Consider the following 72089-nt stretch of genomic DNA (forward strand, 5'->3'; position numbering starts at 1 on the left):
GTTTTGCTTTCAAACCACTATATCCATACTGGCCAAAACACAAGTGGGTAGCTACTGAACTTTTTCCCACAAAATCCAGTAATGGTGATAGCATTCCACCTGGGCTACAACACTTTGTTTCAAAGGATCTCATAACACTGGTAGCATTTCACTTGGGTTAAAATTAAGTAGGAGTATTGGGAAACTAACTATGTTAAAGCAATTGCTTTAGGAAATTCCTACTAGCACAGTGCTAGAACACAAAATAGCAGCAGAATAGAATACCTTGTGATCCAATAATTGTTACAAAATAGGTTTCATACCAACTTTATTTTAAAAAGAAAGCTTAGATTTGTTATCTGCATGGCCTCAGCATTTGTAAACACCACATCGGAGAGGGTGTACTTCCAAAACTGATTCTTTTTCATGCTCTCTGAAGTCTCAGAGAGGTTCATACTCATACAGACTCACTGAGCTCCAGCTTGCAGAATTTGCGGACGCTTTTATTTCGTAAAATGTAAAATTCAATGTGCAAGTGGTTGCTGATGAATCAACATATCTATGGGATATTTGTTATCATACAGTAAGGTACATGTTGAAGGCATTTTCTTATTATGATGGGGGCTTTTGATAATAGATTTCCAGATAAAATTTTAATACAGTTAGAATGTCTTTTGTCTTTTAAAAGCAAAATTTATTTCTAAAGTTATTTGCCCAAGAAGTCTATGATAATTGTCACACAGAAAACAATAATGGCTACACTTTGCACATCTCCTCAAAACAAATGTTGATTGAATAACTTGAAGATAATTACAGAAGTTAAAAAGAATACTTTGATATGAATGAGAGAAATGAAAAATTCCATATTATTCAGTGGAACTCAATCTATAGTGAAGGACTGCTACAGATGTGCAGTACAGTTGTGTACTAGATTAAAATTTTAATCTGGTGTAACATCATCTAGTAACCTGAATGTAGATTTTCATTATTTGTGATATAAGTATTTTTATTTATAATTCCCCTTTTTCCTGCTGTAGGATAATAACAGAAGTGCACATTTTCATTTCTTTTTTCTTATTCTTTTTCTTTGAGTATTGGGTGTTACTTTGTGTAAGTTAATGTTTGGGGTTTCCATCTGCATATATATGTATAGGGTTTTGGAAAACCTTTAGTTCGTAAAATAAGAAAATTTTAATTTTTCTGCATTCATTCCCATTACTGTGTCAGTCTGGAAAATGAAATATTAATCTAATACTCCTTTAGCAAGCAGACTGGCAAAACATGCAAATGGAGGCTCTATCCCCTCCTTTTATCCTCAATCCATTTTCAGCCTTCCTGAGACCAAGAGAAGTGAAATACTTGATACCTAATCCTATGGAAAATTAGTTTCCAGAGTCTCAAGGCAATTGCAAAACTCCATTCTGGCAACTCTATCTACAAGGTTATCCATGGTTAAAGCAGACTGTCACAGCTTCATTTAGCCAAAGAAGAGTTGCACACTGGTGTGGTCTAGTGAGACAGGACTGTCTGCATTAATGTTGTGTAAATATGCAGTGTAATTTGTGAATGTAATGGGTTTAATGTCAATTCTCTACAGAGCTTTGCCTATTTGTTCTGGGACTTCAGCCAAATTGTCATCCCTTCTTCCTTCTCTCCTGTTTTGTTCATAAATGCAATTTTTCAGCTGGCATAAAACATTCATCTGGATTTATGAAAGAGTCCAAGGGTCTTTTTGATAAAGGGAAAAAAGTGATTGTATGTTGCATATAAGTAAAACCTTACAAAGGGAAGGCCCTGTGAAATCATGGCTCAGGCCCACTACTTTGGCTAAGCAAAAAAAGGACTATAAAAAAGTGACTCAACTGAATTAGAGGTAGAAAAACAAGTTAGATACCCATTACGTGTTCACATTGTGGTGTATGGTGGTTGATTGAATTGCATTTATTATGATTTAATAGTATGTAACAGATAAAGGCCTAACTGCTTAAAAAGACCTGATTTTTTAAAAATAAAGCAGGTCTCCTTTGCACCCGCCTGAGGACTCAGCGTCACTACAGACCCTCACTCACCACAAAACCATTGTACAGAGCTCATCTCAGAAAGATATATTAATTTACAACTTTAAAATATTGATCTTTCTCATTTACCTACATGTGCACAGAAGGATCTGCCAGTTAAAACTGGGAAAAAGACAGACCAACTGTTTTGGGTTTTTTGTGTATTCTTAATAGGCATTTGGATAATATAATTTATATAATACTGTGTATTTTCCAGTAAAAAAAGACAGGATGGTGTCATGTGTGCAGAAATATTATGTTATAAATAATCATGTCTAAAAATGGTTAAACAGTTGCCTGTTTGTCACCCTTCACCCAGCTGACTGTCTTTGTGCTTTGTGCTGACTACAATCAGCACTGAATGTTAACCGTAATATGGCTTCTGTAAAATGCCACTCCCAAGTGAGATTGCATGATGAAATGCAGCAGCCTAAACCTACTCACTGCCAGAATTTATTCTTGTACTTTTGAATTATCATTGTGAGATGAAAGTCACAGAAGCATAGAAGGGATTTTACTTCTGAGTTGGAGGGGACTCACAAGGATCCTTGAATCCAACTCCTGGTCCTGCATAGAATGCCCCAAGAGTCACACCATGAGCCTGAGAGCACTGTCCAAATGGTTCCTGAACTCAGGCAGGCTTGGTGCTATGAGCACTTCCCTGGGGAGCCTGTTCCAGTGCACAACCACCCTCTGGGTGAAGAACTTTTTTTCTAATATCCAGCCTAAACCTCCCCAATGCAATTTTATGCCATTCTCTCAGGTCCTGTCATTGGTCACCAAACAGAAGAGATCACAAAACACAGTTGGCCCTCCTGGCTGCCAGGGCACTGCTGACTCACATTCAACTTCCTGCTGACCAGGACCCCTAAGTCCCTTTCTGCAGCATTGCTCTCCAAAATCTCTTTCCCCAGTTTATCGAACATAACCAGGGTTGTCCCATCCCAGGTGCAGAATCTGGCACTTTCCCGTTTTGAACTTCATGTGGTCAGTGATTGCCCAGCTCTCTAATTTTGAAGTCCCTCTGCAGGGCCTCCTTGCCTTTGTGGGAGTCAACAGCTCATTCCAATTTAGTATCATTTGTGAACTTGCTTAGTATCCCTTCCAGTCCTTCATCCAGGTGATTTATGAAGATGTTGAAGAGCTCAGGGCCAAGGATGGAGCTTTGCAGAACTCCACTGCTGACAAGTCACCAGTCTGATGTCACCTCATTCACTGAAACCCCTTTTGCCTGACCTGTGAGCCAGTTGCTCACCCATCCTATGATGTGTTTATCCAGCTGTGTGCTGAACATTTTGTCCGTAAGGGTACTGGGAGAGGCACTATTGAAAGCTTAACTGAAATCCAAAAACAGTGGCTTTCTTTGATCAGCTGGGTGGGTTACTTCTTCATAAAAGGACCACAGGTTTGATAGGCAGGACTTCCCCCTCATGAAGCCATGCTGGCTGTGACCAATGACTGTGTTGTGCTTTAGGTGTTTTTATAATAGCGTCCAGAATAATCTTCTCCATAACTTTATTGGGCACTGTTAGTGACACTAAAACATGTTTAGCTTCCAGGGTCATTCTTTCTGTGGTTTTTGAAAGTTAGGACAAAGTTAGCCAGCTTCCAGTCAACTGGGACCTCTCCTCTCCCAGGGTCAAATCAACCTCACTCAGAACAAAAGTCCATTGGCTTTGCATTACTAAGAGAAATAAACTGTAGTATATATGTTGGTTTTTCTCTTCAGTAATCATTCACAGATTATTCTGAGTTGGAAGGGACCCACAAGGATCATCTTAGTATTATTGGCACCATGCTCTGAGTTAATTTGTTCAATCATTATTTCCTTTGTTTTTTTGGAAATTACAATAGCAGAGAATGCAAAACACAATTGTTTGTTCTATACCTACACATGTATTCCTTCACATCTCTGTTGTCTTGCTTTTAAGCCTACTAGCAAGAGGTCCAGAGTTCCCAGGATAGGAACCGTTTAAGTGTAACCACAAATTTTTTTTCCATTACTTTTGATTTTAAAAACTACAGTTCACACTCAAGTGAGAGATATTTGTAGGTAAGTAAACTTTTTGGTCCATGTGGACCTGGATATATACACATATCTACAAGAACAATATTCCCACAGCTGCACTATCTATGACATGTTCCCTTATGGTTATTGTGGTCGTGCCTGTTCACCAAAGCAGTACGTTAAATTCTGTGGATGTCCAAAGCCACTTAGTGATTGCAAAGATTTATCCGGGGCAGAGATATCAGGCTGTATTATCACTTGCCTATGTTGCAGAATGCATTTCAAAAGCTAAGTTTTGTATATCTCTTATACAGGACATATCCTGCTCCAAGGGAAAAAAAAACACAAAAAAACCACTCAAGCCAAAGGAATACGCTGTTGTTAATGAGATGAGGATGTTGGAATTTTTAAAGTTATTTTCCCCCATGTGAAAAAATTATGCCAAAAATTTCCTTGGGGAAAAAAAAATCTAAGAAAACCTTGGTGCAAAGTTCTGTCCTCCATTGGCTGACTTTGTAATTAAATTTGCATTTGTGTTCAGTCTTAAATGAGGTGCTGTAGGTCTCCGTTTCCCATCCTCCCTACCCAGCTCCTTCTCCCCTGAGCCCAAGCCCAGGCTGTGTCCCAGCACCCTGTGCTCACACCATCCCTCCCCTCGCTGTCCTGAGGATGTCCAGGGTGGTTAGGATTTGTCAGGTCACGCCTCAGCCTGTCAGGGCTTGGCAGCATGTCCTTTGCCCTGCTGCAGCCTCATTTCATCTGCACAGACCCTGGCAGCAACCTGGGCTCATTACACGTGAAAAGCCACAGCTGGCCAGAACTAGCTGGCTGTTTTCTTCCTGCTTACCTGCCACATCCCCATGGCTTTTTCTAAACTCATCAGTGCTGTTATTAACCCCAGTCTGGGCCACAGTAAAGAATCAAGCACTACACACATGCCTGTGCACAGGTGTGTGCAGGCACAGCAAGAGCTTCTGGTTCTGGGCTGAGAGGGGTGGGGGCTAGGCTACATCCCCAGTCCTTGCCTCTCCCACCTCTGTCCTTTCCTACCTTCCTCTCCCCACAGCACACTGCTTGGTAAAACTCCTCCTCACTCAGCTCCATGCTGCTTTCAGCCTCTATCACTGCGTTCCCAGTATTTCCCTAGTTTTGTTAATGTGAAAGTTTGACTCATTCTGTGTCTTCCACTGCCTCGGTCTGACAACCAATTTTCTTCATGGTACTTCTTTCTTTCAACCTGAACCCCAGTGATTCCCCCCACCCAGCCTGCCTCCTCCCTGTCATGGTCTGGTCTCCCCTTCTACCTCTCCTTCTCACATTGCTTTCTGCCTCTCTTTTCTCCTGTCCAGCCTGAATCAATGGAGCAGGGACATCCTTTGAAGAGGTGAGGTCTCACTCCAGGCAGTCCTACAGCCTCAGCTGCAACCACATCAAACACACTCCTGCTGTCCTCTCTGCCTCCCACAGGCTCCCATCCTCATCTTGGCTCCCGGAGGAAGGAGACCTCAGGCAAAGGAATGTGGGAGCTTTGGCCGAAGTCTTCTTCTGGGCCTGGAGGAAAATGGTACCCTTCTAAACATGACATTTCACACAGTATGTGCACACCTGAAAATTTACCTGCTTTTTCTTTAATCTGGTTTAATTAGGGGCTGTGCTATCAAGCCAAACAACTAACTTAGGAGAGTGAGAGCAGAACCAGGACAGCAGTGGGTCCTGAAGTAGATTCTAAAAAGAAGCAATAATCTAGCATTAGTGCAATATTGTATTGCTTATGTTTCTTTGGTGTTTTTGCAGGACATCTTTGCCTCTTGTTAGAAATAAAAGGCAAATCTGTTCTCAGGCGACTCATCTCCCCTACTTTTCAGCCTTAATGGTATTTGCATCTCCTCCCCCTTCTTCCTTTTTCTTTTCCTTTCTCCATCCCCTTGAAGTTGTAATTCAATCTCTTTCAACACATGATCGCTTTTCTCTTTTTGGCACTCCCTCCACTCACTCTCTAATTAGTTTGAATTAATTAGGGATAGTAGGCAGTCCTCAATCTGTTATGTGTTAAAAACAGAACAATCCAAAACAGAGGCACAGACACAACTACGTGATTTTATTGTCTAAGGGAGACAGAAAACCAGTGGGGATTCTCTTATCTAGACTAACATCTTCCCAATGGTTAACCTAACTGGCTTTAAAACATTCCGCAAATGCAGATCTGGGATAACAATCTTTCCCTGTTTCCTTTTTTTTTTTCTTTTTTTTTTTTTCTTTTTTTTCATTTCATCATTGGCAAGAATGAGTGAATTGGATTGACATGGAGGTGATAGAGGAAGAGAAGTAGTCTACATGTCAAAATGACAATTTATATTACATGGTTAACAGAATGAGCGGTACGTGAAATGGCTGCGGGTATTTTCATCTGCTGTGTTGTACAATAAGGTCCTTTTCTTGTCCCGAAGTGTATCATCAAGATCACTCCCAATTCAATGCAGATTGTTTGCTTGAAGGATCTCTTTCTAACAGTAATGTCATTTGATAAATGTCGAACTGAAACAAGAATCTAAGTATTCACTTGTTTCTGTTAGTGAATTGTGTATATATAGAGGTCATGCCTGGTACTTTTTCTGTAGTGCTGATCACAGACCTTAGGGCAGACTGTGCTGTGGAAGTGAATTATAACACATCTAAGAAATCAAGCCCTGATTCTGAAGGTAAGGCCTTACATTTTTTGACTGACTACATACCATGCTCTTTGGAAGAAATGCATGCTTAGGAAAGACAGGTATTTCTGTGCAACTAATGCAAAAGTACATGTCTTCATTAAACATAAATGTGAGTGCTTTTGAGCATTTATGAGGCTGTGTATATATGTATGCGTAAATGCATAAATATGTAAAGTTGAATTTTCAAAGATTTTTGCATAAGATTAATGAACTATGGACAGCCACATTTATAATAATTGTTAACATTAAGGTGCTAATTTGGTATGTATGTGTCTGCATACATATGAAGTTGTGTGACAGTATTTTGTGTAAATAACTTATCCATTAATTAGCAATGCTAATGCAATAAAGCTTTAAAGTTAAGCAACTTTCAATTGTCTTTTTTGAAATCTGATATCCAGGATATAGAATTAAAAATTTACTGGAAAAAAAGGAAACAGAGACATTGAAAGTACTGCCATCAAAATATTATTATACATGTTAAGAAAAAATAATTTCCTTTCTGCCAGAAACTTCTCTTTTTGACAGAGAAGACATAAGACTTATGAGACACAAAAGGAATGCTTAATGAATGATAAAGTATAAGCTTGATTATCAGAACATACCAGAGTGCTACAGCACTGGAGAAGATAATATTCCCTCAAAAAGACATCCTTGGAGCTTTTACTGGGGGGCAGGGGGCAAGAAGTTTCTAGCTGGAAATAGACAATATGAGATCAAATATCCCCATAAAGAGATGTTGCAAGAAGTTTAGGAGATTTTTTACAATTTATTCTTAATGTACTGTTTATTTATTTATTTCCCCAGCTATTGGTACAGTTCTGTGCAAACGGCACTAAATCCAGCAAGAAGACAGATTTGGCCCTTATACTGTTCTTCTGTTTGATCTTTTCTTTCTATAGTAATACAAAAATGTAGTGATTGTTGTGGGTCTGCTTTACGCCACAGATGAAAAGTTGTTCTTTCTTCATCCATGGAATTAAAAAAATTTACATTAACGCCTCTGTTTCAGTATTGGCAATTAAGACTGTTTAGTTTATACAATCTTTCTGTATGTATTTTAGATTGCAATGTAAGAGTAGCATAAGAGAAAGGTATAAGTATTTACCTTAATAAAAATTCAGGACTTTAAAAATCTCTATACTAGGTGAAATTAATAATTTTATTCAGTGATAACATTAATAATTTTGTGAAGTTTTGACATCTATATTACTTCCAGTGCTACACAGATCCATTAAACTTGTATGAACTCATATAAATCCGTTTATTAGTCAGAAAGAAAAATATTTTGGAAGAATAGTAAAACTAAGTTAATCTAAAATCTATCAAAAAGGCATCTAGAAAGTAAAAACTTTTAGAAAAGGAGAAAATATTTTCCACTTTATCACTCATATAGTAAACATACCTGTGATTCTTCAAGAGTAAAGATATTTATTCCTTTACATGCTCATATTAGAACCATGGTTTCTGTCATATCTTGTAGCTTTCCTCATGTCTAACTGATAGGCCAGCCCCTGAAATTGTTCCATGCCTAAAACTGCATGATTTCCTGTGAAATGCACACAAAACCCGTCTTCCATGAACATGTAAACTGGTATGGCAAGAGTGGGAGAAAGATATTGCTGTGGTGTAAGGAGTTTGCATTTTAGTATGTAATAAACCAGGGCAAACACTTGTCACAAGCTGAGAGGAATGTCCAGAAGATTTTTGTGTGACATAAAGCAGAATCTACAGCCCCAAGTGTACTCAATTCACTATTGAGAACTCAACTCTCTCTGTCTGAAGTTCAGGTCAGGCGCAGTTTTGACAGCAAGCTCAGCTTGAGCCATGCTCGGCATGACACTCTGTGAGAGTTTCAGAATCCAGGGTAAGATAATGAACAGCTGCAGAGCCAAGATAATAAACAGCTGCAGTGCCAAGAGAAAAGTAAATTCTAAAGTGCACAGGTAATGCGAAGGTATCTGTGTTCTGCAGGTGTTAGTGGCACACAGCATTCATACATGTGGTTGTCTAATCAGAGACATTACAAAGGCATAAAGCCAATTGTTTTAAAAATTATCCTTTAAGAGGCACTGCTCATAGTGGATCAGCAACTTTGATATAAAAAACTGCTCTAAATCAGTTTGACATGATGATAGTTTATCTTGTGCTGCTAATGCTGATGCTTGCGTTTTAGTTAATTTAGACTTACTTTTGAGACATATAAAGGTAGATTCACAGAGATAAATATACTTGTAGGATGAAACAGTCGTACTTTGACACTTGAAATAATGATAATTTTGGTTTTCATAAAGTGATAAATTCACTTCAGAATTAAAACTCGGACGAAAAATTATCTAAAAATTAATTGCTTATATATTTAGACAAGTTGCTAAAATGTACATAAAAGCAGGTATTGCTAGCTAAACAAAACAAAAAAAATGGAAAAGAAATAATAAAAGAATAAAGGCAAAAAAGCTTATCATATTTGAGCTGTAGCAATAGAATTTGTGAACTCAAAGAATTTGTTTAGGCAATACAGAAAAATATTAACTATGATCAACGTGAATAAGCTTGTGCACAGGTACATGCAGAGTATTAATTGGATTATTAATTTTCTCAGAAGCCAGAGGTTCAGTAGGAAATTTTGATGATTAATAAGCCTTAATATGGTAATAGGAATGCTGGAAAAAGATTTAGTGATAGTAAGTACAACTTGTTGTATGCAGAAATTTTTGCATCTTCATATAGCAGCATAAAAATCTATGCTAAATCTTTCTCATCTCTTATCCAGAGGATTTTGAATGCTTTTATATTTTTAATCATGGAGATAAATAACTGAAATTGTTTGGACAAAGTGGGCATATTCTTACTGTAATGGAGTTAACTACCCAAATATCCTTCCAGTTTTTGCTGGCCATCCCTTTTAGCAAACACTTCCTTTTTAAACCACTGCATGGCATTACACACTCTGCAGGCTTCTGCAAATGTTCACCATCAAGGAAAGTACTCTCTATCATTAATATTCATTCTGAATTTTCCATATTGGCTGTACAGCTACAGGCACAAACCTATTCAAAAAAATGTCTTTCCATAATACTCAGGTTAGTATCTTTTCTTGGTTGCTAGTGTATTGCTTAAGCCTTAATTTGAGTCAATGAATTTAATTGTTCTTCTTTTAAACTTCAATTAGCATTAATATTTATTCCAAAATTAAAGAAATCTTAGTAGTAAATAAAATTTAGAGCCCTGAGAAGTAATATCTTTTTAGATCAAAGGAAGCAGCTTTTCTTATTTTGTGGTGAGGTCTAGAGAAAAATAAATATTAGCTCAGAGAACATTTATTTGGAGGTATTCGTGAAGCTATGACATTTTTGTGTGTTTAAAATTTTAAAACTTTGTCTAGAACAAATTTCCGTTACTAGTTTTAAGAAATATTCTTTGTGGTATTTGCATAAACTGAACAGTGAAATATTGTACAAAAGTACATAGCCTTCAGAATATGTTGTCAGTGTCAGTGTCAATTATTATTTAACTAGTTCTATACTTCAGTTCATGATGGAATTAAGGATTGGATAGGAACAAAGGGGATGGATTTGAAATGCCGTATTGAAACTTTGCCCTTATTCACTCTTTTAGTTGTCACAGAGCTAGCATGGCAAGATAGCTATTTCTCTACCCTCATAAAATACATTTAGTGTATTTGATGTTGTCCTGTTTTTAAATGCTTTACTTGTACAACTGTAGCTACACTCAAACGAGACAAGATTTTATAGTCCAATAGAATAAAATGTTTATATTATTTTGATTTTCATGATATCACAAAGAGAAGAAATGGGAAAATAAATCATGAGAAAAATATTGTCAAAGCAACTTTTGCACTTTGTCTTTCAGAACTTCTTAAACTGATTATCTTTCCATCCAAAAACTGGTGTCTATGACTGAATAGTTGTGATTGTATAAGGGGAACTGAAAATGAAATTTGTCAAGCACTGAATATTTCTGACCTGTGAGTACTAAAGATATTGATAAATTTATTTCCATCCTGTTACAATTTAACAGTACTCTTTGACTTTATATGAACTTACATTACTTTTCCAGCTAGATCAACATGCTCTCATTTTAAAATTTTTCTTCCTCTTCATTGCAAATTGCAGCACTTGAATCCCATGTAATTTGTCGTCAGTGAGCAGCTATTCTGTAGTTTTTCTCAGAACACTCCTGAGTAGTGTTTTGAGAAAAACTACCGAGTAGAAATTTTCTTCTCTTTTCACAGAGATATGAGAGTATTATTTTCCATCCTTAAGCGTCCTTGGCAATGAAGGACACTTTGAAAAGGAATGTATAGAGAGGTTTGAGTTTCTAAGAACTTACAATGTTGGAAAATATTAGACAGTTATTACACAGGTAATACATAATACATAATAAATAATACATAATTATTGCAAGTATGTTTTAAATATTTTTTTATTTGATTTCTCACAAGAGATCGGCTATGTGGATTTTGCTGAAAGAGTTGCTAAAAGAATAAAGAAAGGAAAGAATAAAAAAGGAAAGAATAAAAAAGGAAAGACAAGAAAGTGTAAGAATTAATAGACAGTAAAGTCCAAACTGATACTGCAGTTTCATCAGTGCAACAGTTTCCTGTGAGAGAAGAACAAAATAGAACATATTCGAGTGTACCTAGCATGTTGCAGTCAGCTTTAAAACAAGACACAGGGAAAGGAGATTTATCAAGGAATGGTGAATAAAAAAGTGAGACGTTTCAGTGTTAGAAAAGAGATTAAGTGCCCTTGTATACCCACAACAACTGTGATTAACTAAGAGTACAGTGGAAGAAAAGTTGTTCTGCCCAGAAAAAAACCCTGGTTTCTGCGCCTAAAAGTGGAACTGTAGTTCAAGCTCCAGCTTCCAGCAGCTGAAAGATTGGATAATTGTTTTAGGAACAGTTCCCTTCAAAAGGCACATCAAAGACGTACAGATGTTTATCCCCTGCAAGGAAACATAAATTGTGTGCTTGTGCTTTCACTCCCACTGCTCTCTCAGTGGCCAAAGAGGATTTAGCCATTGTTAAACTAGAATGGGAAAATCTTCAGAGTGCAAACGGCAAAACCAAAGTTTCCTATTGAGGTTTTTCCTGATAAGTTTGCTAACATTCAGTCAGCTTGCTTAAGTAGATCAATACATACAATACTCCCTCATTCTAATTCGTATCTTAGCCCATAGTAGCTAAATCTTCATCTCATCAAAACTTTATTTTGATTAGTGTTCTAAGCTTTAGCTTGTATGTAGTTTGGCAATCTCTCCTTCCTCTGCTGCTTCTCCATTCAATCTCTCCTTTTTTTACCTTCTGTTTAAGTAAAACTTTTCCTACTTGCCTGTGCCAAATTAATACAAAATTTCAGGAGATGTTTTGAGAAAACACTAGAATTTTACTTAGTTTTGAGATGAAATTTTAAATCTTTCTTGACAATGATAGAAGGAGGAATAAAGGAGCAGTTTTATGTAAACCTTATCCTGAGCAAAAGAACTGTGAATTCATGTTGGTTATGAAAGATTAAATACTGTCTTTCACTGCCTGCAAAATTTCTGGGTCAGTAGAGCCTGGCAAGCTAAGCAAACAAGGAAGAGAAGTAATAGCTTAATTTTTCAAGCCAGATTTATAACTTCAACTATAGGTCACTTGTTTTCCTTTGAAAATTTGTAAGAAATAAATAGTAAGTCTGCTTTTGACCACTGTCTTCTGCCTTTGATTTATTTTTGCCTCTGCTTTCTCCAGCATGATGTGCTGATCATCCAAGTAAATTTCAGTTTATTGCTATCATTATCACCCCAAAATACAACTATCACCCAGGAAATGTATAATTCAGAGAACTTTTCAGTTCTTATTATAATTACTGTGCACAAAAACTAGCATTCTCACTACTAAAGCAATATGCCAGAGAATATGTATTTGGCAGGCTTCAGCAAGATGTTGAAAAATGCACTAAAATGTTATCAAGATACATATTTATCTCAGGAATAGGAAACCTTGACCTTCTCAGTTTTCATAGCTTTTCTTCCATAAACTAAAAGAAATAAGAAGGTTTTTCATTTTTCTACTGCCTTGTAATTTGTACAGTTAAATAAAAATAGATATAATTTTAACTTTTTTTTTTAAAGTATATAAAACTCCTCAGAGGTTTGTTTTAAAGGTCTGAACTTGAATCTTTTCCTGGAATGCTTTGGCAGCAGATGATGTTACAGAAAAATTGTCTAAAAAAGAGTTTTACTCACATTCTTAATTACATAGATTACCAGGGCTGCATCCACAGATGATCAAAGGATTAGCCTAGTGTAACAAAATATCAAACAACAGGAGAAGCACTCTGAGACAGAAGCGTTTCATGTGTTTATGGAAAGAGAAGCAGAACACACGGCACACCTTGCACAAAAAAAAACCCAAAATAAATGTTACTCTTGTTTTCTTATAAATTCTGTAACAGTCAGAAAATATTTATAGGCATTTTTTTCCTCCAAATTATAATAAGTTACTTAAGTACTGTAAAATTTTATTGGACTACAATGTTCCCATTTAAAACATTCTTACTCCTTTGAGAAAGAATTTTCCTTCTTTTTCTAATTTTCTTTTTAGAAGAGAAGTGAAATGTATTTCTTGAATAAGTGCCAAATAGTGAATCTACTTCTATCTATCTGCAATAAACAACAAATGCACACACGGGTAACACATCCACAAAACATACTTTTTATTTTAGATGAAAAGTGAATATTGTCACACACCACATACAGGAGTATGGTTTTCATTGTAAGTTCGGTTCCTTCTGAGATTTACTGTTGTTGGGTTTACTTTTGTAATTCTGCTAACATATTTCTCCAGCAAAGATGAAAGATTAGTTCCCAAAGTGTACGTTATTAACCTGATTTACTCATATGTGTTGCTACCATCTATTTTCCATGCTGAAATGCATTCAAGGTATCTTACAGAAACTACTAATACACTTCAAGTTTATCACAACTCATGTTCCTTTTTAAATGCAATGATTCAATTAGATGATTACCAGGACTTAAAACTGCTCCTTCAGAAGATCTGCAAGACAATGGGGAAGCTCTTGACAGGATTCAGTGATTCAGTGGATGCTAGACTGATCACATCATCTTTTTAAAAAAGCCTACTCAGCTTCTGTAGATGTTAATTCTCATTCAGCAGTGATGCTAGTGAGTAGCATACACAGAGCTGTACAATATTTCTACCAACAAACACACGAGATTTGGATTGTAACCATTTGGACATTAGGAAGAATTTCTTCACAGAAAGGGCGATTGGGCATTGGAATAGGCTGCCCAGGGAGGTGGTGGAGCCACTGTCCCTGGAGGTGTTTAAGAAGAGCCTGGATGTGGCAATCAGTGCCGTAGTCCAGTTGATAAGGTGGTGTTGACTCATACCTTGGGCTTGGTTACCTCAAAGGTCTTTTCCAAAAAAGCTGATTCTGTGATTCTGTTATTCTGTAATCATGACAAAGTAGAGAAAAATGGGAATAACAAATAACAAGGTAATGTAGCCAACTCACTACATCTAAACTTGAAATTAAGACCTTAACTACAGAACATGGATAATGTGAATCTTACTTAATATTACTAAATCTTACCTAATCTTACTCAATCTTACCTTGGAAAGAGAGTAGATTCTATCAGCTGGAAAACAGAGACTCTTCACAATGTGCTGCAAAAGTTTTATTCTAAACTGGAATTCGAATTCTGAGTCCTAGCCCCCCAGACCTGATATGCATAGATTTACAACCTGGTTAAAGTTCACTTTTCATTAGAAACAGCAATCTCTGACAGCCTCCACAGAAACCGCCCTGAAACTTGCAAACAAAGGCAGGTCTTGCTTCATATTATTTGTTTGTTTGTATAAATTAAACTAAAAAGTTGGGAAACAGGGGAGTTGGAAATCCACCAAAATCCTCCATTGACATTACAATACAAGGAAAGTACTTGAGTATCACCGTCAATTTGGAAATGCTGTGTGATTAGTCACTGCGCCAAGTTCTTATTCCTAGTAAGCCACTTTTCTACTGCAAATATGGTTCTTTCTTAGCAGTTCCAATTACATTTCATATCTTATAAAAGGGAATTTTGACCTCAAGATTATTTGATGCATGTTTTCTAGCCAGCTCTGTAGGAACTTCCTGGAAATAATAATATAAATAATAAATGGCAAGTTAGAGTGGGGAGTGGGGTGACAGGATGACAAAAAAAAATAATCATGGACTTTGTATTAGTTTTACATAAGTTCATTTGCAACTCCAGTTGACATTCTCTTGATGTCTTCTATTAATTGCAATTTTCAAATTCTGCTCTAGCAGTTAACTACCATGATGTATGGAAAAGGTACTCATCTTGAGAAAAAATATTTGGATTTTTTTCACTGCAGAGAACTCAAGACCTAATGCATCTTTTATCAAAACACACAGACATAAGCCTTTCAAAACTACTGTTGTTATGATGATGCTGATAACTAATATGAGATAGTAACATGAATATAATAAAAACTGATGTAAAGAAATTAAGGAATATTCATTCAGAGAATTGTTTCAAAATATCAAAGGAAGGGGTAGATGCTAAATATACCTCTGACTACTTTTAATTTTAGCTGTACAGAGATTTCTTTTAGATTCTCTTCAAAACTTTAAAATTAGAAAAAAGAGGGTTGCCAAAGAACACAATTACTACACAGAGGCTTAAAAAGCACACATAGCAATTATGCAAAATCAGTTGAGACTGTCTAGAACTTGGCTTTGAAACAATGGTTCATGGAGGAACTGCTGAAAATTACTTGGCAGTAATTGTTGCTAACAATGTAGGTTAATAACTAGTGTTGGGTCTGTTTCTGATCTAACACTAACCAGCTTTTTCGATTGATTTGCTTCAAATTATTCATGAAGTTCATGGATAAGAGCTTTTATTGTGACCTGTGTCATAAAATCTTTCTCTTTATTTGTAATCAATTATTTGATAAGGCTTTAAACTATTGAATTACTTATTACTTGCTTCCTCATTTGAACTGTGCACCAAAAAAAGTTTAAAAAATTATTTTAATTTTTAACAGGAAAAACAGGAATAAATTTGTTCTGGCTTACAAAAAGATATTCTAAATAGAAGTGATTTTATGCTGCCAAGACTGGACTTGGGATAGTAGTCTATTTTAAAACTGTGCTCATTTATTAACTAATGCATTGTTCTGATAATAGTGTTCTATTAAGAGTTCTCATTTTCTAAGACTAGATATTCCATCCATTATTACAAAAAAGATATAAATATTGACTTCTATGATAAAGTTATTAAAGCATTAGACATTTATTAGTTCAAACTGTCCTGTTGACATGAAAACTAATATAGCCTAATTGAAAAACCCATACTTTTGTCATATGACAACTTATTAATTGACCCTTTATATGATCTTAACAGCAAATATTTGATATCAGGATTGAATAATAAGTAGGAATTAAGAGAATGTGGAAAATTCTATTGATATGAGTAAAATAGAGTTGCTTATATTCTATATTTTAGGCCAAATGTAGACACAGACGTTTACAAGCCAGTTAGGGGTTTTTTTGCAGGTCTTATCCCAGTTTAGTAAGAATTCTTTTCTCTCTCTAGAAACAGATACACTTTTGTTGCAGTAGAGTACACTGATTTTTTTAATTTGTTTCTGCTTAATTGCCTTCTCCACAGAATCTCTTATATCTTTTACTTTTGTATGATTTTTTGAATGATAAACTAAAAAGAAAACAATTACAAGTCATTTCAGTTTAAGGGTGCAAAATACAGTACATTCTACCAAATATTCCTGCAACTTTTAAGAAATGCTGTGATGATGAAATAGACAGTCTTCTAATATATATTATGAAGAATATTACTTCCTGTAACTGAAATGACATCTATAGATAAATGTTTTTAAACTGGTGTAATAATTCCTGCATCACTGCTCAATCTTTCATTGTCCCATAATATATCAAGTTCCTTCTATTTTAGTTTGATTTATTTTAGTTTAGTTTTTATGATCACATTTTAATCATTATTTTATGTGTAAATTGTCCCATATACAAAAAAAAAATCTGTTTCCAAAAATCAATATACATTATGATTCATGCTACAAAAAAAAAAAAAAAAACCACCATGATGAGCAGATGTCCAACTAGCAAAAAGAGAAATAAATAATTCTACAAATGTATTTAGCATCATAGAATGATAGAATGATTGGTGTTGGAAGGGGCCATAAGGATCATCTAATTCCAACTGCCCCCTCTGCCATGGGCAGGGACATTTTCCACTAGACCAGGTTTCTCAGAGCCTCATCCAATCTGGCCTTGAACACTTCCAGGGATAGGGTATCCACAGCTTCTCTGAGCAACCTGTGCCAGGGCCTCACCCCCCTCACAGGAAAGAATTTTTTCCTGATACCTAATCTAAACCTGCTCTTTTTCAATTTGAGCCATTACCTGTTGTCACTACATGTCCTCACGAAACTTGACTGTTCCAGCTCTCTTGTGCCAGGCCCCCTTTGCTGATGGCTCCTGTAGGATCTCTCCAGAGCCTTCTTTTCTCCAAGCTGAACAGCCCCAACTCTCCCAGTGTGTTTCCCTGCAGGATGTGCTCCAGCCCTCTGAGCATCCCAATGGGTTTGTTCCAGCAGGTCCACATTCTTCTTATGCTGGGAACACCAGAGCTGGAGGCAGCACTGCAGGTGGTGTGTCATTAGTGCAGAGTAGAGGGGAGAAATGCCTCCCTCTACCTTATGGCCTCATTTCTGTTTGTGCAGCCCAGGATGCAGTTAACATTCTGGGCTGCCAGTGCAAATTGTTAAAACTGGTGATATTCTCATCCACCAACACCCTCAAGTCCTTCTCCTTAGTGTTGCTCTCAATCTATTTGCCAACACAGTTTTTGTGCTTTGGATTTCCCCAGCCCAGATGCAGGACTGTTGATATTTATGAGATTCTCATAGGTTCACCTCTCAAGCCTGTTCAAGTCCCTCTGGACAGCGTCTCTTCCCTCCAACTAGCATGATGAAATGCAGCAGCCTAAACCTATCCACTGTCACAATATATTCTTGTACTTTTGAAATGTCATTGTGAGATGAAAGTCACAGAATGTATTCCCTGGAGTGGGAAGGCACCCACAAGGATCATTGAATCCAACTCCTGGTCCTGCACAGGACACTCCAAGAGCAGCACCATGTGCCTGAGAGTGTGTTCCAAATGATTCTTGAACTCTTTCCCTGATATCCATCCTAAACCTTCCCTGACTCAGCTTCATGTCATTTCCTTGAATCCTGTCACTTGTCACAAGAGTGAAGAGAATGGAGAAATGTATTCCAAGACATTTCTTTGTACACTGTTATTGTCCAGGTTGCAAAAGGGAAAGATTTTTCATTAACAGAGTTCAAATTTCAAACTCAAATAGATAGATATGCATCTGTCTACTGCCTCACTCCATGAGTATATATATCACAGAAATCTTATGAGTGAAGATCTGCTAGTTGTGCTCAGAGATACAAAGGAACACTTGGATTTTCAGAAATACAAGATAGTCAGCGTCCTGCAAAAGGCAAAGAAATTTGCTATGTAGCCTTGAAAATCTTGCCATTTTTACTTCAGTGCTTTGCAATTAGAGTTATGAAAACTTGCACATTCTACCCAGATTGGGACTCTCAATTTAGATGGGCAAAAAAAGCATGAATTTCACACCAGTTCTGCCTCATTTCTGTTGTGTCTGCCTTTCCACACCACAATAAACAGTGGCCACTCTTTCTGTTCTACTGCCTTATGCAATGTCATAAGGAAGATTACCAGAGCATTGAGAATTTCAGAACAAGAATTCAGTGATTTTGTGGTTCTCAGAGATTTCCACTTTCAAAACATATATTGGTACTTTTGATCCTTAGATCTTCCACTTCTAACTTAGTGGTGATTTCTGTCGGTATGAACAGGGGATCTGCTCAAATTCCTAAATAATTCCCTTTTCAGACTCCCTGTATACTCTGGATTTGGAAAAAATGTTTCAGATAATAAAGATTTTTCGTGACAGTGATATCATCGAGATTTTTCTATTTTTAAATTGTGAGGTTTTATAAAGCATTTACTTCAGCACTCAAGACTCAGTCTGAATTCAGCATAGGTGGTGCAATACAACTACTGAGTGCAGCAGCGTATCCTGTGCAACTCCTACTCCAGAGAACTTTGGACAGTACTGTGTAAGTCAGCATAGAAGATTATTTACCTCCAGTGTTCTAAATTATAGCAGGGTTGTAGAGGTTACTTAGGTTGTTATGTTCCCTTTTTAGAATGCATTGTGGAATTCAGGTTGTAATTCTGATTGATCATCGGATGAGAGAGATATTTGGCTTGAAAAGTTTCCAGAGCTGTAAGTGACCAAACCCAAAGGTAGAGATCATCTACTCTCTGTTTACCTGCAATAAAGTCGTTGCACTCTAATGTCCTCCAACCGCTAAATACATGCAGGCTTATCTGATCTATGAACCTTTGAGCATGTCTAGAACAAAATAAGAATTAGATTTCTTTAATGATCAAATATATGAAGATCAAGGCTTTTTTGTATAGAAAATTATGGACCAGATTCTGTTACTACTATGATTACAAATTTCAGTTTTATACAAAGATTAGGTCAATTGTCCCCTGTTGCCAGAGAATGGAGACACCTGGACTGACTTGGAAGACAATATGGCAGTCATTTAAAAAAAAAAAAAAAAAAATGGAAAACAAAAGAGAAAAAAAAGACTGTTTAGAAAAAATACAAGCTTGTGCCTACTTATGGGGTAAAATTCCAAGAGTTAATGGCCTTTAGAAAAATCAAAGTAATTTCTGAATTAACAAAATTCTCAGAATAATCTTCGTCTACAATATAAAGGAAATGTTTCTCTATGAAATGCTAGAAGGGCATAGAACAAAATCATGACTTTCAGACAGTACTAACTCAGCATACACTGATATAAAAATGCCAAGTAAAATCAAAAAATCGTTCCTGGCCTGGTATCTCAGGGTAGCTAGGATAGGCCAGGGCATTACAGATGTAAGTAACACTGTGTTTAGGGACAAGAATACAGTCACAGGTCACATCTGGATTGTTCTTGTGACACTTGGGTTTCATTGGTCGGATTGCCAGCTAGCCCAACTAGAGGCTCTGCCTTCAACTGTGCACTTCTTATTAGAATAAATCTCAAGTAATGAATATGGGGCTGCAACAAGCCTCAATATAAGGCTAATAGTTTGCCCACCTAGACTACAAAGAACTCAGTGAAAATGTTACAACATTTTTCATGCCCCACTGTATGATCAGATATGAGGGGAATTTGTATTTTGGTATGCTGTGTTTGGTTCTTATTTTTTTCTTTCAATCTTTGAGAAGAGACACATACAAAAACTATTTACAACTTTTTTTCTAGCATAAAACTTTTACTTAACTTCCTGGCACAGAGTGACATAAGTCATACAGCCACTGGTGTTCTACCACAGACAATGTCATTCAGCCAGGCATATCACAGCTTAATCACGACTTGCAAGGTAGACCTCTACTCTTTTTCCTCTCTGAACTTGTATTAAACAGGGGAACTTGGTAGTTTTGAACCGGAATAATTATTATGATTTGGAATATAGAAAGCAGTGTCACAAAGTCAGAAAACAAATGCTTTCCCAGGATGTGGAGTCTCTGGGGTCTTTCCTTCAGTAGTGAATAGGTAACAAGTAACAACCAAATTATTGAAATGAAAGGAAAAAATTAGATAGAATACAACATTTCTAAGAAAATATTAACAACAAAACTACGTAAGCTTCAATGTTGTAATATCCAAGTGTTGTGTAATTCACTACTTGGAATAATAGTACAGTCCTATAAATAGTTACTGTTCTTGCATTGCATATCATTATTTAGGTGAAATGTGAAGGAGTTGTGACTCAGGATGGGGAAAAATGACAGAATGAAAATAGCAGAAAACTACAATAAACAGGAAGATGGCATATGAGGGAAATAAAATACTTTCTGCATTAGGCTAAAAGCATTCCTAGGCTGAAAATAAATAGGAAAATCAGTATGATTCATGAAATCCAAGGGTGAAAGAGGGAAACAAAAAGAGAAAAGGGAGGCTAAAGTATGTCTTAAATGAATAAATGGTGTGTAAAACAAAACAGTGATTTGGAAAAGATGAAAGTTTTCATTCTGCCATTTCGTCTTTAAAGCCTGTCTACAGAGATTGCAGGCTGTCCTTTATGGATGCAGAAAGAAAATGCATGATACCATTTTCACAAGAAGATATAATAATTAACTTCTTGAATAAATGTTTTTAAAAAAAATTTGGTATACAATGGTACCTAAATGAGAATGCTTTTAAAACACTCTCATCTGTGAGAAAGACCTTTGCTTTACCTGAAACCAGAGAAATCCACTGATCTCTGTTTTGCATCTCCAGTTAGACAAATTTGTGCAATTTTCAGGGGAATTATCTAGAGACAAATTGTTTGTGGTTAATGGAGAAATTAGTGGTAGGAAGATTGCTAGAGTAGACTTCAGTGTCTAAATCTGAAAAAAAAAATATTCTACACAAGAATAGGACTGAAAAGTTATATTCCAAGTAGAAATGAACAAACCCTCTTTAGACATTCTGTTTTCTGCATGGGACATGAGAATCAAAGACATTCTCTAAAGCAAGAAAACACTGTAACCCAAAATGTTAAAATCTGAAAATGCTACTCAAAAAACTTTAAAACATACTGTTCTATGTTTAGATGTCTTCAGCCAGACAGCTAAGGCAGAAAAGCTGATGAATGCATCTAAAAGTACACAAGTGAGCAGGAAACCTTCAATATCACAGTAGTTTTAGCAATGGGAATGGGTGCCCTTCCTTCACAAGACAAGGTGAATGGCTGAAACTTGTTTCAGTTCACACAGCTCTTTACACCTCACTGAGAAATTACTATTGTGACAAAAGAATTCTCTGTCATCCAGAAATAACTTGAACTTATCTAAATTTCAGAAACTCTTGCTCAAAACATATGCCCAAACACAAAAATCATCAATAATAATTACGGCATGCACTTTAATTCAGAAAGCATGTGAAATACAATTAATGCATGTCTTGTCTCATCCATCAGTTAAAGGTCCTCCTTTGACAGATGATTTAGATGGTGCCTGACACATGAAATAACTGTGAGCAGTGAATTCACCAAGCATTTATGTAGTCTCAATGAAAGCAATAAGATAATTTCATTCTATATCTGTGGTGTGGATCCACTGTGCATTAATCAGAAGCCTAGCATATAAAAGCAGGACCACTATTCATAAAAGGCAAGACTGGATGAAAAAAAAAGTTTGTTATATCTTATAAAATGATTTGCCTGTGCGAGATATATGTTTTTTTAGAATAATCAGAACAGAAAAGTAGGTTCCAATCAAAATAGAAAAGTCTAGTCTATTGAACAATTTGTTTTGGCCTTAGATATTCCAAAGGGCACTGTGTCAAAAACTTTGTCCTTAAATTTGTGGTGCTGTCTTGAAGAAAAAACGACAAGTTTTTGCCTAACTCTCTCTGGGGAGAATTTTTTTCTGGATTGATCATTTTTTTCCTCCTTCACATTTCTTGAAAAACACATGAAGGACTTTTTATCACCATAGTCTTCCCTTATCTCTGCGAGCTACAAAACAGACATTAATTATAGTACTCCTAATGTACTCTGAACATGTTAAAATGTATCTTAAGGTGGTTTGGTTTTTAATTAATATTTTCTAGCTCTGGCAATTATTCTCATCAACCTTCTAGGGCTTGGTTTGTTTTCAGAGCTAACAAGTCTGTCTTTACCTTCAGAACTGCCTTCAAGTACGAGAAGAGGTTCCCTTAGAATCTGGATACCAGCCTGCTGAGAGAAAGCAATTTTACAGGTAAGATTTTACAGGCCTTAAGCTCTGTTCCCCAGTAAGGAATTCATAGTGTCTGCCTAGGCAGATTGTTTCAGCAGCATGTGCTTCATCGAGGTCTCAGCTCACTTAAAAGGCTGTTGCTTTTGGTCATAAAAATAAGTAGTGTCATTTTCTCTTTGCAATGAATTCTTTCATCCAATCATATTCCCGTATGCAAATATACCATGGCTGGTTCAGATAAAAAAGCACAAATAAAGCCAAGAGCTCAGTCAGGGCAAAAATCACTCTATTCCCTTTATACCTTATTTCACCTGTGTTTCAGGAACGTCCTCAAACTTCTCAACTGAAAACATGAAGAAGCAAGGTTCAGATGGCAATCCTGCTCCAGCAATGCCAGCACTGCCAGAACCATTAAAAGATCTGAAAATTAAGTACACCAAGGTTAGTAGCACTTGCTTTTCCTAATCTTTCTTATGCATTCACTTCAGACAGTAGGATGTGTTCATTTTAACCTTATATGAACTATGTAAGCCACTGTAGATCAGTGCTTAAAATGTTTATTCTGTCTGAATTCTGATTTTACACATATTAGCAAGTGATGTTCAGTGATCCTTTTAACCTAATTTAAAGCACCTATATGTGCATGCATGATAGAATTGTTCCATATTTCATTTGGTGTGGGTGTTGGTTTTCCCCTGAAACAAATTTTCATCAATGGTAAGTTTACCATAAAGTATAAATGGAGCAAAGAATGAAATATTTCTACTATATTTTTTCCAGAACAGTGAATTAAAACAGCAAGTTAAAATGTTAGCATATTGCATTGTGTTATAAGCAGATTCAAATAATTATACCAGATAAGCTTACACGGAAAGGGGAGTGTGAAAACAAAACTAAAATAAAATAAATTCTCGTCACATATTATGGTTACATTAGAGAAAATTAATCTGGTTTTGAATTTGCTTTTCAGGTAAACAAATATCTCATAAACCAAATCTAGTCTACCAATCTAACTATGCAATATTACCATAAACTTCTTGAAACAGAAAATTCTTTCCATATAGAGTTAAAAATATACAGATAAAGAAGGTCTGAATCCAGACTTATGTTTCCAGCTTTAAAAGACTCTGCTTGTTGTATGTTGTAATATTGTATTGTAACACAGAGATATCTGCTAGAACTTTTTTCAAAGTGTTGGCAGAAACTTTGCCCTCTGAAACATTCAGGTTTGAATTGATCAGAAAGGACTTCTTAACTCCGGAGATTCTTGGTTACTATTCTTTTATTTTTCTTGATACCATTGCAAGGGAAATAATTTTATTTTCTAGAACCACTGTTAAGATTCTTTTCCTAAAGCAAGTATTCACCTAAATTACTTCTTTTAAATTCCATGCTATCCTTTTTGCTAATGGAAAAAACTTAACCATGTCTTTTTTGAGTAAATCTTGTAGGATCTTACTTTGTAAATATTTAACAGGAAATATATATAGTTATGCCATGTGATAGCCTGCTACTGCTCTTCCTGTCTCAAAAAAAAAAAAATCACTTTTTGATTTTTTAGTTTTCTAAAGGAAAACAACTAATATGAGAAAAACACCAACTGATGTAACTGAATATGCAAATTCCTGTAAATATTTCCATCCTCTAAAATATTTCATTATTAAAAATCTATTTTGTTAGTACAAGAAGCAACCACAAGCTAACACTGTTGAAAAGTCTAGTTTGTATTGCGCAATCAAGGAGAGTGTCACATAATAAATGTTTCTTTTGCCTTGACAATAGGTACCATTTCCTTAAAAGTTGCATATAAACTCTGTGTAGAAATGCAATGCACTTGTTTACAAAACCTAGCACATGTCTGTGGATATTTGATATTTGCAATGCTTTCCTCCCATCTTCAAATATCACACAGGATTTTCTGAGAGACCCAGCAGTGTACTGAGAGATAGGCAGTTGGGAAAATAAAGTTGTCACCCCATACACAACACTCATCCCACAATTTAATGTCTTTGCACTCTTGTGCTCTTACCCAACCCATTCTTCTCCTGTCTCATACAAGTTAGAACATGGGATGTGGGTGACTAGTAACACTGGAAGGATCAAAGTGAGGGACACACTAATTACTGCTGATGTATTAACCTTTCTGTCTAAATCAGCCAGAATCAGATCCTTCATCTTCATAACCTCCAATTTCTCTTTTTCTAACATTACATAATACCAACAGTCATCAGAGAAGAATCTGAAGAGAGATCTGCCAGAGATGTTCCAAGGACTCCGTTTACCTAACAGTCTTCCTATTTTATTTTCTATGATTGGGATCATTTGTGGCTTTTCATAGAGTTCACTTAACTAAATCTGTAGATGGGCATAACTATATTTCAGAGTAAGCCTTTTATATATGGTATAAAACTTAACACTCTTCATGATATTTGACTTTCAGACATCAAATCAAATGTATTTTAAACACTGAAATTGGCTTGTATTTTGAACCATAAAGTAATCTTGAATTGGTTTCATATATGAACCTCCTTTAAAGATTTCCATTAACCCACTGAGTTTTGGTAGATAGCTAAAAATGTCTTAGTAAATATTTTACTTAGTCAACACTAAGGAATTAGACAATGATTGCTTGACAAATGCTTTCTGTCATGGTGCTTTCACATACACTAAACCCTATAACACTCCTTTAATCAGGGAAACTCAGATTAGTTAATCATTAGGTTGTCAAATTACCTGAGGGGGAGAAAAGGGCTGAACATTCTTTTGCTAAGCTACACATAGAATATCAGGAAGTGTGGAAGGGTAAAATACTCTGAGTTAAAGAAAAATTGTAGCCGAACATTAAAATGCTGCAGCCACTAGCTTCAAAAACAAAGGTGAGGCATAAAAGCTCAAAAATTTATTTGGAATATCTGGGGAAAGGTAGTGAGTTAGAAAGGTACTATAGAAACTTATTCTTTCTAAGATCAGCTCACTCTGTGGACACAGAGCCACTAAATGGAAAATCAAAAAAAATACATAATATTTAATGGAAAGAGTATGTTCTGTAATTATTAGTCCATTACAGCAGTAAAATGTAATTCCTGCATCAATATTAGCATATTGAAAGGGAGGGAAAAGAAGTTACATGAAATATTAGCCAAATATAAGCTTCTTGTAAGGAAAAACCTGAGGGGAGAAAAGAAAGAGATTTCACAGCAGCGTCTATATTGACATATTTGTTTAAAGCTTAAATTTTTCATTCTTTGGTAGTACCTTAATAAATGCCACATATTTTAATTTTATTGCTCAAAGAATACAGTGAGATTCCATGACATATTTTGAGACTAGTAAATTTTAACTTGAAATGAGCCTCCTCTTGGACCACGAAACTTTTAGTCTTAGATGTATCTGTAAAATTTACTGCCAAGTAAATTTTTAGTGAGTTATTGTACTCAAGAATACCTGAATGGCTGTCACAATCTATGTAAGCAGGAGTGAACAGGTACAACACTTATTCAACACTGTGCACCATCTCACAGGAGTGATGCTGAACTGCCTCCAGCACATGTCCAGCCTCAGCCCTGGTGTCTCCTCATTGCTCCTGGCCTGTAAAATTAGGCTGGGTATGTAATCCCCCATAGTCCACATGGCAAAGCCTGAGAGTAGTCAGACGAGCAAGGGTTCAAATCTGGTGATCACTTTTATAGCTGTAAGAAACTGGGCTTATTTGAAAAGTATTGTCAAGAAAAAAATTGTTATAGACAGGGGCAGATTTAAGGTGGGAATAGGCTTTGCTTTTTCTTATACTGAAAGTCTGGAAGAGTTTCTGATATCTAAACAGAAGATAGCTTAGACCTTTATTTCCATGTTTTAAAAGCTACCTTTAATAGCTAAGTTAGGGAAGGCCCACATTTTACTTAGTTCCATTACCTTTCTTGACTCTATCACTGTATAAATTATAATGTAAATAAGTATTAGTGAAATATATAAAAATTCCTCCCTAACAAACAGTGAGTTTTTAGAAAGAGACTGAATATGGGATCAGTGCAACAGCAGAATTTTTTTTTAAGCTCTATTTTTAAGTTTTTTTGCAGAGGCACTGGAGCCTGAAAGCCTGTACAGCCTGCACAATATTGAGCCCGCAAAAAAGGCAGTCCGTATTCTAAGGAAAATTAAGCAAAAAGTTACATTTCAGAAGATGATGAAACCTAATATAAAGACCCTAAAATTTCTTTCAGCAGAGCTGTGGTGTTGTTTGTCTGAGGCAAAGCTGTGCAGAGTAAAATGCCTTCTTCCCTCATGCAGCACAGATACGAATATGGCACTTCCCATCTAGCAGATACTTCAAAATGAATTCACAGTTCTTTCTAAATACTCCAGGACTGAAGAAAATAAACCACGGGGATGGCAGAAAAAAAGGCAAAGTTCAGGTCTTGTGTCTCCATTCTCTGCTTAAGTCATCTGAGTGACAAAATCAACTGTGTAAACAAGGACAGAAATACTGTAGTCTTGAAGGTAACTTCAACATCAAATAGATTGTATTAGATCATTTGAACTGAAGTCAATCATTTCAGAAATTCATGATTTTATTGCCCTATGACATTGAGGAATAAAGACATCTGGGTCCTTTTGACTGATGTTGCCTGTGCTTTTTTTAAAATACCAAGCTCTAACAGTGTACAGTCTCATCTACTGGGAATCTGTATTTCCAGTTCTACTCAAAGAAATCTGAACAGTCATTAACTCTTTGGGTTGTGGAAATAATAATAATAAAAATCTTCTCTTCTAAAATTCCAGTGAAATAACAGTTACAAAACATCTGTACCAATATTTCTAAATCTTCGCAAGAATTTGTAGCCCTAAACCTCCTGGGCCATAGTCAGTCACTACAGAAAACTCACTGCACAGCACCTGCCACAGAGGGGTAGGTCCTTTGCATTTATATCTGAAGAGCTGTCAGTGGAGTTCTGGCTCACTGACAAAATATTATTGTATTTTACTATTTTACTATTAAATCTTATAATTGTGACCTATTGTAAGACGATCCCAAATGTTGTTTTCCTCAGCAGGTCAGGGTTGTTGCTGGAGGCTGCTGTTAGCTGGTACTTCAGTGTTGCCTGGATTTAGAGATCCACATCCTGTTTGTAGCAAACACTTCACAGCATTTTATGGGCATGGCTGCATGCACTTTAATGAGTACAGCTGCACAAGATGTGTTAATACAGCTTACATGAGAGTTTTGACTTTTTCCTTTCCCGTCTTGCTTACCCCCATTTCGCAAGGCTCCTATCTAGCTTATGAAAGACATCTGTGTAGTTTGATTTATACAACTCTGATACAATATTGTATATACATAAAATATAATGAAGTTATGTTTTAAACAGAAATGGTATTAGAAACATTAATAAGAAATGTATTCTTAACTAATTTTATGGGTGATATTGATTGGTGCAATAAATGTAGTACTTAAACAAGCACTTTAAATATTTCCAAAAATGGTATGTTTTTCTATTATTCCTTTCACAGACAGATATGAATTTGGCATACTGTAACATCATAGCAGTGTTATGTTAATATTTACCTTTTACTTTGTCTCTTCTCTTGGCAATGTCTTTTTTAATATTAACCATTTCACTGCTGTCTTTGTCCTTTCACCACAATTGCAATTTTGTGTGGATATTCTTATAACTTGCTTCATCACCTATCAGAAATTTCTATGGACTTAAATATTTTTTTCAGTTTGCTGGTCAGTTCTGATGGTCAGAGATGGCAATGACACTGTGTAAGTTGCCCACATAAAGACAAATAGAAACATGCAGAACTGTATTAATATATGACAGGATATATTAATATATTAACATATTTTTGCCATATCCATTTAGATATTAACTTTATCAATCTTGATGATTCTTAATAAACTATTCACCAATTATTGAAAATTTCTCAACCAGTTTTAATACTATGCAGAAAAATTATTCCCTGAAATCTGTCACATTTTAATAACATATGTGGTTGTGGTGGAAGGATTTATTCCTCAAGTTTCTGTGTCAAAAAGCATTTATCCTGACGTACTGGTGTCTTGATATTGTCTTGCCCTCAGCCAGCCATCATCTACTTTGCCTACACCAAAGTATTTTCTAGTTTTCTCTTTCAATGTTCTTGTTACTCTAAGCAGCAGCACTAGGTTTGTTGTCCTAATGGAGAGTGCTAGCTGGCCTCACTGCTAGATTCCAGTGACTAACTGTGGGGCAAGATGCCTTGACTCTAGAGAGAAGCACAATTTGAACTCAAAAATACCTGTTACAGTGAGTCAGAGCCTGACATGTCCTGACAGATGAGAAAAAATGAGATCTCACAGTGCAATGGCACTGGAAGACAGAGAGAAGGGAGGGCACCAGCCCAGCAGCATCAAGGTGGGCTCAAGGTACTGGGAGGATATCTTAGCATGGCACACCCATTTTAGCACTGACTTGAACTCAGAGATCACAGAGGTTCAGGCAGAGAAGGACAGGTTAGCTTTGTAGTTAACTTTCGACTGTGTATGTTATCATGTCCGCTTCAAGAAGCAACATACAAAACCCTTATTAGCAACTTTTCCTCCTCTCTTCTACAGCTGTGCATTTATCAGGACTTTTCAATGAGCATTTCCTTCCTGTTTCAAGGATAACCTACAGGTAGAAAATAAATTGAATCACTTTGACCATTTTACCAAGTGCCCAAGAGATGGCAGGCTCTAGAGTAGTACAGGTCTTGTACACCCACTGGTAAGTCCCAGGCTCTGTTTTGCATTTGTGAGCAGAGATAAGTAACCCAAATTTCACTCTGAGGTACTTATGCATGTCCTAAGCACACAGAACCATGTGGGTGCAATTCTGTGCAATGTGCTCTAATATAAACCTACCTGAGCAGAGAGATTGGACCATTTGACTCCACTGTAGTCCCTTCCAGCCTTATCCATTCTGTGATTCTTTAACTCGTTCAATTAACTATGATAGGGTTTTTTCAGTCACAGCTTCAATTTAAAAAAAAAAAAAAAAAAAAAAAAAACAAAAAAAAAAACAAAACAAAAAAAAAAAAAAAAAAAAACAACACCTGCTATTGGTTTTATTTGTTTTGGGGGTTTTGGTTTGGTTTTGGTTGGGATTTTTTTTTTTTTCAGGAGAGAGTGAAGATAAATAAAAACAAAGCTGAATACAGCAGTGGTCTCCAAGATATTCTTAATTCCATATACTGTACTTACTAAATCCAAGGACTGGATTTACTTCTGTCAGGCTGTGTAACAGAAAGGCTCTTCATTGTTACCAACCCTGTGAGCATGGGAAACTCAGGTAGTTTTCTATAGGTCATTCAGGGCTGTGCCTCACTTGTACTTCACAGAGAGGAAGGACCCCTTTACAGCAGCTTATTTTTATGACAAGAAAAAAAACAACAAAAACATGCAATGTGGACAAAGATTGCCTCTCCAAAGGAAATCAATTTTTAAAAAATTATCTTGGTTAAGTGTGTATGTGATTACTCATCTCTTCAGAATAATGTAGTAACAGCTATCCAGTTTTAGTTCAGACATCTGTCAGTCTGGCAGCTCTCAGCTATGAAAGGTAGGTTTATTCATTAAAACTTATAACAGACAACAGCTATATATGTGTTACTAGTATTGTTGTACTATTTCTTCCCCTGCAGATATTTATAAACAATGAATGGCATGATTCAGTCAGTGGTAAAAAATTTGCAGTCTTTAACCCTGCAAATGAAGAGAAAATCTGTGAGGTTGAAGAGGGCGACAAGGTAAGGTTTTCTTTATTGCCCTTAGCTGTAACTTTACTTTCAGTGTATCTTAAAAGCAGGAAGGCAAGCAGACATTTGTGTGATGTAAAACATCACCTCAGATGTACTTGCTTCATCCTGTACACCTTCTTTCACAAACCCTTTTTTAATAAGCCATAATATCTTTTTTTTGGTAAAGAGACCCTGATAATGATTTACCTTAGGCTCATATGAGAAACATTCTGAAGAAACTTTTTTTTCTGATATGTTTTACTAATATTATTGATTCTTTTTCTTATCTGTGATCATTGACATCTAAAAATTTAGTTGGGATTTTATTTTTTCTGTTATGTTTTCTTTATTACAACGTAATATAATCTTGTTCATTACACATTTATATAAGGCTTTTCCTCACAGAAAATATAAAAAGGACAAATACTTATCATTTCCCACAAATTTTGTGAAGATGATCATTAGCATGTGTATTTTAGCTATATGTATTCTCAATACTGCCTCCTTCAAATATTTGGTTTAGTGAAAAATGTATTGGAACATAGTCCTAAAAATTACTTTGAAGCTGAAGGTAGTCCAACAGTTACTAATTCCTCCCAAACTGATCTCCTTAAAGCATGTTGAATCAATTAAGCAGATAACTAAAAAATCATTGAAGACTGCAAAGAAACCTTTTTTATATATATTTATGAGATTCTATTGTGGAAAGTTTGAGAGAGATGCCATGTAATCAAAGATATAATGAAAACCTAAGCCCTAATCTCTGTATTTTTTGTTATTGTCTTTCTTACGAACAGGATTTGCTAGTTCTACTATATATGTAAGGAAGTTGGTCGTTTTTTGGTGTTTTGGTTTTTTTTTTTAATAGGATAGATAGTGTGCTTAACAGCATTAAAAGTGCTAACCAAAGAAAGGATTGGGGTTTTTTTAAATATGTTCTTAGAAAACAAATACAAAAGTGAAGATTTTATTTTCAGTTCACATGACTCTAACTGGAAATAAAGCTGATTTTATAATTACTGGGTTGGTTCTTGCACATATGTATTTAATTTTCTACATTTCCATTTCAAAGTCAGTCTTGCATCCAAAAGTGAAATTTTTTTCACATTTCTCACAAAATGACATATTCATTTTAATCAAGAAATGTGCATCTCTAGAATGTTGTGTATAACAAGCATTTTTTTAAGCATAGCATCAAAATGTTAAACACCTTTTTATCCGGTAGAACTAATGTAAAACTTATAAGTTTGTCTGTGTTATAGGTTCACCAAAAAAAAAAAATTGCCAATATAAAAAGCTTTTCCAGAGTATAGAAATTCACACTGAAATAAAATTCTCTTTTGAGAAATACAATCAGAATCATCTTTGAATTAAATCTTTTTTACTCTGGTCTGTAATCTCATCATGATTTCCTAATAATCTTTGTCTCTAATGTTGTCTAGTCCTTGAGCAGTAGTGACCACAAATTACTAAGAAGGTCAAAATGAAGACACATTTTAAACATTTTCTTAGAAAAAAAACATGGCTGAGAAAGTCTGAATTTTAATTATTTCACCTGGAGTGAAATAATTTTTTAAAATTTAAAAATTTGAAGTTTTTCAAAGGTTTTACTTTTCTTTAATACCAGCTATCTATAAATAGTGCCGAGACACCGATAATTTATTATCTCTGAATTAAATTACTCATAACTGGCTACTGTTCAGTTACCATTCAAGATTTTTGTAGATTTCTTTCCTTACAAGCTCTCTAACAACTCATTAAATACAGAGATAATACTATTCAACATGCAGGTTTGCTTTCTCTTCAATAATTTTGCAAACTAATAGGTAATGACAACTGCTATTAACTAAATTGGCTAGTGAATTGTGCAGATCTAGTAAATTACACAGTCATTATGAACCTAATATGCAAGAGACTAGACTTCAGATAATGAGCCAAGAGATTTTAGGAATTTAATTTGTGTATCCAATAGGGTTAACACAGGGCTGTCTGCTGCCTTGCAGTGGTATTTTAAAAAACAAGAGGAGATTACAAAGAACAGACATACATGTGGGTGAGAACTGTTTTCTTCCAGTTTGATGGCTCATTCATACTACATTCTTCAACCTAAAGGCCCTTAGTAATAATAAAGCAGCTCACCAAATGGTCAGCATATGTAAACTAAAGGTATTTCTGTGAAAAAATCTCAGCTGGCTCAGAAAGGAGTCTTTATACTCAGTGTAGATTTATGTAGTGAAATTAAATTTCATACAATTGAAGAACAATTTTTTTATTACTTTTCATTCACAGCCCTATATTACTCTTATATTGTTTTTCTTGGTTTTAATTATTTCTCCACTTCCAGCAGAAGGAACACCAGACAATGTAACTTTAATTTACATCATTGTATTCATATGACATCTTTCCCTTCTCCTTTTCCAGTTAAGCCCAAGCCACAACCCTTGATTCCTATTGCAAAGACAGAAAATTTATGATTGGGATCACAGATAGTGACGAGGTGTTTGACAACATACTGATTGATTCTGAAAAAAAGAAATTCTTTCATTCTTTCATTCTTTCATTCCAGCTACCTGGTGTACATGACTGGTCCGTATTATTCTTTAGGAATGGCAATGCTACTCATACAGCTCCTTCCTATCTTTTTCCAAATTTCCTGGAAAAAGTTTTGGAAGTTCTGTGATGTTCTGCCTCACAGGTCTGTGCTGGGCTTTCCTAGCCACTAACACAACCCTCTAACAGCTTCTTAAAATTGGTTGATAGCTACCAACACCAGTTAAAGATTCAAGATCTGGTTCATGTTTAAAACAATTGACTACAGTGTTGACTTTGTTGAATTCACTGGCTTATTCAACCTTGATAATGATTTCCTTGGAGGAGATATTAGCACACAGCAAAACAAAAATGTTTGAAAGATATGCTTCCAACATTACATGAAAATTTCTCTGGGAAATGTGGCATATGTAGAAAATCTTTTTTCTTCTTTTTTTCTCAAAATTTTTCGTTTCTGAAGAAAATCTAGAATAAACCTTTTTCACATCACTGTTTTAGTTGGTAAATTTTACAAGAATTTTGAAATACTGAAGAATTCAAGTAATAAAAGCCTTTTTTCAAGAAATAGTCATAGTTTTTTCTTAAACCATGGAACACCCTTTGCACAGGATAATTTCATTGTGAGTTATTCTATAGAGAACACCAAATTATAAACAACAAAATATGCGATAAAAAACATTAATTGAATAACAAATTATCTGGTATATGCAAAGACAGTGTTTAGACTTCAAAATTCTTAAGATTAGTGTTTTAAACCTGGCTTGTTTTTAATTTTTAAAGTAATTTTAAACATAAATATTTCTTAAAACTTTCAAAAATAGACATATTGATTTGTCTTTTTTAATAATAAATTTGTATTTTATGAGACATCCTAAAGAACGGGCTTTTCTAACCTGGTCAGATAGTAAGATAGTAAGACAGTTTCAGATGATGAGTAATTAAGCATTTACCTTGTAGACTTAAGAATCTCTTTGTAAATAAAAGAATTAAATTATATCATCAATGTAAGTTCTTGGTGCATAGGAAAGGGCTTAAAAATCTAAATTTTAAAAATAGCATTCCTTTATATATTTTTAATTTGGAAACTTTGAGAACTCCTCTGTTTCTCATAGAATTTTACCTTGCTGAAATAGCAACAGAAGCGCTTGAAAGAAAATAACTCACGTATTTAACATTACTGATACTAATTTTGGTTAGATTGGGGTTGTTCCTCTTTATTCAAACTTTATGTTAAGCTTTTGCTAAACTTTGCGCATTCAACAGCAAGAAAGGCTTTTGACAGAACCAATTGTTGATGATGTCAGTGTTTTTGTTTTCCCCACAGGCGGACATAGACAAGGCAGTGAAAGCAGCTAGAAAGGCTTTTGAGCTCGGCTCAACCTGGCGTACCATGGATGCCTCAGAGCGAGGAAGGCTCTTGAATAAACTAGCTGACTTAGTCGAAAGAGATCGCCTGATTTTAGCTGTGAGTAGGATATCTGAACAGAAAGACAAGGAAAAAAGTCCTGATTTTTAAAGCAAGATACAAGTCTGACATGCCTACTCTTTGGAAAGCTAGGCTGTCTCGATACTTGATTTTCCTCTCTGTAGCAAATGGACAGAGCTAAGCTGGCTTGCACTCCGGTCTGTTGACACTCTATATCCACAAAGTATTTGAGTATTTGATTAACTTTAAAATGATACCTAAACTACCTACAATCACAGTAGTTTGAATCATTGATTCTTAAGGGCACACTAACATTGATCACATGGCTAATGCTTGTCTAAACCAAAGTCTGAATCAAGGCCCAAACTCAAATCAAAGCCTGAATCAAGGCCTAAATTCAAAGCCTGGCTCCATGTTTATAGATTATACAAGTGAGAACTGGAACTTTGAATTTCATTACTCTGTATTTTCTTATCACTGGTCCTTCATTAACTCCAGCTTGCAACTAGTTATGAATGATAAAGCTTAACCAGAACCAAAGGCAGCAATGGATTATTTGAAAAAGAACAATAACATGAGCTCTAGAGATTTATGTCCTCTCTTTACAAACCATTGTGTTTTGGCTGTTTTACCACACTCAGCAGAAGGCATGTAAGTTGTAATGCTCTCACCTACAGATTGTGCACTAAGGCAAGAAATGACATGTAAAATAGAAATATACCACCAATTTGATAAAGGCTACTATCCTCTTTTGTTTTAAACTCCACATATGATACTGTTATTAAGGTGATTTCTCTGCTATTTCCAGCACATTCTGGAATTAAAATTTAGGTGGGATAATTGCTATTGCTGAAGATGAATCCTGGATTTCGGCAAGCAGCATAAAAATTTAGAGAAGGAGGAGTATCCAACATTCAGAATCATCACTCAGACAGATCTAGTTACACTTTAAAGTATTTAGCCATTAGCCACAAACATACTATAGATAAGCTCATAAAATTTAAACTCTCAGATATGTAAAATCTGCAAAGCATCTGTTGCCCATTATATGTCCTTATGATTGTAGTAGACTTTCTCAGGAGAAACCTTGTGTGGATGGAACTTCTGTCCTTTAATATGCTAGATCTGAGTTGAGAGAGTTAAAATTTTAAGAGAGCAATATTCTGATTAGGGCAGTATGCCCTCTTGTCCATTAAATAATTGGATGAGCTGGCATTTGGTTCTTTATTGTACAGTTTAAGGCATTAAAAATGCAAAGATTATGAAGATCCAATCTTTTTTTCCACAGGAAAGATGAAATATTGAATTAGTTTTTGTTCACATTTGCCATTTTCATAATATGAAATAATCACTTTTCTCTAGCGCCCCTCTCAAGTCTCTATTTTACTGACTTTATTAATATTTCCTACAACTTAGTCACTTCATTAACTATTTCCCTTTTTGTAAAATGTATGTATGAATAATGTGCTTTCCAGACTTAGATGAAGAGAGATTTTCTCCACTCACAGTTTACCCTACGTGCAAAACTGGTACTATAGAATAACACATACTCCTGCACACTAGGGATCAAAACAGATATCCAAAGCTCGTTGCAAAGTCATTTTCCTGTGTTCATGCATTTGACCAGCATGAAAATTATTCCATTTCAGTGCTTTATTTATTCATAAAATGCTTAAGAGGCTCAGCAGAACTATTGATAGGCAGCTGAAAGAGTCAGTCAAAGCAAGGTACTGAAAGAGCAACTGAGAACTGTGTTGCTTAGGATTCAATCCCTTGTGATGTTGAAAGCTAGAGATTTCATAAGTTTGAGGCCAGGGAAGAATTTTCTCCCATGTCCAAACAGAACAAAAACAGTACCAAAACATATATTGCCTGGAATGGCACAGGCATATCTCATTTAATCAGTTCTTGCTGCTAAGAGCCATCAAGCATTGCTGTCTTCTCTGTTCTGTTCTCTTCCCAAGTATGGTGCCTGAACTGTGTTCAGTTAACTAAAAAAGTGGACTTCACAGGTGAGTTGTTGATGAAAAACTGTTCTTGGAGAATCAGTCTGTTGATCCAACCTGAAGTGCTAAAGAGTGTCAATCTGATTACATCTTGAAATTGTAATTTAGATCTTAAAACTGTAGCTTGGGCTCTTCCTGCTGAATATTGTAACAGGATTGTTCATAAAATTGAAGGTCCTCAATCTCTCTGTTTTGGAAAGCTTGAGAAAAATATTCTTGAAGTGTCAAAAGTATGTTGATTCTCTTTAAGAGCTTCTCATGATCTTTATGTCCCTATAGTAAGGGGCATGGAAATTAATCCAAACCACATTCCTTAGATTTGGCTGAAAAGCAACCCTATTTAGAGACTCTCTTCTGTATAAGCATTTATTTTTCATAATGAATTTTTTTCACTTAAGAGTTCAAGATGGCTCGGATCCTTCCTTTGCACATCAAACACTCAAGGTGCATTTAGGGTATTTTTTTACAAGATTTGAGTATTGCTGATATTTTATGAAATCCATTCATTTTATTTGCATCAGTTATTTGCACTGTCTCCTGCCTGATCTCTTGATCTGTGCTTGCAGAATATTTAACGTAAAGTAGAACTATGTAACTATCTGATGATAATGTATAGGAGAGATGTTTTTGAGTAAACCTTACCATGACAAATGCATTGTGATCATGCTGTCTGCATAGCTCAGTACAAATAAACCATAATGAAAATTTCTCACCTGTAAATTCAGCTTTTTAAAATGTGTTCTTCAGAGGGGAGTTAATCTAAATGTTTGTTCTGAACCTGAAATCCTCAAAGTGAGCCACCAAAAGCTAAATTACAAAGCACAAGCAAAAGGACCGTTACCAGTATTTGATATCAACTTTTTAATTGCTGTTGTTTTCAGACAATGGAAACTATTGATGGTGGGAAGCTCTTTTCCACGGCCTATCTAATGGATTTGGGTGCCTGTATCAAAACTTTACGCTACTGTGCAGGCTGGGCTGATAAAATCCATGGGCGTACTGTTCCAATGGGTGAGTAGTTCTGAGATAACAAAACTACAGAACTGAGGCCAACACAAGCTGTAAATAACTGGCTTTAATCTAAAAGTTGTGTAACACCAAGAATATCTCAAAAGGAAAATATTTTAGAAAGTTTTTAAGATAAGTTATTAACGATTTGTTACAGTTCTCAGTTTAAACATTTAGTGTAAGTCTTCACATTTATTTCTTGTTCTATGCACTACTAACAAGTATTGTTTATGGACAAAAAAAAGTTAACCTGTATGTACATCTAAGAAATTAAGTTGGCTGCTTTTGCATAGCAATGTATAGTTTATACAAGACTACAGTAGGGAGACCTGGGTGTCTACATATTTGAGCAAAGATTAGCACAAAGCAGTAATATTTACTTCAGTGATTGGATAATGCACTAGGAAAAGTACTAAGAGATAGGAATAAGGAAACAGCATTTGCTAAAATTTCATTCCATTCCCTTTCCCATTAAGCAGCTCTATGAAAACCTTGTCTCTCTAGCTACCTTCTCTCAGAAAGACAAAGAAAAGAATTGTAATAAATAAGGAATAAGGAAAAGGCAATAAAGAAGGAATTAAGGAAAAGGTAATAAAGAAGGAATTAAGGAAAACTAGAGTGATAAATACTTTCAACTCTTTTGCCTCTTGTAGACCTCTATACTAGGTTTAATGGAACACATATTTATTTGAATCAAAGGGAATTTTATATTTAATGGATTTGATTTAAGCTAAGATCTAGTATTTTAAAATGTCTGATATGTACCTAGTATTTAAAAGAGAAGTTTTTAAAAGAAAAAAAAAAAAGGTGATAAAAGAAAAAAGAAATGAGAAATGCTTAATGGTGTGCTGTGCATGCCATACTGAGAAGCAGGGTTGTCACTGCAAAAAGAGAGTCAGACTGGAAAAATCAAACCTTGGAGCTATGAAGAAGGTAGACATTGAATCCAGATGTACTTCATGGATTTTGCATAGTTAAGACTCTGAAAATATCATTTATAATTAAAATTGTATCCAGTACATTTGGTGCCCTACTTTACCATCTTTCTGATTTAACTGTTCCTCACAAATGTTTTGTCTGGATGTGTAATTTATTTCTTTTTCCTGTAGATGGAAACTTCTTTACATTTACAAGACATGAGCCTATTGGGGTGTGTGGCCAAATTATTCCTGTAAGTTGGAACCATTTATGTAAACACAAATGTTCCTTGTTACAAATGGAAATGCTTTTGAAATCTTGCCTATGCAAGTGCATTTGTGAAACACTAGTAATCAGAAATTTTCAGGTCCTGAAAGATAAAGACTATCCTGAGTGCTGTAATTCTGCTTCATCGGTTTGTGTTGAGTCATTTTGGTCCAACCTTGTCCCTCTCCTCCCTGGAAAGAAAATAAATCTCAAAAGTTTGACTTACAAAATAATTTGAAAGATGAAATTTTTTTGTTGAAGCTGAATGAATTAGAAACAAATATGTAGGAGAATGTATTATTTACAGTCTATAATATTTAAGCCTATAGGCCTATAAACAATAAGCACTTTAAGACCTAAAATATCTGTTCTGCTCCACACAGCATTCAGACAGCTGGATCTTTGTTTATGGCTAAGACTTATTCACCATTATGGTGGTACAAGTTTCAACACAAAGAATGTACCCAACAAAGCTCCTGTTTGGCATATCTAAATTTCCACATTTGAACTTGCTCTTTTTAACTGTAGACTGTAGTTTCAAAAGGCCTACCTGAATGTGAAAATTCAAAACTCTTGAGGAGCTCAAGTTCTAAATTTGTTTGTGAAGTGTGTGTGTGTGTGTGTGTTTATACACACATATATATATATATATATACACACATACATACATACATATAAATATATATATATACATATATATATACACACATACATACATAGATATAAATATATATATATATATATATATATATAGGTGGGTGTCTGTGAAAATAGTTGTATGCACTACACTCTCCTAATCCACCTACCCCCTCACACATGGTAGTTATGACAAGCCTCACCTGGCCTGCATCAGATTCTGAAAAAGTCATCTATGGCTTTGGACCACTACATTGATTTGGAGAACATAGTTTGAATATGTTTGTATCCAGGAGAGCTTGGGAAACTGCTGGTTTAGATCCTCTTTTAGATCAGACACGAGATATTTCAAAAACACTCAGTCAAGCTATCCTAAAGAGCTAGAAACACTAGATGTGGCCATTTAAAATATAATTATCTACTGGAAGTACAAGTTCCAGTTAGTTCAGACATTGACTTCCCTTATAAAATGTTAAGTATTTCTGAGTATGTCTTCATTTTCTCTCCATTGATATATGAAACAACAAACTGGAGGTTTTTATAAACCAAAATTGTGAGGACTATGTGTATGTTGCAAACCACTTTTGATAGCTCACCATTTCCCCTCCCTTTAACTTATGCAGTTCTACTTTAACAATAAATAATGCAGAAAACCCTGTAATCCCTCACTTTATGTCATTTATGCTCCCATTATTTTGGGGTTGGGGTGAATCTGAAAGGAGACAAGGAGAGAAAAAAAGAAGTGTTGCATGTATATTCCTCTTTTCTGACATAATAGGCGTAGAGGTTTGAAAGCAAAACAAATGAGAGGCTCTAAGTCAGAGATACAATTTAATAGGAAGAAAGTAAAATAAAATAGATGCAATAATACAAAAGACCACTGACAGAGTCAGAATACTACCTGAGCCGAGTGATGGAAGTAGTCCAGATGAGGTGGTCTTCCTGAAGCAGTGATCCTGTAGAAAGGTCTGGTAGCTCTGGTCCTCTGAGAATCCAGTGGGTAAGGGCTCCCCGTACTGTCCCAAACCCCAGATTATATCCAGGTGAGAATGCTTGGTTCTTCCCCCTGGGCGGAGCATCTCACAATGGGATGATGGGTCATGCAGGGGGTCCTTGATGGCCCATTAAACAGAGATAGCTCCTGGAGGGAGTTATCTATGGGTCATGGGCAGGGCATCTGATGGGCCATTAATAGAAGATAATGGCCCAGAGGGAGGGGGTCTGGGAAAACACTGCCCTAGCTGGATTCAACAGTTCATGAAGATGGTGATAGAATATTTTGTGCACATCCTATACTACAACCCAGGACAATAGGTAAGTCTTAATTGCCTTTCCCCCCATTTCTAGAAGGTGTCTGTTGAGCTGAGGCTTTGTTTTGTATGGCTTGCCAATTCTTTTTCAAAACATCTTCATTCTGAAAGGAGTTGAACAAAATGTTCAACCACCCAGATGAAAATAATAGAAAAAGCTGAGGTTTTTTTGAGATGTATTAGAAATAGGATATACTTTCTCATCTGTTTTTCAGTGGAACTTCCCACTGGTTATGTTCATCTGGAAGATTGCCCCTGCCCTTTGTTGTGGAAACACGGTGGTTGTCAAACCAGCAGAACAAACTCCACTCAGTGCCCTTTACATGGGATCCTTAATTAAAGAGGTAAGTCACCAACAGCAGAGTTATTTGCCCCTCTCAGAAATATAAGAGTATATTCTTACTGCAGTAAGTATATAAAAATACTGCAGCTGAAATGCCACAAAGGTATTATAAGACCAGCTCATTGCATGCCTAACCTTGCACTGTGGAACTTACGTTGCTGTAAACCAGTGAAACCAAACCAGGGCAAAAGCATGCATATCTTTCAGCCTAGTACACACACAAAAAATCTCACAACAACAGTTTAGTAAACTCCATTCATTGGCAAATATATTTGTTTTGCAAAAGCACACTACTTTTCAAAGTCAAAAGCAAACAAGGAGTCAAGTGCAGAGTACTTGGAAGTGGATGGCAATAACTATATTAGCATAGTTATCACAGAAAATAACCTGTTTGTACAGCCTTTTTTTTTTTTTTTTTAACTGAACAAAGTTTTCATCCACCTAAGTTTATTATTAACAGGAAGCTGTAAACTCAAGCTGGTGGCTGCTGCCAAGCCTGTGAATTCTCTTCACACAGAAACCGTGAGAAGACACTTTGTGCTCCTGTACTAGGAGTGTGTCAGTTTCTTCAGAAAGTTAGTGTCTCCAAAGCTAACCATTGTGCCCAGTCCAGCAAACACCCGAAGAGAACAGTAAAACAGTTTAGCTTTCTTCTCAACAAAATCAACAAACACAAGCTAACATGTTTCAAAAGTTGGCACAGATGGCAATAGTCACCAGTTCAGTAACCTTGCAGAGTTTTAATGGAAATGACTTGGCACATTTTATAATTTTGCTTTAAAACAGTGATTCAGCAGAGCACATTGACTGGTAGTGTGTTAATATTACACAGAAACAAAATGATTATCAGAATGGAACCAAGTCCTGCTGCTATTGCATCACACAGTAAATGCTATTAGATAACACAGGGGAGGAGGAATGGCTTTAAAAAATATCAGAGAAACCTTCTCTGTTAATTTTTAACAATAAGTATCTGAAAGTGTATTTCTCTAAAAAAAGTAACTTCACAGGAAAAGTAACTCAATTCTGTTATGATTTAATGAAGCATCTATTCTGATGTTCTGATTTTTTGAAAGGAAAGTTCAGAAGTGCAAATGTGGTAAGTATCCAGAATATAAAAAAAAAAAAAACCACTGAAGCCCAAATCCCTGCCAGTGATCACTTCAATAGCTGTTTTAGACTTCTAAAACTATCTGAAAGTCTAATTTAACTTTCTAGTTCCCAAATTTCCACTTTAAATATATATATATTTTTGTAGTCACTTCTGGTAACCTTCACTATCTTGCTTAATAGCAGTCACAAAGCTCCCTTACTAGTATATAGAAAAGAGCTCCTAAAACACACATGAAAATTAAATACTCAAAGTAAGACTTCTCTACATAAATTAATTAAAAAACACAATGCTAAGCAAATGGAAAGAACCTCATTGTCTCATCAATTTCAGGGTAAATATTTATCTGGAAGACTAAATGAGCTTAGGAAGCATTGACATACTGTATCTGAGCATGAAACTGTAGGGAATGGAAGTTGCTTGAACAAAAGTAATAACCTGGTATCCAAGATACAGGCCATGAGTTTTAGAAGGTCCAACTCACCACCTGAAATTCACCATTTTCCAAAAAATCTGGATCTTCTGCATATAATTCCAAAGTCCTGTTTGGTGCTATAAAGAGAGTTATGGAAGTGATAATGCAGGATATGAATCTATTTGATATTTTAATTCTATGTTTGCTGCTCAAGTGTCATTGAGATTGTCCAGCTGCTTCATAAACCAACAAAAATTCCATCTACTCTTTGCACATCCTTGGAGTTTGCCTGACGAACTGCTTGGAGAAATAACTTATTTTGCCATGAATGGAGCTTATCTAATACAGGATTTATGGGAGACCATTAATTTGTTTTGAACCACAGGGAAAGCTTGTTTGCGTAAAAAATCTTCAAGATATTAAAACCGTGCATATCTCAGTCTGCTTTTTCATGCTTGGTAACTGATCTGCCTCTTTTTTGCTGTAAGCTCTCATGTTGCCCACTGTACTTTCAACCTACATTCAGAGTTCCATCGTTTTCCTTAACAGAATTTCAGTAGTAGATCATTAATTAAATTCTATCTAGCATGGATATTAAAGTGTAAAAGCCAGCAAGCACATATGTTGGTTCAAACAGCTTTAACGAAGTAAATATGAAAGTAAGCAATATTTCTTTATACATCTGAGTGAGAAATTTTTAAAAAAAAATATTTTTTTTGGAAATGACAATAACAAAGAACTAAAGTAATATGTTCTTTGGGAAAAATAAAATAGGTAGTTAAATAACCTAAAAGACAGGTGAAAGAAAGAGGATAAAATCAGGTGAGAATGAAATTTTTTGGAGCTCTAGGGAAGAAAATAAATATATGACTAAGAAAAGGTGGCTGAAGAACTGAAAAGGGAAGTAAGACCATGTGACACATGTTCTTCTAGTTATTATCCTTCCCCAAATTTACCAGATTCTTTCTTCCAATTCAGGCAGGATTTCCACCTGGAGTAGTGAATATTGTGCCAGGCTTTGGACCCACCGCTGGAGCAGCGATTTCTCACCACATGAATATAGATAAAGTAGCTTTCACAGGCTCTACAGAGGTACTATAATGAATGCAAGGAAATATAAGCAGGAAATGTGCCCCTCTGATTCCCAGCCATGATTTAATGTCTAACTTATTCTGTGTAATTATTTTAACTCTCGTCTTTCTCATGGCTGCTGGTTTGTTGAACAAAGTCTGTTTAATGATTTGTTGGTTATTATTAACTTTAAACATATTTAAACAATGTTTGTGTTGGTGCTGGAAAGCCCTTCAAACAAAGGCAGTCCATGAGATACAATAGGTTCTAGTACACCAAGGGTATTTTAAGTCTTACTCTTTGTAACCAAACCTTTTTCTTAACATTTGTTTACATCTTTTTTTAAGAAGTTCTGTTATCTTTAAGTATAATAACAACAGGATGACAGAAAGGTATCTAGGAAATGTCACTCTTCAGTTTGCACATGTTTAGGTGAGGTGACAGATTTTTGGTATTTCAGTGATACTTAGTACCATCTGGGTGGTCTTAGAAGAGTGTTTGAATATGTGTCTGTTTAAAAGGAAGGTCACTGTTAATTTTCCCTAACCTTCACTCTGAAGAACTGGGAGTGCTATAATTGAAGATTTCTCATTGCAAGCTATATATAGGATTAAGGATTAGCTATACCCTTGACACAGTTCGTTATATTGTCTGTCTACATGCATGCTAAATGGAAAAGCTGCCATCTGGTCTCTTAACTTCTTGGATGTAGACTCCAAAGATAAATATCATTGCCTTATATCAGGGATCGGTATACACTGAGTGCAAGAGTGATGTTTACTCTTAGAAACCTTCAGCTCTACAGTAATGGGAAATGAAAACAACCCCAAACCCAGGCATTTGCAAAATGTCCCAGAGATGTTCCCAATAGACAGTGACAACTACAGTTCCCAGTGCCCAGTGACCCTCCAAAGACAGATCAGCTTCATATTCTAGAGCTTGGTGACTGTTCTCTTCTAGCAGTGCAATTTAGCAATCAGAAATGATGGCAGGAAGGCTGGCAGAGGGAGGAAGTTTGCCTAATGGTTGATACACATAGCCAGTCAGAGACCAAAGCCATGAGAACTACAAGCAGAATCTTACTTCACAACTTTTCTAGACAATTCATAGCAAGTAGTTCTTTTAATCATGTCATCAGTAAAAAAAACGCAGAGTAGGGGTTCTAGCTTGCAGTGTCCATTTCCTCCTCTTCAGTCATCTGAGAGAAATTGAAACAAGGAAGAGTGGCCATGCAGCCAGTGTAGATTGTCTCATAAACTTTGTGTATTAAAGAGCCTTCTCATGCATAAAACAAAGGAATTTTAACCTAATGGGAGTAATTGGTAAAGCCTGTGCCTGCTTTAGATTAGAGATACATGTAAGTAGAGTGGTGGTAACCAAAAAAAGCACCGTGTATCTTTGGCAGTTAACATTACAGGCGGAAACTCTTCTAGAAAACATTTCCAGTTCATAGGGTACAAGTCCCCTGCACCCTGACTCTTTACAGTTGTTTTATTTTAAGTTACTTTTTCATTTTATTACTGGGAAAGTAGAAGTCTCTTTACTGATTTTCACTTTTGAGGAAATCAGAAAAGTAATATAGAGGTCATTACAAACTTTTTGACATGAAGCTGTCCTCTCCCTACCTTTTAGGTTGGCAAGCTGATTAAAGAAGCAGCGGGGAAGAGCAATCTGAAGAGAGTTACCTTGGAACTTGGTGGAAAAAGTCCTAACATTATATTTGCAGATGCAGACTGTTAGTAGCAATTTTATTATGTGAACTACTACTATTGCAAATCCAATGCACTTTTTCCTTTCATTGTCAGTAAATTATTTGAACGTTTTCAAAAAAGAAATAATTTTTAATATTTTCTGGTCATGCCATAATTTTAAGTTAGATTGCCATCAAAATCTATGGCTCCTGAAAAGATATGGACCTCTGACAATCTGTTCACTCTTCATGTAATTAATGATCATCCTAATGAAACCTGAATGCAGAATGAAAAGCAGAGAGAAGGATCTTAAACAGGTTTATTAACTTTCTGTCTGAATACTGTTCTTGGTACTCCTGACAGGGAAAATAATGTTAAATCTACATTTCCCATAGAATATCTGAATATGTGTTCAGCTAGGTGTACCATGATGCGCTTGAGAAGGGCCTCTTGGACATAAGTAAATGGTTGTATATCTGTGTTTTAAAGAGCCATAAAAATAAAAAGTGCTAGAAGGGGAAATTAGATGGGTGGCAAATGTTAGTAAAAATTTTATGATGTGACAATTCAGGTTTATGATCTGACGAACTCTGCATTTTTTTGCAGTGGACGCTGCTGTGGAATTTGCCCATATTGGTCTGTTCTATCACCAGGGACAATGTTGTATAGCAGGATCCAGGATTTTTGTGGAAGAGCCTATTTATGATGAGTTTGTTCGCCGGAGCACTGAAAGAGCAAAGAAGTATACTCTTGGGGATCCTTTGAAGCCTGACATACAGCAAGGCCCTCAAGTGAGTAATATTACATATTTCCAGCATAAATCTGGACATGAATACAGAGTTCATGTCTAATTCATGACAACACAATTAAATGCCTTTCTAAACCTACTGTTGTTGTAGTTTCAAGGCTAAGTACAGTTTTGTAGACGTTAGTCTGGAGTACAAGGAGGAAGAAATCAGAGTTCTTGTTGTTTGTGCCAATATCATAGGCCTAAGGTCTCTTTTTTTTCTAGTTCTTTTTATTATTGAAGGGGAACATTTATAAAAATTGAGAAAGCTCCAATGCAAGATCTGTAGAAGTGCAAGAACAATCACCCATGTCATGTTAGAGCTTGCTAACTTTTTATTCAGATAACACCACTATAAGTGACTAGCTTGAAGAAATAAGTTTTAATATCTTCTTCCCTTTTTCAAGACACTAGACTCTCATTATGCTGCTCTCAGTTTTAGAATATTACACAATTCAAATGCAAGAGATTTTTTTTTCCACTTTTGTTAAGAGATTGTCCCAACAGCTTTCCCATCAAATGAATGTTAAAATGCAGCATTAAAAAGTATTGCTATCCCAATACTGTGAACTCACTAGATCACTTCAGAGCACTGTTACAGTAGTTCTCACCTAGTCTTACTCCCACATCAGCTTATACTACAGGATATGGAATAAAAGAATGGAATAAAAACACTGTAGTAGAGACAAAGAAAAAGTAAGAGACAAAACCACTCCATGCATTTGATAGAGTAACATATTCTTTACTGATTATCACAGTCATTTTGAATAGTAAAAGACACCCAGTTGATTGAAAAATAAAGCCACATAAGATTTTGGAAATTTAAAAATATTGTTTTGATATCCTGGAATATGTTTTGATACAAGATAATAAATTCAGCTGGATAAATTTAAAAGTCAAAGGGCAGGAAGATTCAAATAAGTAAACTCTATTTGTCTGGTGTACAGCTAATATAAAATCAACAGAAATCCTCTCTCATATTATTGTGGCTTTACTGAGTTTGAATTTCATGCTACAATTTAAATGGGAGATGTAAATATGCTCCTACTAAAAAATTTAGGAAGCTAAACATGTGAAAAAAGCAATAATGAAAATATTTGAATGAGCATAAAGACATTTTTGTCCTCCAGTCTCATAATTTGCGGTTTTTGACTTATTTTTCTCCTTAGCAACCTTTAGCCAAAGCTTAACTATTTTACAGATTAGAAAAGTTACTCCTTTTAGAACTGGTATGGTCCTCTTTAATGGAAAATTGTAATCATGGGGTGTAGCTGCATTTCTTTTACGGTAATTACGTTAAATATCTCTTTTTGTCTTCAGATTTCTTATTATGCTTTAAGTAATTCTTTCTAGAATTACAACAAAAAATGATAGCCTGTGTCAGGTGTATTCACTGTGGTCTATAGCCACAGAGAAAAAGCCATATTTTTCTCCGGCTCACAGGGACACAGGTTTAGGTTAATAAGCTAGAAGACCAACTGTTATCAGTGTATGTTGTTTCCATTCCTGAAATATCTTTTCATTCAGATTGATAAGGAGCAGTTTAAAAAAATTCTGGAGCTAATTGAGAGTGGTAAAAAAGAAGGAGCGAAGCTGGAATGTGGAGGAGGTCCCTGGGGAGACAAGGGTTACTTCATCCAGCCCACAGTTTTTTCTAATGTTACAGATGATATGCGCATCGCCAAAGAAGAGGTAAATAAATTTTCTGCAATCTCTTCTCTCACTTGAAGTCATCTGTTTAAATGTCTGTATGAAATATCCATTTAGAAGATCAAGTGACTATATCAAATTTTCTCATTAAACCTGCTCTTCTGTCCTAGTGGTGTTTAAAGTGCTTTTGTTGTTTTCTGGTGACCATTTCACCAGATTGCTCAAGGAGGGAGAGGAGTATGAGGCTGCCCTGACAACAAAGTCTCCTGCTGTAGATAAGTGCTGAGGTTTGGATTGTTTACATTACTCCATACTGTCCATGTCTCACATATCAAAGTCACAGTGACCTGTAACAGAGATGCAAACCTTGGAGGCACAAGTTGTAAATGTTTTGCTCTTCCTAAGGAGACGCTTAACTTGGAGCTTGTATGCACCAGGCACCTATTTTGCAATATGAGAAACTAGAGGGCTGTGCTTCTAGAGGCATTTTGTTGGTGGCATTTCATTTTTCCTCTGTGGGGTTATTTAACTTAGATCAGTTTGCAGATGTGTCTACACATTATTGAAGAATCTGCTACTGTCCCAGCTGAGATGACAATGCTAGAGTGCCAGTGATTGTCTGGAAGGAACTAGAGACATTTGGGAGTGCTGAGCTAGTTCTATACATAAAGATTCAAAGTCAAGTCATGACCTCTTCACTGTGTTTTTTTTACATTTATCTTAACTAATAACTGCTGCAATTGGCCTGCAATTGGTGTCCATTATACTGCATCATACTAGAAAGCTGATGCAGTCTGCTAAACATACTTACTGCATCCAGCAAGAGTCAACAGCGTGAGCAAAAAATTAACACCACAGCATTTAGAATCAATTGGGACAGGGAGAGAGTTGTAAAGCATGATGGAGCTGTATGAGACTAAACTTGGATTGTTTCTACCATGCTATGAGTCGAGTAGGAAACAACTCAGAGTTATGATTTTTTCTGTTCTGTTACCCTTTGGTCAGCAGTACAAGGACTGCTCCTCACATTATTTTAACTGTAATGAACAAAGAAGCTAGGGATAGCCAAGACAGTTTGAAGAATGTCTGAGTTTGGAAGCTCATAACTTGGACACTGGAGGAATGTTCAGTGGTTTTGTGATCAGTGGAAATTAATCCTTACAACTCTAGCTAGAAACCAGCACTAAAAACTCAGTCGAGAAGAAAGCTCACTATCTATTGAAATAGAACTAGTTAGATGTTGTAATGCCCCCCCAGCCCACACAGTCGTGGTGTTCTGTTATAAGCATGGGCACTCCTGGCTGAGAACTCTGAACAACGGTAGCAGGAAACACCCATATGGAAAGGTGAATAAGTTATTTCACTTGGAATACATTCTCAGTTCTGCAGCTACCTGCAGGGGTAAAAGTCTAGTAGTAAATTTAGGTGAAGGAAAAATTTAATGTCTTTCTTGACTTTAAAAATGGAGCTTGTCCAGAAAACATGATTAACCAAACCAGCTGGCGTGTTGGTAACTAGTGTAGACAGGTAGGACATTGTGACACCATGTTAACTTCTATGATGGGTGCCTTTTAATCACTGGGTTTTTTTCATTGTTCATTTATTGGTTTATGAACTATTTACTATATGTAATCTTAACTTACTTCATATTGCAAAAGTCTTTATGCAAATTTATAGTATTTTTTAGAACTTTATTCACTCAAGACTGAATGAATTTGGAAATAAGGCCATCTGACAGAAGTAAGCTTAAAATACATAAATTCCTTCAAATAGTAAGTTATTCTAGTTCACTTCATATATTTACATGTGTTTGATACAGATATTTGGACCTGTTCAACAAATCATGAAGTTTAAAACCATAGATGAAGTTATCAAAAGGGCAAATAATACCACCTATGGCTTAGCAGCAGCAGTTTTTACCAAAGACATTGATAAAGCACTAACATTTGCAACTGCCCTTCAGGCTGGAACAGTATGGTAAGTAATGTTTTTTTAAATTCTTGCTTTAGATCTGCAGATGTGTGGATATGTGAACTGTAAGACATATTCACAGTATTTTGGGTGGCCTTTTTTTATATTTATTCCTTGTCATCTTTATAGAGGTGGATCAATGTCTCTTCTGTTTATCTTTCCCACATGTTTCCTATTTAATGTGTCACTAAATAATTACTTCTTGTTAGTCCTCATACAATTTTCCCATGAACTTAGTCAAAAAAAGGAAATTTACTTCTAAAAGGAAAAGGAAACAAAAGAAAATGCTGTGAGAATGCCCTTTACTTCAGGATCTGGGGGTTGCCCAATAGATAATTTATGAGATCAGTCTTGGTATTGTGTAAAGAAATTAATTATCTGCAGTTTAGTGGCCATTAGCCTGGGCAGAACACCCATCTGTGACGGGAAAGATTGATAAAATGTGTTTGAACAAAGAAACGATATACAAGCTGGGAGAACTACTAAAAGACCAACTATTTCCAGCAATGGAAAAGAAGAGGCAACCTATATGGAGCTGGAAAAGAAAAAGCTAAGCAATGAAATTGTGAAAGCTTAGCAGAAGGCATAGTAGGGTCCAGTGGCAATCACTGACAAAGACCTGCATTTCCCTGCAGTTGTTATAATGCATCAGAAGGGGAACAACCAATCTTACTTGAATGCAAAACCTGTGTCCAATTTATATTTTGTCTGAAAGTGCTTGCAACCAGCACAAATTCCTGCCCAGGTCCTGTGATCTAAGAACATATGCTTTCCAAAAATAAGTTAACAATCTTGACTTCAGAGCAAAGAGACATCCTTTATATGGAAAAAAGTTTAGAATAGAAGTGGAATAGTTGGGATTTCCTCTTACATGATTGGTGGTCTAGGAATCCTTAACTATGAACAGAATCTCTTTTGTTGAAACCAGTAGACTAGCAGGAGGATAGAATATAAGAGATGAAAATAAAGAATATTTGATTTGACAAGGTTGTAAGACAAAAAGAGCTTCTCATCTAGGAATAGGATGTGCATTCTGCCAAAATTCTTCATGCCTAAGAATTTGCCTATGAAATTCCTTTCTTACTTATTATTATGTCTTTTTTTTTTATTGTGTTCTCAACAACAATACAGAATGAAGTTTAACTGCGTAGAACCAAACAAAACTTCCTAAATATAGAGTGAAGGTATCCTGAATTTATCTACTAGAAGGGTAGATATACTCCTATACAGAAGAATTATCTGTGGATAATCAAATGTGGGAGAGCTTATGTACAAATTAGGAATTTTATTCCAATGATCACAGAAAAATAGGACTGTCTCTCTGATAGAAGACCCTTGCTGTGTTTTAATACTCTGATAATAACTGTAGTTGGTTTGGATGCTTCATTTATCTCAACTTCAAGCTATATATATTTTTGCAAACTTAGATATTGTTTGTGACTATCACCATAGGCTTTTTAGAGGTGACAGAAAAACACTGGTTTTTCAGAAGTGAAAAAAAATTGTTTCACACTGTCAAAACTAATTTTTCCTATTCTTCCAGGGTTAATTGCTATAGTGCATTTTCTCCTCAGTGTCCCTTTGGAGGTTTTAAGATGTCAGGAAATGGACGAGAAATGTAAGTAAATACTTTTAAAACTGTAGATTCACAGGAAATTCAAAACGAAATTCCAAACCCCAACTTAAAATGCACATAACTAAGATGTTCATTTTGAGATTTTGTCAAATTAGTCTCGAGAGTGCTTAGAGGCATCATGTTGTCAGAGGCAACATGAACCAGCAATTCTTCTACAAAATAAATAAGAAAAATTCTTATATGCACATTTTTTCAGTATGACCCATATGCAGTCTACTGTGGTTGCAGTTAGTTAGTATGCAGTAAGAAAACTGACCATTGTGTTTATGGTTTACAGTTTTTGCATCTATAGAGAAACTGTCATTTTCATTGAGGTAGATCTGTGGATAGTTTGTGACATCTCCTTTGAATGCTAGGTTTTGAAAACACAAGACTATCCAAAATCCTTGATTTAAGCAAGATTTTTCACTTAAAGGTTTGTGAAACTAATATTTTACAGTATGTGCTGGCCAGGTCAAAAGATTTGATGACTATAATCCTCTGCAGTCTTTGGACCTTTGTTTTTTCCCCAGAACAGAAGCAGAGTGGCATACTAATATTATAAACTAATCAAATCTTTTCAAACTTCTAGGTTTCAATCCAGTTTCAACTTGAATCATATCCTGTCTTATTTGTATTCATTTTTTGTTAAAAATGCCGTGTTAATGAGAGCAAATTATTTTTAAAGCAATGACTAAAACCCAGCACATATAAGCCTGCTTTCTTTTTATTAAGGTAAATGCATAACACTTCTAATGAACCTAGGAAGTAATTAAAAAAGATATGTATAGGTGAGACGCTTCAGAGCTTCTTTTTACGTAGTCTCTTCAGAGATAAAGGCTAGTGTTTTCATACTTGCTCATCACTGCACACAATCTGCTTCTGATGGCAAAGCTCCCACTGACTTCAAAGGAAACAGTCAAGCCACTGTTGAGAGCTTTAGAAAACTGGAAATAGAAACCCTTCAATAATTTAGGCCATTTTATCAAAGACAGCTTTGCCTTTGTTTGGTGCCAATAATTGGGAGATAATAAATTCTGAATTAAGGCTTTTTCAGAAATATTTTTTTTAATTCTTTGCTGGAAATAAAAGACTATCAAAAATGCTCTCTATAACATTTGAAGGAAATAATACATTTTGAAAGAAATAATCTCTTATGATAACAAAGTTTTGGGGTTCAAAGCAGACCAATAAAATATTCTCACTAAAGGTCAAGGAAAGAATCATCACCAGATAAATGGTCTGTCATGAGAAAATTTGTAAATATGTGACAAGCATTTTTACGAGAAGTAGAAATATGTGTGCAAAATCTATGCTGAAAAAATTAGGATGTGGTTGTGTTAAGCCACTGACTTCCTTGATCCCCAGAAAAAAATTCTCTGAAAAATTCTTGGAGTGATAACACCATTACTAATTAAAGTACTGAATGTTATATACCAATAAAATTCCCCTCTAAAAATGAAGGGTAGCAGTAAATATTTTCACCCAGCTCAAGTGTCCTAAGCACAGATTTCTGTTTTGCTTATATATCTATGTAATAAGACAGCAGTGAGAACTACGTAACATTATACTCCATAGAGCAAGCAAATATGTCTAAATAGTTTGACTACATCAGATGTCAAATATTAAGGAACACAAACAAGCTCCATGTCATCACTGAAGAAAGGTGAAGCATGCTCGTAATATGGCAAAGATTTTAACCCTTTTTCACTGTTTGTGAGTTTTCATCATGGAATAATTTTTTCCTCCATTTACTGGAGATGAAGTTCCTAGTCTTTGACTCTGGAGAAAGCTCTTGACATCAGAAGAAGAGCTTTACAAATAACTTGCTGAACATAGTTGTGAAGATCTAACGTGTTCCTGATCTTCTGTACAGAAATCCAGTTTAGAAATGCTCTAAATTAAATACCACTCACAGAAATAAAACTACTCTCTTCCGTTTTTCTCAGGAGACCATTGCTGTAGCTTTCCAAAAGGTTTCCTGCAGCAGTCTAGCTGCACAGCTGTCTTCCAAATATGTCCAGTGTACTTGTTAGATATCCGGCCAATTGCACACTACCACTGAAAATCCCATCCAGAACAAAACTCATATAAAAAAGCATTAGCATAAATGTTGCTCTTGGTTCTCTTTTATCTAGGGGAGAATATGGACTTCATGAATACACAGAAGTTAAGACTGTCACAATCAAAATCCCTCAAAAGAACTCGTAATGCTATTTGAGTTCAGAAATTAACGTCTTCAAATGAATCTGAAAAAGCTATCCATTCTAAAGTATTTTGTTGTCCAAGTGTTTCATTACCTTTTCTGCTTTCTGACTGTATGAGGTACCTTCTTACATTAACAATATAAGGAATAGAGTAGAAAAATTAATGTGATTAATTATGAAATCTTTAATGTCTGGTTCACAGCTAACTCATTTTAAAATTCATGTCCAGAAAAAATTACTCTTGTTTGCAGTTGTAGTTCTCTGTAGTGTTATGAAAATTTTCCTCTTTCAGTATATTCTACAAGTACAGTTTGAATTTATGTGCTCTTGTAAGTGTTAGATGGCAAATTCTCTTTGCATTTTCTTTGTGGCCTTAACAAAAGCACTTAAGAGTAGTTAGCAGATGTTTCTATGTTTCTCTAGATATATTGCTTGGACTATTAGTGTTGTTCATCGTGCTACATGAATGTAATCTGTAAAATGTTAAAAATATTAAAATTCACCTACAAGGCCTAGTACTTCTCCCTTCTTTTCTATTACACCAGTTTACCACTAGGCAATATGTACCACGGAAGCGCCAGTGGCATGTTCAGTTCATCACAAATAAACAATATGGAGGTTAAGGTCCCAATATTTTGCCAGAATTATACTTGGAAAAAATGTGAACACACAGAACAATAGACAATTTGCAAAGAGCCAGCCCTTGGCTTTGCAGGGGTAAGTGCATAACAAATCTTAACAGACATATGAGCAAGAAACAGCAACAAGAAAGAAGAGGAGGGGAGGAGAGGCAATCTCCTTTGTGATTTGTACCTGCTACATTTTTCCTGTGTTCACAGAATTTCGTGTAATTTGCCTGTTCTCTTTCCTCTTCTTTCCTCCTCTAATCCATTGTCTCTTTTCACCCTTTTTCCTCATCTTTTCCTTATAGCTGCTTACTCTCATAAAGCCCCTCTTTAGACACCTGTGTCCCAAGCTCAGTTCTGGCATTTCACAGTTCTTTAGCAGGTCAGCTGCCAGCACCCTCAGATGGGCTCGCAACAGCAGCAGCCACCAGATGAACCCTGGGACAGAGGCCTGCAGACAGCCAGAAGACAGCCTGTTACTGACAAGGTCATGTTTTCTCAGGACTGAATCCAGAGCCACAAGCCAACTCTTGTTAGACAACCTCATCTTTACAAACAATTCTCAAACAATTACAAACTTGTTAGACAACAATTGTCCTACAAACTCTTGTTAGACAACAAAGAGCCTTGTACATAGTACAAGCCCTGCCCATTAATAAGAACATGGCACAACAAAAAAATTTAAGCAGTATGGAGTCTTTGCACAGTATTGAAAGGAAAGAGGGTTCTGTTTGTTTGGACACACTGGTCGCTTTTTAATTATTTTTATTTTTAATAAGGTAGTTAAAACAAAATACAGATGAGACTTTCACCCCTCTTCTTAGAATGTCTTTTTCAATTAAGAAGTGGATATAAAATTTGTGGCATAGGTATTTCTCTCCACAACCTCTACGTTATCTATTTTTGAAAGGTATCCATTCCAAATCCTATATTCATGCCTCTAAAGTAACTTCATTAGATATAGTTTTCAAACAAATTGAATTCTGGTCCCATATAAGAATCAAGCAAAAGACTAATAAAGGAAAAGAAGGAAAAGTGAATCAAAAGCAATAGTGTACTGTGAAATAATTAGCAGAGATTTTTCTGCAGAAGTAGTAGACAAAAGGTGGCATAGAAATAAAAATAAATGCCAAATGAAATCAAAACAACAAAAAAAAGCTGTCTCAAAAATAAGCTGCAAGAAAATATCAAAGTTATCTGAAAGTCTTTAAAAGCAGCAATGAACATAGCATTAGTGAAAACATTGATACAGTGATGTTTAAAATTTATTATTTTAAATTAAATGAAAAGCCATTTGTAGAGTTGGTGTGGGTCTTCAAAAATCTCTACTGTCCAAATTCTGCTTTTGCATTCAAGAGTAGAGGTCTCAAAGAAGATCAAAGGGTGATTATGAAATTGTGTTCCTGATCTTCCTGATTTACCTTCCTTACCTGGAAGAAGGATACAAGGCAGCAAAACAGGGTCCCTTTTTAGTGACATTAAGCCAGCAGGCTCACATATGGTTTCTGGTATGGTCCAACCACTGTAACCACTCAGGTCTTGGAAGCAGACTAGGGCTAGTCTGAAGCAATTCCCCTCTGAATGTGTGCTATGTAGGCAGCTGGTTCCCTTCTCCTCAGTGTCCTTTGGCAGCACAGGACTGAAAATCCAGTCCTACCCACAGTGCCTGTGACTGCAAGTCCAAGCAAAGAATGACTTTGGAATATAACACAAGGAAAGGGAAAACACAGCATAATAGTGGGGTATAAGAGAAGGACCAGCTGGACCCTTGTTTGCATATATCTATTTGCTCCTTAGAATGTCTAAAAACATTTTATTAGTGTTCCCAACAATATTGTAAGTATGTATTTTAGTTCCCATTTGACAGTCGTGATGGGTAAAAGAAAGCTGGCAATGGTCTTGTTCTGTCAATTTCATTTTTTCAATGTGATCAAAATGCGACATGTAGTAGTGACTTGAAGTTGCCATATTTCAAATGCCTTGAGTCAGAGAAGTGCTTTCATGTGTATCTTTTGTATGGCAGGGTAAAGGGAGGAGAAGGAGAGGGAGAAAGGGAGAGAAGCAAAGACAGTCATTCAGCCAAGGTTTAACACCCAAAGTTTTCATCAGTCATGCATAGATTTGGATTGATCTGATGACACACTGAAGATGTTCCCAAGAGATGCCAACGTAAAGAGATACACCTTTTGGCATTGAGTAAGCTTAAGGAATTCAATATGTGTGTCATTCCCTTAAACAGTTGAAATATGTTTGAAAGAGGCAAACAAGGGCTCAATAAATTTCATAGTCCAGTCTGGCTTACATGAGCACATTACATGACTTACATCATCACAGTGATGATGCCCAAGACAGAAAAAAAAATATGGTCCCATTTGGTCCTCAACTACCATTTTACTGACTTAAAGGTCAGGGGTGGATTTCTCTCAAAGATGCACATACTGTTAGTAGTAGTCAGTCTGTTAATAAAAGAAATGTCCTTTCAAAAATTAGGTGTGTTTGTAACTATGTTCATAGTGTTTGGGTCTCCATCTGACAATGAAATAGCTTTGCTATGTCTTTGAATTACATCTGTACATGGGTATGATGAGTTGTGATCTGAACAGGAAAAAATGAGGACTTAAACTCTGCAAATATTACACAGGTGATTAAGGAGGTTCTTTCTTTCTGAGATTGAATCATTATCATGAGCTTGTTGCGTGTCTTTCAAGGCACCTGAAAACTGACTGCTAGTGTCAGCAGCAGTTATTAAATTTTTATTTTATTTTTGAAACTATGATATTTTTCCTATAGTTCTCAAAGGCAATGGCTGTATAGGTAAATGATGTAGAGCAACATTCCAGCAGATATAAGTGGAACTATTTCTTTTCCTAGTGAACTCTATCTCCTTAATACTATTAAAGATACACCTTTAATATTCATGGAAGTATGACCAAGGACATGATTCTTCAGTCTTATTGGAAAGTTATCTGTATCAAGCAATTTTATACCACATAGAAAAGCAAGCTCTAGAAACCTGGGCTCCTTAGGGCCATTTTCTTGCCATCAGTGAGGTTATCCCTGCCCCCTTCCCGGCCTCTGACACACTATTTTTTTTAACAGAGAGGAAGTTTTTGAATGGCAACAGAAGAATAGAAGGACCCTTAGGCTATTTCAGTCAAAATAGTGAATTTGTAAGGAATTCTCATTCTGTTTCAAGAAAGAAAATTACTGATAATCCTTGACTACCAGATATGCAGGCCTTAAGACAGACAAGAAAAGATATGGAAAAAACATTCAGAGCAAGAAAGGCATCTGGCTTGGATAAAAAGTGAAAATTCCTTGATGAAATAGGTTTTAGGGAAGAATTTGAAAGATGTGAACTTGGCAGCCAAAAGGTTTTTTGGGGAGAAGAGTAGGCCATCTGGGACACGAAAGATAAGCGCGGAAAACACAAGTGCAAGAAAAAGAGGGAAAAAGAAACAGAGCAGTAACAGAAGTGTAAGGAGTCCAATGAATGAAAGCAAAGGATTACCCTGAGATTCTGAAAGATCTCACTGCAAGATCTCACTATAATTTTGAAAGATTTAACATGAACTTTAATAGATGAAGTGTTCTTCTCCAGCTCCTCTATTACCATGTTTGCTCTCAGACTGCTTTTGAACTGCCTGATCCTTCTGCTTTCCCTCTTTCCATTCAAGTCATGGTACAGTTCTCTTGATGCTAGTGTTGTTTTCCACATATTCCCCCATTGAAAACTGAGATTTATATAAGTCCTCATTATGAAAAGTCCACTATAAAATAAAGCTGTAGAAGAGGTCTCTGAAAATTTGGAAATAGTAGTTCCCTGAGAACTTAGTAGGAGGTCTAAAGGACTGACTTATAACCTTTGTTATGCTGAGAGAAAAACAGTGAATTAATGAATATAGTGCTCTGGAAACAAAAGTAAAAAATCTGGAAGCACAACATAAACCAAGTCAGTCAGTTTAACATTGCATGAAAAATAGGACAGGCATAATGATCCAATAAACAGAACTGTGTGTTGGGTGATTTGACTGTTGTAAATCTGGCTTGTGAAACAGTCCTCAAAAAGCAGCAAGGGAGATGATAGCAACACAGTACTATAAACTGCCCATGCAAGAGGAAGAGACCATAGGTGCTTTTACACATTACTAGCAGGCAAAGCAGAGAGATTTGGCAGAAATATTGACCAAAATACCTTAAGGTGATCCTTGACAGAAGCGGAATAGAAGTAGCCAGCTCTTCCAAGAGAAATTATTAGTACTGAGGATTTTTTTAGAAGTAAGAAAGCTAGGACAGATAGCAGCAATGAAAGGGTTTTTTCATTATTTTAATTTATATTCTCACATTGCTTATAGTTCTATGTGGAGCATAAGATTATGACTAAATAATAACTTCACAATTACAAATGACCAGTACACCTAGCTCCAGGATGACCTTGGACATAAAGAGCAATTTGACATACTCTGACAAGCTTTTAAGTTTTTAAACATAGTATTGCACCTGGTCACCTCCCTTTCTCTATCAGCACATAAAAATTCCTTACTTTTTCACATTCTTTATGAGTACACTTTCATATACTGCTAAAAGCTTTGATAATACAGCATGGCCCATGCAACACAAACCCTGCTGCACCAAACGAAACAGTGCCTCTGATCATCAAACCTTGCCAAATGGCACAAGCTGTCAAGGCCTTAGCTACGGCCTTCTTCCATGTTGGTGACCCCAGTATTTTGGATTATATATTCATTCTGAATATAGCTCCTTATAATATGTAGTGCCCTATGCCTATGACTGAGGAATACACAGTGGCAACAGCAAGAATGAGAGTGGCAAAATTTGAGCAATATTAGAGATGTATTGCCCTTAGAACAGAAAAATGTCTGACATGAAAATAAGTGAGAACAAAAAACATTGTCCGCAATTACCCATATCCAAGAACAACTTTTTGGGAGTGTGATGAAACAAAAGGGTCACGTGGACCTTCTCTCTGGAGCATAAATTTGTCCCATGCACAGACATGTTAGCACCTACTTTAGAACTCACACTGTGGGCGAGCATGGTGTATTGCTAAGCACTGTGTGTGTTAGAGAGCTGACTCCTACATAAAGGGTCTTTAGCCCTTATTATCCACTGTGTTGATGGCAATCTTTAAAAGGCTAAAGCTCCTGTGAACAAACAATCATGGTCAAAGTAAGTGTAAGGACATAGAGGAGAGAAGTACTCACACCTCACAAAAAGAAATTCCATGTAAGAAAAAACCCTAAACACACAGCTTTTTTGTTATTCTCCCTTTAATATGATTGAGAAATTAAATTTTGGAGTTATTTACATGCAAATTAGCCATTATGAAAAGAGTCCCCTCTACTGAGCTAAAGGTACCTTATGGTCTGATAAACAGCTTGTTTCATGTCTTATATTTTTGATGATTTTCTGATGGAAGGGTTAAGTTTCTTTATGTTTCTCTCTAGACCTTAGCAAACAAACAGAAGAAGACAACAGGGCTCAATGATCTTAGACATCTTTTCCAACATTAATGATTTTACTCTACTTAAAAACAAAAAAAGGATGCCATAAACCTAAAGAGAGGACCAGCTCTATGAGAAATTATCTTGGGAGCCTAAGCCTTACACACAGCAAAGCAGGATATGTGTGTTCTTCACAATAGGTTTCTTCAGCCTGCACTGTGTATTTGCACTCCTCTTCAGAACAGTCTACATTGTCTTTAAAAAATTATATCTAAAGGAAAAATGTCCATGAATTCGCTACAAAATAGATCATGTCTGACAATATGTCATTATCTCAAGAATTGCCTAGTGTGTGTCCTTTTCTGTATGTGATGTATTAGCCATCACTAGCTAAGGTAGCCACCTCCAACTAAGACAGCACTTCTAAAATGTTCAGCATTTTTTCTTTCACTTTTCCCTGCCTCTGAGAATATATAGTCTTTATAGCTAACCTCCACTGGCTTTTTTATTGCTAGAAATTGGGCTGTTTAAGTATATGGCTTTATGGATACCAGAAGAACACTTCTTAAACTTTTTATCCAAATGAATAAATGTTTATGAGATCAGTTTATTGCACATGCCATTTATTTATATTTTTTCCTGCTTATGCTTTAGTAACAGAAAAACCTATATTTAAGTAATAATCTTGTGCAAAACAAATATGAGTTCCTACATATTATGGAGTATATTTACAACAGAACAGGGCAAAATTTTATTTCATAGAAGGAGATTATAAAAATAAAAAACTGTGGCAGAGCAGACATACAGGAAGAAAGAGACATATTCCTTCTCTGTTTCACCAAACATGCCTGCCCATGTCAAGGCCACAGAGGTTTCATTGCCTACTTCCCTCGCAAACAAGCAACTGCCTGTGAAAAGAGTGGGATCAGTCAGTTTGGTGCAGATTTTTGTAGGGGTTTATGTCACTGAAGCAGTTGGAAAGCACACGGAAAGAAGAGATTCACAGCTCATTAGGAGTTCTTTCGTGTCATATGAAGACCTGTATGGGAGAAGCCAGTTGTGTATTAAAATTATTGACTCCTGAGTTCCAAAACTTTCCATCACCACCAAATCTAGCAGAGCCTGATACCTTTCACTGTTAAATCGAGTATTTAGAGTTGTCCAAGCTGACACTTTGTCTATAACGGAGACCACTTCTGAACATTCTATGGCCTATACAAAATTTTCAGTCCCATTTACTAAAATTTTTTAAACAGAGTATTTTTGAGGAATGTCAGTTGTCACTAGCATTAATCTTGATGGCTCCAGATAGCCATGCCATTCAGGCAAACATTTCCTGTGAACATTTTTGTGCTCTGTACAGAAGTTTTTTCATTGGAATCTCATGCTTTACTCCATCAGGACTGCTTGCATGGCATTACTGCTTTAATTTTCAAAACCATGGGTTTTTTTCTGAAAGACACACTTTAACTCTTTTACACTGAAAGAAAACACACATCTTTAAAACTAATCTTTGTGTTGAATGCTTCATGGAATAAATTATTTTGAAGATGAGACTAATAACAGTGTATTCAGCCAAGAAAAATGTAAAAGAAATGTGGGGGCAGAAAAAAGAGCACTGCAGTTAGAGAATCCAGAAATAAGTTAAATATTTAAAACTAAAATTCTTACTGTATAAATAAGACAATACAAAATTAAACAAAAATAATCTGTTTACTTTTTTGTCACTATACTCTCTGTAAGAAATCTTGCTTCTTTAAAGTGCTGATGCACAAACCTGTGAATGTGTGTGACAATGAACTACAATCACCTGGTAAAATCCACAATTGCAACATCAGATCTCATTCACAAGAATCACATGAAGACAGAGGTACTCCAGGGAGGAAGGATTTTGTCTCCCAAAAGCTTCACAAACTTAAAAAAAAACAAAGCTTGAAAAAGAAATCAGAAATAAAAGACAAAAAATAAATCAAGAATCCTACTGAGAAGAGAGATATATTTTTATGTCAAGAGAAAAGTTGTGCTGTCAATACGGGCTTGATGCAGAAAACCACACTGAACCTTTTTCAGAGGTAGAAATACAGGCAGCAAAATATGGCCAGTTACGAAGTTTTAACATTTGTAAGAATGCATTTTTAGTTATAAAATTTGAAAGCAAAAGTAAATTAAACATTCCATCCCCATGATATTTTTAAATCATCACCTAAAAAGTCCAAGTCCTAAGATTTATGGTTCTCTTTTATATATATACATATATTTATAATTCCAGGAAGAATAGAGGTCAGCACATACATATGAAGAATTTTAATTTGAGAAAAGAAATTTACATTTGGCATAATGAACAGATTCAGAGAATTCATAGCTAATTATACTTTCTCCTTTCTTCGCAATACTTATTATTAAATAGATACAAAAAAAGAGCAGAATCATCCACAGATAACCTACTAATGTGTAGGGTGTTGTTCAGCTCAATCAGCTCAATCTTTGATGCACTCATAAATGTGGATTTCAAGAATGTTTTGAGCATCTGTGACACTTGTTTCTACTGCTATGCATTTGTGACAGATGGGTCTTATTTCCTCTTCATGGTAAATACATTTTTCCTTCACCATAACGCAATGCAAACACTTCCTCAACAACAACAGCAACAAAAAAAAAATATAGATGAAGAAAAATAATATGTCAAAAGAGTACCCACAGAAGGATTTATATAAAGAAAATGTTCCTAGCCTCAAGGACATGATGGCACAACAATACTTTAACCTTCATTGTTTGTCAGTGCAATAAGAAACACATGAATGAAAATGATATAAGTACTGCAAAACAAGAAAGGATTCCATTTTAAACTAGGATTGAAATATTCTTTATTTCATAATCTTCCTGCGAGAAAATCATACATTTTGTGTCACAATCACATATAAATTTTACACAGAGCTTCTGTAAAAATTGTTTGGGGTTTTTTTTATTTTTTACTCTTACTTTAATCTCTCCTCAGAAAACACCTGTGAATGCCTAGAGGACCAACAAAATAGCATAAATGTTACTTGTAATACATCCTTGCTGTCTGTGAACATTTCCAGGATGTACCCTGAACTCTCAATATCCAAGTGAGCATTTTAGGAATCTTGAAAAGAAATCTGAAAACCTTCTGCACTAAGCACCAAGATAACAATTGCAAAACTGATAACTAATGGGCAATTAAACATAGCACAAAGGTGAGCAGCAAGTTTCCTGATTTTCAGGGAATAGCCCCTATCATCACTGGGCTCTAGGGTCTATCTCTGGCACAGGTGCTTTGCTTCTGGTGAAACACGAGGAAAGGAGAAAGTGCTGTCTACAGAGCAGGTTGCTGGCTGCTGTAGTGACATTTTCTGGACATGCAAACGGCACTGGGAAAAATCTGGGGGCAGAGATTTGACACTGGAGTCCTACACAGCAAAATCCATTTGCCGCTAGGACCCTAGGACAGAGAAATGGGAGCCCTAGCCTAGTCTGCAAAGCTTTCAGCTGACAGGATTTCAGCCTGAAACTGAGTTGGTTACTCCTTGTACAGTTTAGGCATATATTGGGTAGCCTGGCTTTTGGTACTTGAAACAATCAACTTTTAAGCCCATCTAGGAATACTTCAGCAGACACATGGGTGCCAGAGTAGTTTTGCTAGTGGAAAGATTTGTTCACAGAAACTTCAGTTAATTTCAGACAAGGTAGCCAGAATGGGAAAAATTTTATTCTGTTTTTCTGAATGTAAGCCATGAAAGTGGTAGTTAAATGCCTGTTTTGTGAAATTGGGCACTGACCCTTAGTTGTGTCTCTCTGCTAGGTGGAGCTGACACAGGAAAAGTATCCACCAATTCCTTGGCCATCTAACAGAGAGGTCTCAGCTACATCACTCTGGGTGGCCATGTATTTTTATACTAACCATAGCAAGAGAAGCTAAACTAAAAGAACAGATCCAAGCAGCCTTGCTGGAATTTATCCAAAGCTCATCATAGCTTATACCATCACTTGAAATGCAAAATGTGTGATTCTGCTATCTACCTTTGGCACACCATAGAAGAGTACACACAGATAATCCTACATAAGTAGTAAAATAACTCTAGCAAAGATGCTGTGAAAAAAAATTATCCTGATGATGAAAATGAGAAGAATGGAGAACTGGCTGAATGGTAGATATCAAAGGCTGATAATCAGTGGCACAGGGGGTAGTTGGAGGCCTGTGGTTATAGATGTCTGTCAAAGTCCAGTATTGGGTCCAGTATCAATATCTTCAGTGAAGGGGCAGATGCCTCCTAAGCAAGTTCACTGATGACTCCAAGCTGGGAGAAGTGGTTGACACCCACGTGCTGTGCAGCTCTTCAGAGGGTCCTCAACAGGCAGGAGAAATGGGCAGAGAGGAACGTTCTGACATACAGCAGGGGCAAATGCAGGATCCTGCGCCTAGGGAGGAGCCACTCCATGCACCAGCACATGCTGGGGGCTGACCTGCTGGGAGAGCTGCTCTGTGGAGAAGGACCTGGAGATCCTGGTGGACAACAAGCTGTCCATGAGCCAGCAGTGTGCCCTTGTGGCCAAGAGGGCCAGTATTGTCCTGGGGTGCATTAGGAAGAGCTCTGTCAGCAGCTCCAGGGAGGTGATCCTGCCCCTCTACTGAGCCCTGGTGAGGCACATCTGGAGTGCAGCTGTGTCCAGCTCTGGGCTCAGTACAACAAGGACATGGAGCTCCTAGAATGGGTCCAGGAGAGGCGGACAAAGATGATCGAGGGACCAGAGCATCTCTCTTAGGAGGAAAGGCTCAGGGTTATGGGCCTGCTCAGCCTCAAGAAAAGACAACTGAGAGGAGATCACATCAATGTAAGTACCTGCAGGGAGGGTGCCAAAAGGATGGAGCTGGACTCTTTTTAGTGGTGCTGAGCAACATGACAAGGGACAATGGGCAGAAGCTAATGCACAGGAAATTCCACCTGAATAAAGAAACTTCTTTACTGCATGGGTGGTCATGCACTGGATTAGATTGCCCAGAGAGGCTGTGGAGTCTCTCTCGCTGGAGGAAAACTATTTAAGAACCGTCTGGATACAATCCTGTGCTATGTGCTCTGGGATGACCATGCTTGCTCGGGGAGATTGGACCAGATGACCCATTGTGGTCCCTTCCAAACAGAACTGTTCTTATGATTCTGTGATCCTGTGATTCTATGATGATGCTGGGTTTTATATTCACACTTTACTGGAATTTGTTTTCCCGATTTCTTGCTGTAAAATTCCAGTACTATTTTATTTTTCTTGTGACTTACAAAAGACAAAACAAATTTACTCCACACTGCATAGTGGTAGCTAGAGGCTAGGTTACTTGGATTTGTTCTGTTGCAGAAATTTCCTGGAGGGAGTATTGTTTCCTGATGTACATTTATTTGTTGTAGTCAACTGAAAAAAAAAAGTGGGAATTGGGTATAATTGTTGTGCATGATACCTGACTGTTCTGCTTTTGACTGAATGAGAACAGAATCCCTTCTGCATTTTTTTTTTTTTTTTTTTTTTTTTTTGTGTGTCTGTGTGTCTGTGTGTCTGTGTGTGTTAGAGAATGGAAATGTGAAGTCTGAAGTATTCTTGAACTTGTTCACACATAATGTGGAAAATTCTGAAGGGATATGTGCCTTCATATACCTCCTGAAAGAGATGTTTCAGCTTTTTAAAACAGTTTTGTGTTTACCTTCATAGACAGTTCGTGTGAGGCAGGACAATCCCTTTGCCCTATTCTGTAACAGCTTATAAAGGCTGTGGATTTTTCTTTAATCATATCTTTGCATGTAACCTCTCATTCCTGTGGTGTTTCAGCCATTACAGATTCACCGTGATATGAATTCTTTGCAGAGTTTTTTGTTACTTCTGCTGAAGGAGCACCAGTTTACAGTTTATCTGAGCATCATTGCTGGGCAAAAAATTTCCCAAATTATCCTCCATAAGACTTATCTCTCTGAATATTACTACGTATCTATACATTTATTCAGGAAAAGGAAAATCAGTGCTTAATCAATACTTAGTTATTTTAAACCAGACATGTAAGACAGAGGGCATTGGGGTTTTTTTGACCAAATAGAAGATTCTGAAATTAAAATTTCCTTTGATGAGTTTGGAGCTTACCTTTTCTATATACTTATAAATAATGTTTAAATAGGGCTTTCTGAACAAGCATCACATTTAGTCATATTTTTAGTGAGAGAATAGATGGACTATTTTTGTCTAAAAATCACCTGTAAGTCAGATTTTATGATTCAGCAATGTTGATTTAAAAGCAGAAATCAAAAGACTGATTCCCAAGGAGTTACAGTACCAGTTATTTTCTTTAATTAATGTTGGAAAGGTTTTTGACCCTGAATTTTCCTTTGCACTATTTCAGATGCCCAGAAATTTTCTTATTTCTTTTTAATAGCCACAGAACAGCAGACATGTACCACTGGCATCAGCTGAAACATCATATGAGCAGACTTCTGGCACTTCTACAAATTTCCAGTTGATCTGAAATAATTAGCAGCCTTAATTCTGTCAACTTTTATGGGATTGAGTAGGAAGGATTTATTCTTTCCTAAGGCAATTACTCACAGAGTTGGTGGGAATTATCTTATGTTGTTCTGACCTCTACTGGAGAGAAGACAAAGGCACATGTAATTTTTTTAATTTTTTTTTTTAATGAGGCAAGGGGAAGGGAAAGAGAGAAAAGCACTTTTTACTTCACTGTAAGCTTTAAAACCATTTCTTATTATGCATACAGGTAATAGATTAATACGCATCTGATGGTCCATATCAGTGTGAAACTAAAGGTTAGGTACTCACAAACCTAGATGCTCACTTATTAGTAGCTCCTAGTTAGATTGGAGCAGCTTTGCAGTGGGAGCCTCACAAACAGAAAAAAAGTCTAAGCTACCTCAAAATGTTCACAAATGGACATGAAATTTCATAATGAAAAATGTTGGAAATAAAGAAGTGGCTAGGCAGATTTTTTAAAAAATATGTTGAATTAAAATTAAATTCAGCAATTATTAAAGCGAGGACATGAAGTGTCCTTCTGCAGTCAATGAACATAAAATGCTGGATTATGATCTCTATTTTTAAGTGATAGAGTGAATAGGGTAGAAGCTAAACTAAAAGTGATGTTCACAGTTACTAAGGAAGAAAGGCAAAGAGCAAGATTTCAGGAGAGAGAGAAATACAAGGAATTGTGGGTCCATTTCATCAAGTTAATATACTAACAAGAAAAGTATGACATATTTGTCTTTCTTCAGTTGAATCTGGTGAACTACTGTTTCCTAGTGACAAACTGTTTCCTAGTTCAAACACTGTGGAATATAAAAATACAGAGGGCATTTTACCAACCAAGTTTAATTGGGTGAGAGGCACCTTCAAATAAAGAGACAAGGTAAAGGTGAAATTCAAAGAGTTAATGAGTGCCTTTTAGAAAGCATTAGAGTCCTATCAGGGATACCATATAATTTTTAAAAGTAAACATAGCCAGCCCGGGTTCATTTCGGTAAAGGCCTAAATAACCATATATATAACTAGTGACATTCTAGTGGTGTTCTGCAAAACTGCATATGGAACTGATTTTAGGACGAGATAAATGCTCTGACTTAATTAAGAGCCAAAGGAAGGGTACTGAGACTTCTTTCATCTATACATACGAACAGGAATGAAATGATGGATCCCATGTGTAAAACAATAAGTCCTACGGTCAGAAAAATACTGCCTGGCTGGTCTGAACTTTCAACAACACTGGTTATACACAGAGCCTCTCCTCCTGCCTCAGCCATGGTATGACCATCCCAGCACAGTGCCTCTAGTGTAATATGCATGTCTAACACAAAGGGATTGCCAGTTTCACAGAAAGAGCATGGATATGTTTAATGAACTGAGAGGGTGTGCAGACATGCTTTGTCTTTTCTATCCCAGATATAAAGGATATCATAAAGGGGCATAAAGGAACAGCAACTGCGCTGCTGCCCTCTGGAAGAGGCTTACAAGCCTCTCAAGCAAGCAGATAAGGTGGCAGCTCAGGAAAAAAAAAACAGATCCTGCTTCTGCTATGTTGGATTGGGACATGGGACATAGTTGGACCAGCTTGTCACCAGGGAAGTGGAACTACAGACACCATCACAATGCTGCACAGAAAAGGGAAAGAAAGTCAATTCCCTCTTCTCATCAGTATCTGTCTGCTCTTCAATGATTATGTTGCAACGTTCTATGGAAGCATTACTAAAAGCCTGGTTGAAAGGGAAACCAAACCACAGGCCAAGCCAAGGTTAGAGACGGCTCCATACTGACAATGTTTGTATCTCTGCTGAAGGAATCTGTGGGAGACAGCCCAGAGATTTAAGTCTTCCTTGATTTGAGACAATGTTTAGAAGATGGGGGCCCACAGGTTGGTGACCAAGATTCCCAGTGACTTCAGCATCCTGATGTGAAGGGAATGGCCGGGGTAGAGTGGATGATGCCTAAAGATTTTTTGCTTTTTATATATTTGCAGTTTTGTAGATTTTTTAAATGTAGCTGTACAGTTTTTAACACTTTCTTACACTTTAGAATGGCAGGTTACCCTTTCTCACACATTTATGCCAGCGCCTTAAAATTCTGTTTAGTCTTATTTTCAAGAAAATAATGTCTAACAAGGACACCCAGTTTTGCATCAGCATTTAGGAGACATAACAAAATACAGGGTGGGAGAACCCTTGGAGTCTCTCCAATAGGGAATGTCCAAGGTTGAGTTACCGGGACAACCAATCTTCTATTGGATGTACCTGCTAGATATACTAATTAATTAAACTCATTAAAAGTGTGGAAACCCAATACTGTGAATGCACATACAGATATATTTTATGCACCTGAAAGCTTTCATTGAAGAACTTTTCATTATATTACCACTTTAATATTGTTTGGAAAGTTTTCCTTTTGATTCCAGGTGACAGGGAGCTGCCTGGACAATGCACCTTAATCACAGGCTTTTCATTTTCCTGGGAGGCAATACTGAAGCAGAAGAGGAGACCAGATTTTAGCACATAACATCCTTTGGAACTTAGGACATCAGCTGTTGAAAGATAGATAGACAGACAGACAGACAGATAGATAGATAGATAGATAGATAGATAGATAATTAGATTTACTCCTAGTCTGCCTAGTGATGAAAGGAACATCTTATTATACATGCAGATGGTAGGCACTAAAATTCTCTGAAAGCTGCTATTTATAGTAAATTGTCACTGTGCCCCAGAGTATTTCACTTCCAATACATGTTGTGCCACTTCCCTCTGTTTCTGGAAATGACAGAATGCTTGTTTTCCACTGTGCAGCAATGTTCATTTGAGGATAGGAAACACCAAGTGTGAAGGAGATTATTTTGGCAGATAATATTAGAGAGCACAGCTTACAAACAGAGAATGCCCATCTGCGTGGAGCGCACAGAGGCAGCAGTGGCACAGACAGAATTGTCAGCCTGCTTTTATGTGGTAGGACTGAGGGCAATACTGACAGTACGAAACTGCTTGTTAAAAAAAAACAGCAAACACTTCTCTGTTTTTAATCTAGTTGCAGCTGGAACATAGCTGATTCATGGTCCTTCAGCATCGTTGTGGTGTGTGGTCATCAGAGATGCTGGAAGGTGCCAGAATGGTGCAATACACTGGCAACCAGAACATGCCTTTAAAACTGTAGAAGACATTTTAGAGTCTTTCAATCCTAGTCATTTACACGTTAAAGACTTTAAAAACACAGTTACATGTCTCAAAACACAGTCAAGGGCACAGAAGGAATGTGTCATAAGATAGACCACCACAGCAGGAACTTGAGTTAAAAAAATATGACAGGAAGGTACTAATTCCAGGCCTGGAGAGGTGAGAACTGGTTTTCAGTATATGGCTGACATATCTGGACAAAAATTCCCAGTGTGGCAGACTGTGGGAAAGTAATAAATGTGTTATCCCCGGAAGAACAGTTATTGGATCCCCACCACTGAGAACACCAAAGTGAAAAAGAACCAGTAGGATGCCCCTGTATCCATGGGTAGTGACTATCTTCAGCTTGATCTCTCTCTGTCTTTCTCTCTCTCTCCCCATCTCCAGCCCTACCACCTCTCTTTTATAAATTTTTATGTCTCTACCTCACATTTAGTGTTAAATAAAATCCATATTCTCATCTTATTCTGTGATTCTGTGATCCGTCATATCATTTATTTCAACACATGGTCTAGTTTGCACTTTAATTCAGGCAGAGACTTCTCTCACTAATCACATTATAACAACCATCTTACCAGGTTTAGCAGATTTTGGGGAAAATATCCTCAGTGTTTTCAATATGACTCCTTTAAACAAGTGAGTGCAACTTGCAGACTTTCTTAAATTATTTTTATCCAAAATATCTGGACCCATGGCCCCATCTGCAGAGTAGTTCTTAGGTGATTTAATAAAAAAGTCTTGAAATATCACATTTACTTTCAACTAGTAATAAATCAATCCCATGTTAATTATAATGAAATTTTGTTACATATTTTCATGCTGTAAGGATCAGATTGTTATTTTATATAAGTTGCAGTTTAGATTGAGATCATCTTTTTATAGGTTATTGGTGTTTCACTCAAGAACTGGCCGTCATACTTTGAAAACTTATGAAATTATTTGAGAAGATTTTGTTTCCTATAATTATTTCCAGGTCTTTAAAAATGTCTCTCTTTTTTTTATTTACGTTTAAAAATCCAAGGCTCATTCCTTATCAGTGATCCAATCTAATCCTCCCAATCATCTGTTAGCCACTTCCCTCTCTTTTAGTTCATTGCATGAAAATAGTTTTTTGCTTGTGGATCAATCACTTGAGATAACTATGTGTACTGTTTTGTGGTCAGAAAGTTCAATATATTAAAATGATAGTTTGGATGGGTAAAATTGATATTGATTGAAAACTATTGGCTCTAAGAATTATGGAAATCAAATATTTTCAATATAACTGTTTTAATATAACTGATGTAATATTTTGAGACAATGGGTTGTAACTATTATTGACAGAAAATTACAAAATGGATTTTTTTTCTTATCTATTTCCAAGAAAGAAAGGGTTGTTCTAATTTTTTTATTATTATTAAGTTTTTCACAATCGATTAAGAATGTGAAATATTAAAAGATTTTCACAGCTGTGGAGAGCTGGCAAAGACACAGAAAATGGAGTCAAATGGTAAGTGATGAACCTTATTTACTGAACATACCATTAGCTGTGTATGATACCAATGTACACTTGTAAGAATGGATCAAACTGGAAAATCAACCACAGGTATTGGAAATTCTCTTTCCTTTGGCAATTTCCAAAACAAATCACCAATATTTTTTGAAAATTTACATACTTGTCTTATTAAGAGTGGAGACTATTATGTAAAAGTGCACAAAACATTTCAACAAAAAGTCAATGACTAAAACAAGCCTCAAAGTCTGTTATACTATTTTTTATTATTATCTTACTAACACTCCAACAGATGTGATTCATAACTTTCTATGACTATGCACTGCAACTGAGGAGTTATATCTCAAAAGAAAGCAAAATATTCTGATGTCATATACTAGCTCCTTTCTTTAAATTTTCATGATAAGCAGAATAAAATAGACCTTTGAAGTGCAGATCAGTACATTCAGCTGTTCCCCAGACACACAGGGAAATTATATTATTCCTACCCTGAATTATTATTCATTCCAAATATCTTCCAGCTTTTTACACTAATCTAAAACCTTGTAATAATGTAAGTACAAGCAAATACTTTGCAGAGAATGTTTACACCCAAATATGATACTGGTAGTGTTTTGCATCCTAACATTAACAACATTTCCATGTTGTACTGAAATCAAAGCATCACAAAACAGAGCAATGAAATACCTTTACTTCTAAGTCCCAAAGACTAAAAATAAATATGTCATTTTCAATCACAGTATCCTGATGAACAACATCTAGCTTTGCTATTGTTAATCATATTGGCTATTACATGCTCATCTCTGCATATACATGTATTTTATGAGAACACATTGATGAAAATCTGTACGGCATACAGATCTAACAGAAAGCTCCCCAGAACAATTCCAGCTGCTGAATTCTTTGCTGTGTCTCTCTTCCATTCACAATGTAAAGCAATCCCACAGAATTAAATACTAGACCCATTAACAATGAGAAAGCCTTTAACATCCACAGAACATTTTCACTCCTGACAGAACAAGAAATCCTTATTAAGATCTGTATACATGATGTAAACATTCCTCTACATTTTAGGGAACCAGACTGCATTAAAAGTACTTTACAACTCCAATTTACTCCATCACCTCTTGAAAAACTCCCCAAGCAATAAAATGTCTTTAAACTCAGTCTCTTCACCTTTTCTATTAAAAAATCATCACTTTTCTGAGGAATATCCAGAGTTCTCTTATTATGAAATGCTAACAAACAATGAACTAAAATCTCTGTTAAATCAGTATTTCAGGATAGATCAAGCCCAGTTTGTAGGAAAAGGGTTTTTTTGAAAGCATGAAAACATAACCATAGTGGGTCCTGTGCTTAGCTTCAGTAAGAAAACTGACAATCATT

The 72089-nt window shown here is 36.0% G+C and overlaps 1 protein-coding gene across 3 annotated transcripts; it reads left to right on the forward strand.

Moving 5' to 3' along the window:
* The first annotated feature begins 22600 nt into the window (after window positions 1–22600).
* On the forward strand, window positions 22601–53919 carry ALDH1A1 (aldehyde dehydrogenase 1 family member A1). 3 transcript variants are annotated; one of them, XM_066181314.1, is made up of 14 exons: window positions 22601–22685; window positions 22987–23105; window positions 30327–30431; window positions 34297–34437; window positions 37286–37415; window positions 38522–38583; window positions 40759–40887; window positions 43391–43504; window positions 45116–45218; window positions 45781–45965; window positions 47489–47653; window positions 49431–49588; window positions 51126–51200; window positions 53336–53919. In XM_066181314.1, exons 2-14 carry the CDS (start codon window positions 23016–23018, stop codon window positions 53406–53408), a joined length of 1530 nt encoding a protein of 509 aa, XP_066037411.1. In that variant the 5' UTR covers window positions 22601–22685; window positions 22987–23015; the 3' UTR covers window positions 53409–53919. The 3 variants fall into 3 exon arrangements, with proteins under 3 accessions (XP_066037411.1, XP_066037410.1, XP_066037412.1); XM_066181313.1 differs by lacking the exon at window positions 22601–22685 and having other exon boundaries at window positions 22946–23105; XM_066181315.1 differs by lacking the exons at window positions 22601–22685; window positions 34297–34437 and having other exon boundaries at window positions 22946–23105.
* The last annotated feature ends 18170 nt before the right edge of the window (window positions 53920–72089 follow it).

This window comes from Chamaea fasciata, unplaced genomic scaffold (genome assembly GCF_029207755.1).
Source record: "Chamaea fasciata isolate MVZ Bird 193981 ecotype frontalis unplaced genomic scaffold, bChaFas1.0.hap1 SCAF_4, whole genome shotgun sequence".
NCBI classification, from domain to species: domain Eukaryota; kingdom Metazoa; phylum Chordata; class Aves; order Passeriformes; family Sylviidae; genus Chamaea; species Chamaea fasciata.

Excerpts from the sequence above, each read along its gene's own strand:
- ALDH1A1 (XM_066181314.1), top strand. The coding sequence starts at position 23,016 with ATGAAGAAGCAAGGTTCAGATGGCAATCCTGCTCCAGCAATGCCAGCA. Across the intron at positions 37,416-38,521 it reads TGGGCGTACTGTTCCAATGG|ATGGAAACTTCTTTACATTT; the intron begins GTGAGTAGTTCT and ends TTTTTCCTGTAG. Across the intron at positions 49,589-51,125 it reads CTTCAGGCTGGAACAGTATG|GGTTAATTGCTATAGTGCAT; the intron begins GTAAGTAATGTT and ends CTATTCTTCCAG.